The following is a 72,089-nucleotide window of genomic DNA, read 5'->3' as shown; positions in this document are numbered from 1 at the left end:
AACTATCCCCCCAGCGAGGCCCCGTGAGACAAAGCAGTAGTCGATCCTTGCCCATGAGCGTGCATGTGTTGTGAAGTGAGTGCCTTCCCTAGCCGCTGGATGTGTGTGCCTCCAACTGTCCACTAGTCCTGCCTCCGTAAGTATCCCCTGAAGAGCGTCTCTGGCCTTCGTGTTGTAATGTCCACTACCGTCCGATCTATCCATCGTGGTACGTAGCGATAAGTTGAAGTCCCCCCCCCCAGACAATGTGCGTGGCTTCGGTCTCCAACATGTGGCCCCATAATGACAAGAAAAAACCAGGAGTATCGACGTTAGGTGCATAGCAATTCACAAGCATTATCACATCGGTTCCCAGCCTCCCCCAAAGGATGACATACCTCCCCTTATTATCCACTCGCACACCCAACTTTTGAAATGGCAGCCTCTTATTGACCAATATTACCGTCCCCCTAGAATATGTGGAATAGGAGGAAAACTCTCTCACACATGCCCATCTGCTCGCAAACCTGGGGGCACTCCCCGGGCTAAGGTGGGTTTCCTGGAGCATCGCTATTTGCACATGGTGCCGATCTAGATATGCAAGTACATTCCTGCATTTCCGGGGGTCATTGAGTCCCCGGACATTCCAAGACATTACGGTGACTGTATCCAAAGTATCATCACCTACATGCGTTACCATATCCCTGAATGAAGCCAACAGCTGGTGTTCCAGCTCTCAATCGAAATGTACCAATTGTCAATCTCTCCGCTGCCCAGTACAGTCTCGCCAATCGAACAACCATATTCACACACATGCACCCCACAGTACCTGTATTCCTGCCAAAAACGCCATACGCATCAAACTCGCCACTTCCAACAACTAGCAGCGCAACACACGAACAACCCCTCATACTCCATGCACAGCCACCCAACCCTGGCTGTCCATCCCCTCCCCCCTCCCACTGAAGCAACCCAAACTTGCCAGTACCATGATCCCCCCCCCGCCCCAGCCCGCGTTTTCAAGAACAATAGAAAAACCATGTGGGGAATTCCCTCTTGGGAACATCAGAGGTACGCACAGAAACACCCCAACTCTCCCCCCCCGACCCGCATGTAACATACGGGAAAGACAGAGAAGGTGGGGTGGTGCCTGGCATGTATCGTCCCTGCAGGTCAAAGCCCTCCCGCCATCCCAGTGTCCCTCATCACCATCCTTTAATCCGGAGGACGGGCAAATGTCCTGGGGCGAGTTCCATCAGGGCAGCGACGGTACAGTAATCAATCGTTCGTGAGGGCTTCATCACCCCGGCCTCCTTCTAGGCCATCAGTGTACTATACAAGAAAAAACCTTGACGCCTGTAAGCCTTCCGCTGCCCACATGTCCTCCTGCTGCGACAGACATCCGCTCGATCTCAGCACCACAGTTGCATTGGGATAAGATGTTCAAAAGCCATTTATCGGTCAGCAGTCCCTTCAGGATGCAAGGCAGCCCTCAGTGGTGTCTCCGCAGGTAGTGCAAGGCAGTTCCAGCATCCAAAGCATACAGTTTCTGAATTAGTATCCGTAGTGCATCCAGGAGCTATCGACCAGACGAGCATAAGCACCCCATCATGAGTCCTCCTGCTCGACTGGGTTTCCTGCGGCCTCTTCCTCCTCATCGTTGCGCCTGTCCCTCCTAGTAGCGCGAAGTTTTTTTATGTAGTCCTCAGCCTGTTGCGGGTTCGTAAAGAAGTGCTGTTTGCCCTGATGGGTCACCCTGAGGCGTGCCGGGTATAGAAGGGCGTAGTCCACCTGCATGTCCCTTAGTTTCTTTTTCACATCCAGAAATTTTCTCCTCTGGTCCTGTACCATGGGTGTGAAGTCCGGGTATAAGGAGAACTGCACCCCATCACAGGTCAAGTTCCGCTTTGTTCGGGCCGCTCTCAGCGCCGCGTCTCTGTCGCGGTAATTGAGTAACCGGGCAATAATGGGACGTGGCTGCGCCCCTGGTTTGGGGACCGGGCCCAGGGAGCAGTGTGCCCGCTCCACAATGAACTGATTAGAGAAGGCCTCCTTCCCTACTGCGGTGATCAGTATGCGCTCCACGTAGTCCTCCATCCGTCCGGTGTTGGTGGATTCTGGAACTCCCGTGACGCGTATGTTATTGCGTCTACTCCGCGCCTCCAACTCCTCATTCTTAGCTGCGATTACTCTGAGGACATTATCCATTCGGGTTAGGCGCGATTCGTGAGTGTTGGATGTGTCCTCAGCAGTGGAGATGCGCCGTTCCGCCTCCGAGAGCCGCTCTTCGTGGACTTCTATCTTTTGTGCAACTCCGTCCATTCTGGAAGATAAGCGGTCAACCTTATCTACGATTGTTGCGAAGCCCTGGCGCATCTCGTCGATAAGCAGTCGCAATTCTGGAGCCACTGGTGTAGGGGCCGCCTCAGCGTTCGATGGTCCTGGGGCTCCGTTGGATGCCGTGGTGCCTCGCTGCGGTTTTTTGGTGGCTGGGGGCTCGAAAGACAGTTTCGCCTGTTTAGCGTCATTTTTGCCCATGGTGCCCAGTCTGTTGGTGCCAATCGGGGCCGGTAACTGACGAGCAGCTAGTTGGTGTCCCTCCGCCAGTAAAAGGCACTCAAGCCGGCAGCCCACAACGTGACGAATCCCCCCAGGGCAGTAGAAGGCAATGAGCAGGTCGGCAAAGTCTCGCCCTAATTATAATGTCCAGGGCGCCTAAGGAGCGTACGCGCTGGCAGCCAGGCCTCAGCACGTCCAAGTAGGCACGAGCAGTCGTAACCGGCTGGGGCACACAGGAAGCGGGGGGCAGTGCAGTGATGTTGGGCCCACCCCGCCCCTACAATCGACCGTAAGTCCGACCTTCCGGATGGTCCTCCGGGTCCTTAGTCGCTATGCCTGGTGGCAGCAGTGTCCCCCAGGTAAATCAGGGAGGCCGGCGGGGAAGCGCGGAGCAGGGCCGGGTGCACCGCTTTCTCCTCCGGCAGGGCCAGGCGAGGTGTGCCGTGTATACCGGGAGTGTCACCCGGTCTCAGATACAGTGATCCGGCACGCCACTCGTCGCAGCACTTTTAGGGGTGGCAAGACTCACCTCCACCAGCCCCCGAAGATCCGTCTGTCAGTTGCCCGCCTCTCAGGCCGTGGTTGGAGCTTTCGAGGCCTAGCAGCCTCGTGGGGAGCCGCGGCCTCGCGTAGGCCAGTGTCCAGTGCGCCGCTGCAGCCCTCCGTGGTGTCTTCTCCTGGCGGACGCTCACCGCGCCGTATCTCGGGCGCCGGACCTCCGATCCTCACCAAAGTTGGGCAGAACCAGCAGCACAGGTATTTCCACACTCGGTGCGAGTTTCAGGCTTCAACTCACTGGGGAAGCATATATTTGCAGGATGTTTCTGGCCAGGCAGCCAGAGCCTCACAGAAGTGCGGCCATTAGCGTGTGCGCCCTCTAGCGCCCCAGGACTCCTAACTTCTGTGAATACTGAAATGAGTAAGTGCCTTCTGTGAATACCAAAATGAGTACGTGCCTTCTGTGAATACCAAAATGAGTAAGTGCCTTCTGTGAATACCAAAATGGTAGTAAGTTTAAGATTGTGTCTTGTTAGTTCTGTGAATCGGGCCCCATGCCTTTGACACCAAAAATTGGCAGTATATGTCACTGATCCTGACATGTATGGGCTTGGGGACTATGAGTTACACTGTTGTACACAGACCCCATGGCTAGAGTACGCATCAGAGGACTAATATGGAACTCTTGGGCACTGAAGAGGGGAACCCAGCAGGGGTGCCCGTTGTTGCCCCTGCTATTTGTGCTGGTGATATTGTCTCTTGCTTGAAGTTTGTGGGTGGAGCTTCATATGTGGGCCATCAATGTGGGTGATGTGACCCACATCATATCGTTATATGCGGATGACGCTTTATTGTATCTGAGTAAACCACTTAGTTGAGTTCCCGTCTCCTGGACGCATTAGAATAATTTTGAGGGGTGACTGGATTACATACAAACTGCAATATGTCCCTCCTGTTTACCCTGGGGCGAAGAGGGCACACTGGAGAATGCCTCTCCGAGAACTTGGGACTGGAATGGTACAGCAACAGTTTCAGGTATTTGATAGTATGGGTGTCACTGAGCCTACTAGCCCAATACTCTCTCAATGTAGGAGGGGTTAATCACTCAGTATATTTCTGCAAAACACACTACCCCTTTCCATTATGGGCCATATCTCAGTGGTGAAAATTGTGTTTTTGCCCCTTTGCCTGTTTGTGTTGCAAAATACTATTTGGTCTATACTTGTGAGAGTGTTCTTCCTCTTGGCTAGCTGATAGCTGCCCTCTGGAGGGGATAAATGGTGTCCTATGGACCCCCAGACAGACTGCACCCACCTGGAAGGGGATTTCTAATCCCCCTTAAAAGTGCAGGCAGATTGCCCGATGCACTGAAACATGATACGGCTGCTTCAAAGCCGCTCTGCATTTCATTTGAATGCACTGCCCCCAGGGCAGCATAAGTTCACAGCTGCCCTTGGGGGCAGCGCATTCAATGTTATATGGTGCGCTCTCCTTGTTAGCGCCTGATGCACCTTTTGAAAGGGACACCGGTCGCTAACAAGGGAAATGCGCTGCATTGCATAATACAGCCCCTGGGCGTGATGGCACTAGATGGAGGTAAGATGTTCCAAATTGTTGTGGCATTTTAATGATAAAGCAAAACTCAATAAAAATAATTTTGGTGAAAAAATTATTCTAATATCGTTCTGCAAAAATCAAAAACTGCTTCTTGATGTGTTTAATTTAACATGAGATTCCACTTTTATTCTTCATGTCTGCAACCATAATACCTTTGTCAGATTAAAGAGAAAGACATCAACAATTTTAACAGTTTGCAAGCAGAATTATGGCGTGATCATACATTATAAGTAGGACCACTGAAAAATGATGAGATTTTGAAGCTCTGAAATTTTAAGCACAATTATGGATTTGCCACGTTTGCCACATAATCCACCATCTGCTGCATAATATGTAAACTTTAACATAAAAAAGTAGGGCCTCATTTACAAGAAAGTGGTGGTTCACGGCACCGCAAGCCCTTTGGCTGCGCCACACTGCAGCACTTTCAAAGCAAAGGGATTCAACATATTTACAATAATATGTCACATCCCTGTGCTTTCCCCTGCACTGGAGCACAATTGCTGCCATGCGCAAACACAGGCACCCTAGCACCATGGTGCAAGGATACCTGGGTCACAGGGATGATTGTTTATGTGCAGGAAGGTGTCCCTTCCTGTACATAAACAATCTGAAATGGCATTTTTCAACTTCTATGTGTGCTGCTTCAGCACACATAGAACTTTCAAAATGTAATTTTTTTAAATGGTTGTTTATGTACAGGAAGGGACACCTTGTTCTATGTGTGCTGCAGAATGCAGCACGCATAGCAAGAGGAGAAAATGAGGAGAAATTAAGACATTTCTCCTCGTTGCGCCACCCTACACCTGCCCTGGGGAGGCGTAGCATTGAAACGCATTTCCAGGTTTATGATTTCTCATAAATCTGGAAATGTGTCAGGTTCTATGGATGTTGTGTGGGAAAGTGCTGCGTGTAAAGAGGCCATATTTACAAGGACAGGAAAAACCACGCAGGGTTGCTTTTCCTGTCCTTGTAAATATGGGGCAGCAACATGCGCCGCCGGTGCATCACAAAAAGTGACGCACGGACAGCGAAAGGGACTTTCAAATAAGTTACTTTGTTTCTAGCTCAAAAGTTACTATAAACACAGCTACCCTGTTGCTTCAAAGTGGAAGACTATTTGCTAATGTTTACTGGTCACCTTCCGTATTTGGGCGTTAAACTGATCCTAATGAACTGAAACCTTTGTCCGGACAGTGTTAGCCTGTGAATTTGGTCATCTCCTGCTGCATATTTGGTGGTCCCGATTATGAGGAATAAAATTCTGCATGTCATATAAGGATATTGCAAGCCACCTCAGAGTCTGATTACCTTTCTAAAAGAACTCTGCCTTTGACCTCCTTCCTCTACATGGTCATAGAACTCCTTAGTGACTTGCAATATTTTTATAATGTACGGCTTGGGGTAGGCATCTAGCTATTCAGGGTCTGGTGGGCACCTAAGCCCAAGGCGCGTTTGCTCACCCTGACCAATCACACGGCTACACCAACATATTTCTTCTTTCCGCATGTCAGGGTGGCAATATTTTCTATGGTAATATTGTTTTAATTACACAGATTCATGAAATCAGGGTTGCATATTCAATAAACAAGCTGGAAAATGCACGTACTGACGTTGTAGTTGACTAGAAGGGGAAATGAGGAGAAGGGGAATGGTTTTGCCTACAAATAGACAATGTTGGATGTGGCGAACAATGTATGGTACATTTAAATGCTGCACTGAAAAGTTGGCTTACTTAATTTCAACTTGTTCCCTCCCTATATATTTCAATGTAAAACATTGGAAGGTTTCTAAAAAGTACTTAGTTTACATTCTCACACTTCCCACTCATCTTGAAAAGGCGACGAGACCTCAATCAAAGGTGTTAAAACACTATTGCGTGTGATTTAACAGTCTCTGGCATGTCTCGCCTATAATGTTTGCTTTTGTGTTTGTCAGTGCAGTGATAGGATTTTGTGGAATATTATTCCCCAGTGTCACAAAAACTGTATGTGCCAGTGGCGGCCCCTCCGCTAAGGCGGGCCAGCGTCGCCCCACTGCTTTTAACCGGTGCAAATAAAGGAAACAAAATGATAATGACTTTGAGTTATGAGCAATTTATGTTTCTGTGCTGCTTTGCCAGCAGGTGGGTGGGCAGGCCTGCTCAGCTCTCGGAGCAGGGCAAGGGAGGAGTGGTTTGCTCACTCCTAAGTAAACATGACTGTTTGACGGCCCTCTGGACCAGCCAAACAGTCATATGCACTTTCCCTGTTCACCACGCAGGCTGATAACATGCCCAGGCCAAAATAGTGCTTCCAATGGAAATTGGAAGCATCCCCTGGCGCTCCACTCTGAGGTAATTCAAATTAATTCAAAAGAAAGTTCATGCAAGATTTTGTAGAAGAGAAGTCTTGTTTTATGTTCATAAGTTCAAGTTATAGATCATTGTCCATACGATTACAAAGTTCATTGAGTGAGGTCAAAATCAAAACAACACGTTTTCAAGTCCGATGCATTTCGGGCTAATTTGCCCTTCATCTAGGACAACAGGTGTTGTTCATATCTAGTCTACTTGCTCGGACGTTGGTTACAATGTTAGTGTACGCGAAGCGTCTCTTGTGTTTTCAAACATGTTGTCGGTCTCTCGTCTGGCGCGAAACATGCCCAGGCTCCCATTCCCTGGCTGAGCTTGAACCAGACCCGATTGGTCAGGGGAGCTTGGCTGTGCTTTCTGTTCCTGGAGTCTGACGAAGGAGAGACGTTGGAACGGCAGCAAGGTAATAAAAAAAAAAAATTACATTGCAAGCTTGCCTCCCTGTTGAAACACCCAACCCGTTTTGCCCACGTAGCAACCCGTGAGCCTTACCGGCCGCGACTGATATATGCATTATTGTATTTTCCATAGCACTATGTGTATTAGAGGTCCGAATGATGCAAAAATCTGTTGGCAAAGCCAATAAGTTTGCCTTGTTTTTTCAGTTCAGACCAATATATTAAAGAAGCCTGCACCACGAAAAAGTGAAAGATATAAAAATACATTGTTGCTTTCTGCATATAATTAATATATAGGATAAATGATTTAATGTGTGTTTGCTACATGAACATTTGAGATGTAAAATAGTACCATAGGCAAGTTCATAAAATGAGGCAGAGTAAGGCAGTCTGAAGGCTAAACAGCAATAGCAGTTAGCAAGTTAAATAGTCCTCTGAGTGGAGCCAACGCTATTTGGATTTTAAGGAAGTGGTAACAATAGGTCATCAAGACTTAAAAATGGCTGTGCGATGAGGCAACAATCAAAAAAGGAAACACTAAGGAATAAAATTCATTAGAAAGTATTGAAAAGAACAACAAAGCCCAACGTGAGTGGATAGTGATAACTGTGCTCCAAGGTGGATGGGCAGTGCTACATTTGAGCCCGTGGTTGCAGGTGGGGCCTACCGGCACTTATTTTTGGGTAGACTTTGACCTAGAAGAAGAGAGAGATAAACACAAAAGGGGGAAAGAAGAGGGAAGAGAAAGACGGACACACAGTGGCACAGGGTAGAAGGAGGGGCGGAAAAGAATGTGCAAGAGTGAGTTTGAGGGCGGGGAGTGTCTGGTGATAGGTGAGAGATGCATGAGGGGGTAATTCAAGACTTCACATCCTTGGTACCCAGCAACACAGCCTTCTGCAGCACTGGCAGCAGCGTGTAGGGAAAGGCTTTGACCCCAATGCTCAATATTTTGCAAATTGAACACTGTTGGATGGGTTCAATCTAGTTCTGACTAAGAAATTCTTCTGCTGTGACAATGGCCTTCCAATTCAGCACTGACTTCCCAGGCTGGGTGGAATCTTAGTGTGGTAAAACGTAGAATGAGAGTTATCATCACATTTAGAAACCCTGGGGCAGATTTACGATAACTGGCGCATCCCTGCATATCAGCAAGGATACGCCAGTTATTGTGCGTCACGGCTCCGCCATCATGGATGCGCTGCATTTACAATGGGCGCACCATGAGGCAAATATGGACAGATGCGTGATGCATCTGCTGCCGTAAAGGCGGCGCATTGCTGGAGTTGCATCGCAAGCGCGATGCAGCTCCAGCAAGGCTCGTGGGTGCCCTATCTTTAAAATGCTGCGTCAATCCTTATGCCTGCTTCAAGCAGGTGCAGGGTTTTGACACAGCATGGCCTTAAAAGTGGCTGAGTGAAATCTTGTAGATTTCACTCAGCCACTTTTAGGAGGCATTCGTGCGCTGGAACGCCCCCGCCCCCTTTCCCCCCCTGCACCAGAATGCCTACATGTGGTGCAGGGCTTTACAACGTGACACATCTTCCAGATGCGTCACGTTGTAAGTACGCCGCACCATGGTGCTGGATTTGCGTCACCGCTGCGTCACAAAAGTAACGCAACTGCGGCGTAAAAGAGGCGCGAGGGGCTTGTAAATCTGCCCCCCAGTGTGCAATAAAGAGAAGATGGGGGCTGCTCTTTTCCAGGAAGGTCAAGACCTGTGATACTTCCTCATGGCACTAATAATGTAGTGACCATTCGCCACTGATTTGCCCTTGCGATGCCCTCTAATAATCTCTAATGTAAGGCAATCCAAAACCTCTATCATGAAATGTTAAGGGTCTTGCTGGAGCTCTGTGTCAGTGCTAGTACAATCATCCTTCTATGTTATCTAAGTGGTACAAGTGAAAGTAGTGCGAGTGCAGGGTTGGAGGATGATTTCTTTGTGTTTTGGAGCTTAGAGTTGAAAGGCCGAGTCTTTATCCAGACCCCTTGTACATGGGGCAGATGTGCCCTAACCAGGTCTGTTTCTTGTGACTTATAGTCCATTGTTTCATTGCTCTGGTTTATGGTAATATCCAACCTTCTGACATTCTGAAGAGCATTAACCTGTTGTGTCCCCAAACCTGATGTCTCCATATTTCAGATATTTTCTATTTACAACTATGCATTGCTTTTATGATCATAATTCACTGATTTAGGGGGGGCATTTAGGCTTTGGCAGAGGCATAGACTGAAACAAAATGCATGGCCCGCCAACCTGCAGCTTGCCCATCACTTTCGGAGGGAGGTGAAGGACCAGGTTCGAAAGAGCAGAGCAACAGACCTCTGACAGAATAAACCTTTGACTGATGACCTGCTTGCCCTAGAGGCTTCAGAAAATGTATGCCAGAATGTCCTTCCAAAGGACATTTTCCCTGTTTAGGATCGCCTGGGAAAGTGGATAAAACCCCCTCACAGAGGGAGAAAACTCCCAGTGTATAGGGCCATTAATATTTTGATTTTCTAAACAAATTCCATCTTTGGTGTTTTTTATTGATAGTGTGAGAGATAAGAATGGTGTTTGCATCGTACAAACTTGGCGCAAACTTGAAACTTCACTATGTCCACCTGGCTGGATCTTTGTCTCGAACTGATGCTAAAATCACCAATTCAGCAACCTATCAAGGAAGCAGATTTAATCCCACAGTAACCACAGAGAGGGTAGATTTGCAAACCATGAAGGTTTGTTAACAAATTAGTAAAGTTACAATTAAAATCGAATCAGTATAATCATAAGTCAATAATCACCTAAATATAGGATGTGTGAATTTAATCCAGGGATACCAAAAGGGCAAATGCGAGAACAAGTTATTTAAAGTCAGCATATGCAAAGTTAAATTAGTTCCATTCCCATGAATGCAAACTCCCTAATGCTAAACTAATGTTGCGAGCAAATCGGGGAAATTTAGAAACAGCAGGTGTCAGCAAATATAGCATCACAAATAGAAACAAATGAAGGTTCCAATCAAGAAAAGGAGAAATGTACTTGCTCTATAAAGTAGCTCTATGATCAGAAATATAAGGAGCATTGGGCCCCGAAAGAGGAAAGGGTACATCCACCTGCAAACATGGACAGGGGAAATCCAAACTAACTTGAGTCTGAGCCAGACAATTTGAAAATGGAATCACCACTAAAAGATGCATTGCACAAGCTCTCACAGAATATGAACCAATGAAATCTACACATTTAGAGTGAGCTCAGTGTCCGCCTCCTTCCAATGAAGTAGACAGCACCCAGTTCCAATCCCACAGCCATTGGAGATATCAGACAAAGGGAGGACTTTTTCTCCTTTGACTCCTTCACTTCCCAGTTGGAAAAAAATTCAATTAATTAGGTTACCACCAATGACATTCACACTAAATTTAGTAGCAACATTTCAGACTAACAAGATCATGGCATCTCTGGGTGCCTGCAACAAGAGGAATATTATGTCCAACAAGCGAAAAGACAACAATTTATTAAAATGGAGTCAGTTATTCTAAGGCTTACCATGATAAGTTAATATGAATATGCTCTAATTACAGTTAATCATGATGTAAAACATATTCCTTATTGCCAATCTAAATGCAAAATATCATATGCATATAATGAAAGCATTGGCTATACGTGTTATATGTATGTTAAAAGAAACATCTTGCAAATCAAATGTATCAAGCACATTTTTAGTCGCAAACGCTGCGAATCGCAAAAAATAGCGTTTGCGACAAAAAATTAACTATTTCTAATATATGACGCTAAAGAGTCTCGCAAAATGAGAATTCGCAAAAATTGCAATTCCTTACATTGCGAGAGTCAAAAATCTGCTAATTTCCCTGCGATCCCTAATTTAGCGATATCTCAGTTAGCGAAATTCGCCAACGGAAAATCACAAAATAAGGAATCGCACTGGTATGTATGAAAAATTCGCAAATTGCGAATTCACAAAAAACGCAAATTAGAGAATCGCAAATATCACCAAGTGGGAACAGGTGGTAACCAGGTGCAAACTATTTAAGGAGTCCCAGAATGCAAAAGACTTTTTTCCACAATGGCTGGGCTGTACGTGATAGCCAGAAGGCTGTGACTCACACTACAGACTGGATGAGGACAGAATCCTTGATTTAATTGAGGAACTCAAACCCTTCCTTGAACACCCCACACGCAGGACACAAGCCATCCCCACCCACACCCAGGTCCTGTGCTCACTGCACCTCTTGGCATCTTGTAGTTTCCAGGGGGTGATTGCCTCAGTAGGAGGGGTGAAAACAAAGTTAACTTTCGCGCTTTTTCCATGCATTCCTTGATGCCATGGTACAGAGGCTGCCCCACCACATTCACTTCCCAAGCACCCCACAGGCACTAGCCCAGATAAAACAGCAGGACTTCTATCAGATTGCCCAATTCCCCCACGTCATAGGATGTATAGATGGGACACATGTGGCAATCTCCCCTCTCTCCCAGACCGAGTACGTGTACAGGAATTGGAAAAGCTACCATTCCCTCAACATACAGGTGGTGTGTGATGCCAAACACATAATCACAGACATTGTTGTAAAATATCCTGGCAGCACGCACAACGCTTTCATCTTCCGCCACAGTGGGATACACCGTAGACTCACAAGTGGGGAGTTTGGCGAGGGATATTTACTAGGTAAATGCATTTGAACAGAGGCCAGATTTTGTAAGAATAATATGTGCAGGACAGTGACTAACCATATCCATCCCACCCCACAGGTGACAGTGCATATGCGGTCCGGGAATTCATACTGATGCCCTACCTTAATCCTGCCAAAGCAGCGGAGCGGCGATTCAACAGAGCACACATAGCCACCAGAGGCACCATTGAACGCACATTTGGGATTCTGAAGAGCAGATTCAGATGCCTCCACAAAAGCGGAGGGGCACTACAATACAGCCCCCAGACCAGATGCAAGATAGTTGTAGCATGTGCCATGCTGCACAACATCGCCACTAGGAAAGGCACACCGGTGGAGCTCTCTGAATCCGATGTATCTGTCGCGGAGGGCCCTGGCCCAGGACGTATGCCAGCTGGTGGAGCCGGTGGAGCAGCTGGGCGCCAGAGGCGAGAAGAGATTACGCGCAACTATTTCTAGGTAAGAAAAAATGACGCAATGTCAGATCTCATGTGTGCGACTGTGTTTAATTCCTTAACTGCAGCATTAATTTTTTCACACAGCCTGAATGCCACCCAGTAACACTTCATATTTCCTGCACATGTTAAAGTCACAGTGCAAGTCTGTAAACATGAGGTAGTGTACAAGTCAAGTAGCTAGCTGCCCCCTTCCAGTGGTCACAAACTTTGCACCTCACATGCGGCGCTGGCGAGATGAAGCCCCTGTTTGTGGTTGCACAGTGTCCTCCTCATTAGCCCTGGTAGGCCGACTGTATTGGCCACTACGGCGCCTCTCCATGATGGTTGGGGGGTGTTGCTGCTCCGCCCTGACAGTGCGTCCTCTTCAGTGGGTGTTAGGACTACCGGCCCAGTATGTGTACTGCGCGCAGCTCATCCACAGCCGTTGTGATTTGGAGTAGGGCCCTTGCCACATCCTGGCTATTGTGCGCCACCTCGCGCTGCATGCAGATGCTGCGCCTAGCTAATACACTGGTGGCAGAGGACAGGCAGTTCACAACCCGGGTATACAAGTCCAGGCGCTGCATCTCCCTATGCCGAGCTGCCCGGTCGGCCCTAAGTTCGGCACACAGTGCCTCCATGGCACATGTCATGTTCCTGAAGCCTGCCCTGACTTCCCTTTGGTGTGACTTTATTTTTTTTGCTTGCAGGCGCTGTACCTGCAACATGTTGAGCTCTAGGCCAGCAAACACGGAACCATCCCCTGGATCTGCACCACTGCTGGGAGCATGGGACCTGCGCCTGATTGGGGCAGCTGCAATTGGTTCTGCACGTGAGCGCTGTTGTGGTTCTGGCTGTGTGGTATCAGTTTGGCCATCACCATCAGTGTCCTGGCCCTCGTCCTCCAAAGGGGGTAGTGGGCGCACAACATTCCGCCTGCGGGCGCTTGGGTGGGTTCACTGGGCTAGGCTCGTCCTCAGATTCATCCTCCTGCGCAGCCACTGGTCTTGTAGGGGAATTGCCCCGTCTCTCACTTGCTGTTGGCAGTGTTGCAGTTGATGCTGTGGACGTGAAAGCACACATTTATTTTCTGTTCTGACTTCCACTTGTAAATTATTAAATATCACTATTTGGGATTACATGTATCTTGTTTTTTCCTTTCATGATGTGCACAAGCATTTGGAGATTGGCTTGGTGTAAATGCACCACTGTTATGCGCATGTGACTACATCTCCCATAATGCATTGCAGTGTGTGCTTGTGTACCTGCACTGGCCTTCTAGTTTTGTTCTGCCCTTGGGTCGCTGCTGGGTGTGTGGGGGTAGTTGGGGGGGTCAGGGGTGTGATGGCATGTCTCTTACCTTGTCCTGGTCCCGGGGGGGTCGGAGCTGTCCAGGTCGGCCACGTCCATGACGCTTTCAGGAAGTAGGGTTCCCTCCACCCGTACCTCAAAAGGTATCAGTGGCAGTGGAGGTCCCTCCACTAGTCTTCCTGACTTCACCCAACCTGGCAGCCACCTTCTCCTTGGAGCGCTGGCGCATGTCATATCAGCGCTTCCTTAAGTCTTCCACACGCCTGGGTGTTACCCCAACAGCATTCACCTTTTGTTGGATGTCTGTTCAAATGCGCCTCTTCCTTGTCTCAGGCACCCTGAGAGATGTTTTGCCAAACAGCATTTCATGGCTTGTGATCATCTCTTCAATGAGCACTTTCAGCTCAGCTTCTGAGAATTTTTGTTTTCTTTTTCTCTGGTTGTCAGCCTGCTGCTGCTGGGGGGTGTCCTAGCTGGGCATGTCTCCTGTGTCCTCCATTTTTTCAAACACTGCAGAGCTCCTTCTCCAACACTCCTCTCTGTGATTCAGAAATTCAGGTGCAGCATGGATAGTCACACTTCCTGGTTGTGATGTCATCAAGATGCACCTGAGTTTCCAATTCTCAGATTAGCGAAATTCGCAATTTTGCTAATTTTTCCGTTAAGGAATCGCAATTTCTGACATCGCAAAAAAAGCGATTTTGGGGAATTGCTGTTTTTGTGCGATTTATTTCATACATACCATTTTGCGATTCTGATTTTGCGATTCGCAAAAAATCGCTAATTCAGAATCGCAAAACTGCAGCATGATACATATGGCCCATAGTGACATTGCATCACCATTACACAAATAACTTTGCCAAGTGGGAGCGAGTGCATCGACATGGTACCTGCTCAGCACGTGATTTGTGTGGTTGCACGGAAGTCACAGAGATTTTCAGGCTGTCTTCTGTCAGGACAGCAGTCAGTCGCAGCCGGCATGGCTCGCGGGTGGTGGGTCAGGTGGTTGTGCGGTGAGGGGGGTTCGCGCGCTGGAGGGGTTTAAATTAATAATAAAAAATATATATAATTAAACTTACCTTTCCGCCAGCCGTATCCCACATCTTCTCTCCTCCTGCTCGCGGCAGGTACAGGAAACAGATGCAGGCAGCCAGGCTCCCTCTCCTTAGGCAATCACAACGCTGAAAGCAGTGCTGTGATTGGTCGAGACGCCACCCAGTTGGGGACTTATGGGGAAGCCATTTTCTCCATGCAGGCTGCTGGACAGAGTGTGCATGACTGGTTTGGGTGGCCCCAGGGAACCGACTAAACAGTCTTTGAGCACTCAGGAGTGGACAGGCACACCACTCCTCCCCTGCCCTGCTCTCAGATCAGCCCAGCCCACTCGCCTGCTGGCAACCAAACATAAAATGGTAATAACTGAAAGTTATTACCATTTTATGTTTCTGCTTCTTGCACTGTGAGAAAGCAATGGGGTGACACTCCTCCACCCTAGTGAAGGAGCCGACCCTGATTGCCATATCCTCTGTCAATATGGCAAACAGTTGGACCACTAGGCATGTGATAAATGACACCCTTCATTCTTTGGTTCCTGGCTCTCTGACAGAAATAGCAATGTTGAGCTAATAGAAGCCAACAGAGTACCACAAAACATAGGTGGACCAAGATCTAAGAATTGTACTATGGTAAGGTGGAGGGGCTTGTAGAAAGTGCAGGATGCCCAGGAAATCATGTATCTGTTGTTGGTAAAAGCTCAAAATAACTTTTTAGAAATCGAAAAAGAGTGTTTAGAAAACAGAGCGTGATGATAGGCTATGTAAGAAACTGCTGAATGATGCTAAATGTAAATTTTGCTTTATGAGAGATAGGTAGATGGTATTACTGGTGGACATGGGATCGGCAACCAGGCATTTCACAGCAGGAGCCCTTTGGCTTGAAGGGTGTTGATGCTCAGGTGATGGCCAATGAGACCCTAGAGTCCAGAACAGGAAGCGTAGCACACTAGTATCTTTAACGTAGGTGTGTTTCAAAGCTGGGAAACTTTGGTTCCATCCACTTGCCATCATCGTAAACTTGTTGAAAGTCTAACTTTAGCAAACCTAAATTTTGGGGGAGGAATTTCCTACAAAACCTAATTTGAACCCCAAAAGTCTCACCTTAATTTGTTTTGTGGTAAACGTTTCACCAGCGAACCAGCGCCAAACCAACAAACTTTGCAAAATTGTAAGTTCATGAACTTTGCACAGATTTGACAGTAGGAAATAATATTTGCAGAACACAACCCAAAAGCAGTTGCTCAATGGAAATTGAATGAGTAGTTGGCAGTGTTTTCATTATGCATCTATCGTGCAAGTGTTGTGGACTTTGAAGTCAGAACACAAATGGCTTGTTGAGAGGAGCCCTAGTGAGTGGTGCTGAGGGTGTGTCATTCACAGTGTGATTCGTGAGGATTAAGTAGGATCTGGAAAGTGTCGCGTCACAGGAGACGCAGCACCTGCAAAATGAACCATGTGATAAAAGACACATGGAGTCCACTATTTTCAGCATTTGCAAAGCAACAGCATCATTTATATTAATGTCACTTCCTACTTCTTGAGCTTCCACATTTGTTGTTTATGCTTCCCACAGAAACTTTTATTTAACAAAAAATAGCCCCGCAACAAGGTCATCAGCAACGTACCATCACAAATGATATAAATAATGCATTAAGATAATAGATCACATAACGGGTACTAATAAAAGGATCCATAGTCTAACGGGCTAAAAATAAGGGTGCTGATTAACACATTTAATTAAAAGACAAAATGGACTGAGCTAGAGTTTGCAATTTTAATAGAATATATAACCTATTTAGAAATGAGAGTACACTATTAAAAAACATAAAAATGTAGCATAAGGCTCATATAGCACGATTAGGTATTAAATAGATGCAAATAAAGTGATACAAGTGGGGCCATATTATTAATGTTGTCTTTCGTGATATTCTCAACTTTTCCCTAATAATTAGCTTGGCACCTTGTGTCTCAGGGAGCAAAACCTGTTGTTTATCCCTGAGAATTGAGCAGACCTGACATGTCGATAAGATAACATAAGATACGATACGATACGATAAGATACGATACGATGAGATAAGATAAGATAAGATAAGATAAGATAAGATAAGATAAGATAAGATATGGTAAGATAAGATAAGATATGGTGAGGTAAGGTAAGATAATGTGACATAATATTACTTAAAATTAAAAATGAAATCGCAAAAATAAATCTAAAACAACACAGCACATACCATACCTACATAAAATAAGGTAACAAGGCGCTGACAGCTTGACTGCTCCTTTGACCGCTGGACGAACCTCTGCCCCATTGATTATTTTATTGCTGCCTGTTTATCCTCTCTGAGGGCCATTGCTGCAGTCAATTTATGTACACAATGGCTGTACCTGGCCCATTGGGACTCGAGCTGAGTCCTCCAATTGCGTGGGAAGTCAATTTATCAGCAAAGCTACCTGCACAAAGGCACAGCTGTTCACTCCACAGTCATCCTTTTCCCCACCTGCATGTGAGCACTGCCAGCGACCCTTTCAGTGCAGGGTCCACAGTGCGGTGCCCCAGAGGTAGGGGCACGCAACATCCTCCCTTTTCAAAAGGCTGCCAGCCTGTGGCGAGGTGCCAATCACCTTTGACCCGTCTGAAAAGTCCACTGCATTTACTCGACGGTCTCTCACAATGGTAAAATAAATAATGGATGTTTAATGAAGAACGGAAGCTACTTATCTGTAGAGATTCAAAGTGCCCTGACCATCATCTGTTTCCAGCGATAATATTTAAGGCGCACCAGGAGCTGGTGCATTCCTTTGAAATGCCACCTTTTCATACAACCTTCCCAAGCAATTTTATATTTTCAGCTGTGTGGTTTCTGTATTTGCATTCTGCGCCGTCCAGTTGGACCCTGTCTTCCTTCAATGCGAGTGAAGCTCATATTTTATTATAAAAGCACCTTTCAGTGATTTTACCAAAAGTTTGAGGTATACAGTGCATTCTGGGTAACAAATGGCATTTCCTGGTCTGGGTAACAAATAACATTTCCTGAGGGGGATGCGAGGGGAGGGGAAGGTTCCATGTCCCGGACGGCCCTCCCCATGAAGGGAATATGTTGAAAATTAAAAAAATGTCAACAAACAAAAAATGTTGGCAAAAGGTAAAAATATTTAATTGGTCTCAAAAAGCACATATTGCCATAGTAGTCCCTGGCACTGAAGGGAACTACTTTGTATGCAGATGTACTCCTTGAATTTAGCCAAAGGCTGAAGTGGGCTGTCCCATATCCTCATACTGTATGATGTAATAGGACAATGTCAATTGTCAAAGACACAACAATAGACCATTGGAGGAAGAGGGATAGCTGAAAATCACTGAGAAGTTAGTCAGTAGACCTGAGTGAGCTGACCCATTGCCCCTTTCTGTAGTGGGCCAAATACGATTTATGCAGTTATGCCCCCTGGAGGTAGGCCTTAGGGCCCTGGGGGCGGCCGACCACCTCAAAAAACTTGCCCAGTAACCTACTAGGATTGCTCCTTCAGGATCGCAAGCGCAGCCGCGATTCCTGAGCAGGAATCCAAGGCGGAGGGGTACTATTGGAAAGGGGACACTCTCTCCTTCGGGTTGTGCACCATATGTCAATCTTCCTGCCCGAGGGGCTGCAGAAAGTCAGTTAGGAGTGACCAAAAAACAAAATGGCCAACAGAATTTCCATTCCCTGGTGGGCCTTGCTCGGACTTGATCAGGCACCCTCGATAAGGGATAATGTTTATGCCACCTCGAGTGGTTGACTCCTGCACAGGAACACCAGACCCCTACCCAGAAAAATTCCATGGCGGCCTAATGTGGATTGTTGCTAAGACATTGCAGCTCAGCTGCAGTCGGAGCTGAAAACCTTCTGGGAGAGGCATTGCTGGAAAGGGGAGATCTCTCCCTTTCCATAGAGGACTCTCCCATTTCTGGCGAGGTGCGCTGGACGGACAAATCACATCAGTTGATTGTAGCACCACTCACCTGCTGCTGGCGCCCAAGTAGTGTTGTCGGGTGGGTGAATGACATCACATGCCCTATGGCATGCTTCTATCATTGATGTTAGTGGGGGCTGACATGGAGGGGATTCCGTACCAGGTATTTTTTTAATTGGGAGATGCCTCTAGGGCGAGCAATGAAGGTTACACCAACACCCCCTACATAGGTTGAGATGTCCACGTCCTATGCATTACCAAGGCAATGCGGAAGACATGCACGTCTCGTTCTATGCTAAACTCTTGTAGCTCTCTGCAGTTTGTGGGTGTCACAGCTTTTTATCACTGTCCCTGCTATTCCTATATGACAGTTAGTGCTGGGCCCACAAATGCTGATGTGCAGCTCTGGCCATTATCACATCTGCATACTAGTGTCAGATTGAGCCCTGAAAGCAGTGCCGTCTCTATGCATGGGCACACTGTCCATGCAATGCTGCCTTAGGATTGTATATAACTGGTCAACCCACCACCCTTGTCCGTGGGTAATGATGTGTCCCCATTATTATGTGATTGAGGGGCAGTCCCATATCATATGAAAGAATGTTGCATTTGGAGTCTCACAATGTGGGCGGTTTGAGTTAGACCTGCTGCCCATTTACAATACCATTTTGGGATTGTAATATATCGAGTGAAAGTATTGTAATATATCTGGTGAAAGCATATTAACTGTATACATCTGAGTCAAAAGAAAATCACTAGGCAGTACAAGGTGTTTTGGCTTCTGTCCACTCCTCTTCCTCATGACAACATAGATTTCATTTCCTGAGGGGCTTCAGCTCTCTGAATCGGGTTGATTTTATATGACTAGATTCCCTAATGTCTCCCAACTTTGATATTTCATTCAGATTCTAGGACTTGAACTACTTTATTACCATCACCTAGGCTAGCCATGTGATGTGCCAAAATGGGGTTTCGTTTGGGAGTGTTGTATCACGTGCCAATTGATATGTTTGAGCACATCGTGCAGGCAAGCAAGAAGTGTTCTGGTTACCATGGTTAATATTGTAGGACTGGGATTAAGGTTCCCACTACCACCAGAAATACGCTCAATACTAGAACATTGGAATGTTGAGTGCTCCATCGAAGACAATGGAGTGCTCTGGTCTTCTAATGGCTGGTAGAAGTCCGGAGGATCAACATTCCAATGTTTGTTCACAGCAACATCAAGGAAGGCGACTGCCGAAACGTGTCTGGTGCATTGAGAATCTAATAAAATCAAAGGACTCTCCCCGTGAGTGCTGTGTCTTTTCTGGGAGCGAGAGGAGATGAGGAGCGATAATATTGGCGGGAACACCACCCGGCGGAGCAGCACCCGCTCGAGAGTGCGTAAGCATTGTGCAAGTGGAGCGGCGATATATATATATATATATATATATATATATATATATATATATATATATATATATATATATATATATATATATGCGAGTCCGTTTATCCCAAAGGGAAGTTTGTTTCTCCAAGCACTCCCAGGTATTATTAAATTATAATCCAACACAGAATTTTTGGCAAGTTTGTGCGGTTTATTCCTAGTTGTTTAACAGCAAGCCAGCAACACGAGCAAGGTCTCCGTAGAGACCGAAACGCGTAAGGTGTTGCTGGCTTGCTGTTAAACAACTAGGAATAAACCGCACAAACTTGCCAAAACTTCTGTGTTGGATTATAATTTAATAATACCTGGGAGTGCTTGGAGAAACAAACTTCCCTTTGGGATAAACGGACTCGCACAAACACGCGGCTGGGTACTGCAGCGCGCCGTGTGCACCGCCGAAGAGCGCCCGGAAACCCTGACCTTGGACCAAACGCGCAACGAATATATATATATATATATATATATATACATATATATATATATATATATGCCACAAAAGATTGTTTAGGGTAAAAGAACCGGAGAGACACAGCAGGGGAGAATGGGAAGGGTCTTTATTTTCATGGAGCTGCTAGCATGACGCGTTTCGGTGCAATACCTTCCTCAGATGCCAGCCCCAGCTACAGTTTGAAATCGCCAGAAGAGTCTATATTTAATGTCCTTCTGTCCCGCCTGGATTGGCTGTTCAGGTGGGCGGGGTTGGATTCACGAACAGCACCGCAGCAGCGTCGGCTGACTACAGGTACCAGCATGCCCTGTCCACGACATGCAGGTAAGTGATTCCACCCAGTCCTTGTGTCCCAAGTAGGGCCCTGAGGTGTGGGCGAGGAATATTCTTATGGCAAAAGCTGTGCAAGTGAAAGTTTGAACCCTTCCCGGGTCCCCTAGACGCTTCAGCTGCATGTATCCGTTCTCAGCCGGGCCATGGATCCGTCGATGAAGTCATCGCAGCTCCTCCGTGAAGTCACAGCAATAGAAGCACAGAGGCTGAGAGTGGGTGCAGCGGGTCAGTGCGTTCCAATACCTTGGAAAAATAGAATGCCGAAGCTGTTGTCCTGTTTGCACTTTCCTCTGAATGAAGCGGGTCTCTCACAGCACGCCTCAGGACTGGCGTGCAAAGTAAATGCCACGAAAGATTCTTTAGGGTAAAAGAACCGGAGAGACACAGCAGGGGAGAATGGGAAGGGTCTTTATTTTCATGGAGCTGCTAGCATGACGCGTTTCGGTGCAATACCTTCCTCAGATGCCAGCCCCAGCTACAGTTTGAAATCGCCAGAAGAGTCTATATTTAATGTCCTTCTGTCCCTATTCACCTAAAAAAACATAGATTTTAGGGGTGTTATAGTTAGCTGGACATTTCACTCATGCAAAACCATTGAAATTCCTCCGTTATAGTTAGTTGTACTAACTGTAACTCTCGCGCCCGCAATCCACTGGTGATGATGTCACATATTACATCATTCATGACATGGTCAGTGACATCACTGATGACAAAACTGATGACATCTCAAATGACATCACATTACTGATGACATCATCCAGTGAATGTGCTTTGGTTCCATATTTTAATTTGTATTATATATATAGCAATTTGCATTGAAGAATGAGTGGATGTATAAGTGTCTGGATGGAGGATTTAGTAGCAGTGTTATTGACAGTTTACTTGACTAATTTATAGTGTCTCACTAAATATATTGAATAGTGACTAAACTATGTTAATATCAGTGTTATTTTCTCAGCTGTTGTGTAAACTACTGCACCATTTGGTTACTAGCTATGTGAAAGTCTATATTAGTTATTGATTCTTTAACTGATTATTTGTATGGGAGAGTGAATATGTGTGTGGTTCAGTGGGGGGTGTGTGTGACTGCCCAAAGATGTGTTAATAGTTGATTCAGTAGGTATATGACGTTAAGACTACATGTTATAATAGTTGTTTGGGTGAGTAAATATGTATATGGATGTGCTGATGAGCAAATATATCTCTCAATGGTACATGTCCAACAAACTAGAATAATAAAAGGCAGTGTATGTGACATTTGTTGTATATAAATAAGTATACATAAGACTCAGTGATTGCATGAGTGACTGTATGGATAACTGTATACTTGTAATAGTGATTTTATAACACACTATGGGCCCCATTAGGATGTCGGGCGGACTTTGCCAGCCTGCCATCCTCGCGGTACTAGGGACCGCCCGCCATAAGGGCGGGGGTCCCGTCGGCAGCATTAGGATGCGCCCGCCACAGTGGCGGGCGCATCCTGCATTCCTACCATTTTGGCGGGTGGTGCACTCAGCACCGCCCGCCACAATGGCAGGAAAGCATTCTGTGCACTTCCATGCAGAGCATGGCAGGCACCGCGCAGTGCCTGCCATGCTGTGCATGGAACTGCTGGGGGGTACCATAGGTACCCCCCATGTGCACCCCCCACTCCCCCAGGGTCCCTGGGGGCCCGCAACGGGCCCTCAAAGGAATTCTCCGCATGCCTTTCCGTGGCGGCATTGCCTCCACGGAAAGGCATTCACAATTGCCCATCATAATATGGCTGGTGGTGTCTGATAGACACCGCCACCATATTATTCCTTTTCCGTCCCGACCGCAAGGCGACTGGGGCGGAAAAGCGGCGGATGGTCTTTCCGTCCGCAGAGGTCCCACCCGCCATACTAATATGGCGGGGGGGAATTCGAATGCGGATGTAGGGCGGATTGCCCCCGCCGGTGGATACCGCCAGCCTGGCGGGGGCAATCCGCCCGAAATCATAATGGGCCCCTAAGTATGAGTTGCTATCTATATGAATAAATGAAGTGGTCTTTGTAAAAGTGTGTAGCTGAGTAAATATAAGTATGATCCATTGTTTGTATAAGTAAGTAGGATGACTGCATAAGTAAATAGAATGTGTGCTGGTGTATAATGTCAATGTAGGTGTATAAGTATATTTGATAGTGTTCTATTGATCATTGACAGAATGTATGAGTGAATCTATAGGTAATTGATTACATGTGTGTGTGTAGATCTAGGAATCACTGAGTGGGTTTTTAGATACTTGTATTGTTGTGTCAATGGATTCAAATATGCTATTCTGTATTTTTCAGTGAGTGATGAAAGGTTATAGTAGTGTATGATGAGGTGTATCTGATTGTCACGTGGATGATGTCAACAGTGATGTCATCAGTGATGTCATTTGAGATGTCATCAGTGATGTCATCAGTGATGTCACTGACCATGTCATGAATGATGATATATGTGACATCATCACCAGTGGATTGTGGGCGCGAGAGTTACAGTTAGTACAACTAACTATAAAGGAGGAATTTTAATGGTTTTGTGTGAGTGAAATGTCCAGCTAACTATAACACCCCTAAAACCTATGTTTTTTTTCAGTGAATTTCAATGCTTTTTTAAATGATAATTCCTAACTATAACCTACTTGAAACCTATGTTTTTTCAGTGAATTTCAATGGTTTTTCAAATGATAATTCCTAACTATAACCTGCTTGAAACCTATGATTTTTTTCAGTGAATTTCAAAGGTTTTAAAAAAGATAGTTCCAAAGTATAACCTGTCTGAAACCCAAGGTTTTTTTCAGTGATTTTGAAAGATGTATTCAATAACAATTATTGTTATTAAATCTATTAATTGTTATATCTATTTCTTTAATACTGATTTACAAATTTATTTTAAATATATTTATTTCTTAGATATCTTATTTTTTAGTTTACATTACACATTTGTAATATATATATATTTTAAGAATGTCATATATATATATATTTTATATATTTTTTAATATTTGTATAATATTTTCTGTTTTCTTTTTTTTACAATTTTTTGAGCAGTCCTGCGCCCAAAGCGCACCTCTCTTGATTGCTGCACAGAACGTAGCCGCCATTTTACAATTGCTCTGTAGGATGCGCGTAGGGTCTGCGATGGGTGCGTATTTTCATGCGCGATTGCTATGCGGCCCGTATTTTTCGATTTAAAAAAAGATATATATATATATATATGTATTTAACATAAATATTAAGGGGAAAAAAAGAATATTCTATTAGTTTTAATAAACGTATATTACCTTTAAATGCAATTTGGAGAAGTCACGCTACATGCGTGCTGCGTGTACGCACCCAACCTGGATCCGCTGTGACCAAAAAAAAAGAGATTTCATTGGTTTATAACACTTACTGTTCTAACTATTGAAGAACCCCACCCATTTCATTTACTCTTCTTAGACCTTCCTTAGGAGAAGACCTATCCTGAAAAGAACGTCACTTTTTGTTCATTGGAAACCTGAACTTCTTTTTTGGATTCAAAAATGGCTACACCACTGCAAGAATCATCTGATTTTGATGATTTTGTTACTGAACAATTTCTACCAGAACCTCACCCTCCCAAAAGATACACATCCATCGTATGGAAATGTTTTACTTTTCCAGAGGGGCAAAAGAAATGTAATGCCATCAAAGTAACATGCAAGATTTTCCAGGCAGTACTGTCCAGAGGAGATCCAAACAAGAAATACTCCTTTGGCACTGCTAGTATGCGCAAGCACCTCTAATCCATGCATCCTGTCAACTATGTTCATGAAGAATGTAGAAGACTGCGCCAAATTGCACCTCTACCACCGACAATACCAAATACCTCTGCAGCATCACCTTCAACATCACCACCAGACATACGTCCCCAATTCGTGAAAGTGAGAATGCACTGCGTGAATTGCAATCGTTTAATTTGTTATGGGGAGCAATCAGTAGACCTAGTTTGCAGAGCAATTGATAACCACCAATGATAGGTTTTTTTTTATTCCCTCAAAGTTCATGGTTTTCTTCGTCCTGTTGACTTTTTTCCTGTATAAAAAAAACTAAAAAAGTTCTAAAAATAAAAAAAAGTACAAAAAACAAAAAAAAGTTATTTTCAGAACTAACTATGGTTAAAGAAAGAGCTAAATGTATATGCTAGTGTGTGAAAGTTTACATAAATGTATACGTACTGCATAATTGACTAAAGAATGCATTTGTCATATATGGTGAATGTATAACTGCAGAACTATAAGGAAGTGCTGTTCCATGACACTGTAATCTCTTCAGCTACAGCGTGCTGAGCTACTTCCGGAGCACAGAGATGCAACACATCTACATAAATAGGATGTATGACATTACAACGCATGCTTTTACATCGCATGCCTTTACAACGCAAGTATTACAACGCAGTCCATTACAACGCACCTTTGGGGTGCTGGATAGTGAATAGTTTAATTTACTATTCCAACTCCAGTCCCCGTGGACACTAGGGAAGGTTATTGGATAGTAAATTAACCTATTCCCTATCCTAGAGCGCCCCCCAGAGCAATGCGTTGTAATAGTTTGCGTTGTAATGGTTGCGTTGTAAAGGCTCTGCGAAGTAAAAGTTGTGTTGTAAAGGTTGTTTACCACATAAATATGTTGGAAGTCTGTACTTCCCTCTGCACTGCTGCTTAAACTGCAGGCATGTGGTGATACACGCATCCTTGCACCATGGTGCAAGAATATCTGTGTCGTGTGGAGTTTGTTTTTGTGCAGGAAGACACACCTTCCTGTACAAAAACAATCAGTGAAGGCATTTTTCTCCTACAATGTATGCTGTGCTTTGCAACGTATATTGTAAGAAAAAAATGAGGAGAAATGAAAACAATTCTGCGGCAGATTTACAAGCTCTCTGTGCCATCAGTACGTCATTTTTTGTGACGTACTGGTTGCGCAGGTGGCTCCACCATATTTACAAGGAGAGTAAAAGTTACCCAATGTGACTTTTCCTTTCCTTCTAAATACGGCCCCTTCATACGCAGCTCTTTACGTATATATATTACCTCATTTATGACATGGTTAGTGACATCACTGATAACATCAGTAATGACATCTCATATGACATCTCTTATGACATCACTGATGACAGCATCCAGTGAATGTGGTTTGGTTTGTTATTTAAATATGTATTATATATATAGCAAACTGCATTGAAGAATGAGTGGATATAACAAAATCTGGATAAAGGATTTAGTAGCAGTGTGATTGATTGTTTACTTGAGTAATTTATAATATCTCATTAAATATATTGGATGGTGACTAAACTGTGTGAATATCTGTATTACTTTGTCAGTTGTTCTGTAAACTGCTGCACCAGTTGGTTACTAGCTTCGTGAAAGTCTATATTACTTATTGATTACTTAACTGAGTATTTGCATGGAAGAGTGAATGTGTGTGTGGTTTGCTGGGGGTTTCTGACTGCCCAAAGATGTGTGAATAGTTGATTCAGTAGGTATATGACGTTAAGACTACATGTTATACAATTGTTTGGGTGAGTTAATATCTTTATGGGTGTGGTAATGAGCAAATATATCTCTCAATGGTACATGTGCAATAAAGTACAAAAATAAAAGGCAGTGTATGTGACATTTGTTGTATATGAAGAAGAATACATATGACTCAGTGATTGCATCAGTAACTGTATGGATAACTGTGTACTTGTAATAGTGATTTTATAACACTAACTATGAGTTACTATCTATATGAATAAATGAAGTGCTGTTTGTATAAGTGTTGGGGGTAGTGTTTTAGGGTTTAGGGTAGTGTAGTGGTGTTTGTGTAGTAAACGGATTGTGCTGGGGATAGATTTAGGGTTTAAGGTAGTGCATTGGTTTTTGTGTAGAGTAGGGGGTCGTGTTGGTGGTAGGTTTAGCGTTTAGGGTAGTACACTAGTGTTTGTGTAGTGTAGGGGGTCATGCTGAGGGTAGTGTTTTAAGGTTTAGGATAGTGCAGTAGTGTTCGCCTACTGTAGGGGATAGTGTTTTAGGGTTTAAAGTAGTGCAGTGGTGTTCATGTAGTATTGAAGTTCATGCTGGGGGTAGTGTTTTAGGGTTTAGGGTAGTGTAGTGGTGTTTGTTAAGTGTAGGGGTTGAGCGGGGGTATGTATTAACATTACACTATGACCACCCTAAGCACAATTATCAGTAGTAACCACCAAACAATTCCAGGAGAAGTTATCAGCAGAATGCTAGGAAAATGTTTATCAATATTAAATGCTTCTAATCAAGTAAAATTCAAATCATTACATGCAGTGTACCACAAATGGTATTACCACAGCTTAAAATCTCCCCAACTTAGATTTAAAGTGGATAAACATGTTTCATGTGACAGACCCACAGGCCAACGCTTCAGCTTCCACATGCTTCAACACCCTTCACATACTCAGCAAGACCTTGAAATAGACCCACCCCCCAAATCAAGGAAGACCATCACCCAAGCACTCATCACCAGCAGGCTGGACTACGGGAATGCCCTCTATGCCAGAATCAACAAATCTCTACTCCATTAACTTCAGACTGTCCAGAACACCGCAGCCAGAATCATCCTCAGCATCCCACGACAAGACCACATTACCCAGAATAAACGAGCACTCCACTTGCTCCCCGTTGAAAAAAGAGTTACCTTCAAGCTGCTCACACACACCTATAAAGCCCTTCACAACACCGGACTCCAATACCTCAATCTCCTTCTACACCCCCCTAGAAACCTCCACTCCACTGACCAGGCCTTGGCCGAAATCCTCTGTATCCACAGAACCAGACAGGAGGCCCACCCTTCTCCTACATCATGGCCAAGAGCTGGAATGAACTCCCCCTCAGCATCAGATGAACCCTACACTGAAAGCATTCAGGAAGAGCCATAAGACCTGGCTTTTCGAATCACCAAAGCTGCACAAATCCCCCCCACATACTCCCCCCAGCATCTGGAAACCCTCACAGGTAAGTAGTGCGCTCTATACATCCCCAACTGATTAATTGATATGCCACCACAGTGTGTGTTTGAGTGTTATCAACAGGCCCTGCCATTGGTTTGGCTGTCTGTAACTCTTAAGGGTAGATACATGAGCAATACTACCTTCTTTAATATACAGAGAATCTCTGAGATTGGCTTGGTTTAGCTTCACCACTGACAGCTACTTTCAGGGTGCTGGTGAGCTACCAATAGCTCTTGAGCTACTAGTTGGAGACCCCTGGTATGTATAGTGAGTGGGGAATTGTAGTCCTGAAGCACAAATGTGAAGGTTATTACACCACTACATGCATAATACTTAGCACTTTGAATCAGTCCATTCCCTAAAGCCTGGCTCACTTCATGAGTACATGCTTACTGACCGAATGATTACATTAATATAAGTAAAGACACTGGGTGAATTCCTAATTGGTTGACTTTTACTTTAGTGAATGAATTACTACATGGTACTGAAAGAGTCATTTTGAAATTGCAACAGCAGTCACACTGTGTTTGCTGGAGTATATAGATAGTGACTGGGGAATTGTAGGCCTGAAGCACAACTGTGAAGGTGGTTACACCACTACATGCATAATGCATAGGAGTTTGAAGCACTGCATACTCTAAAGCCTGGCTTACTGCAAGAGTATATGTACCTATGTAACTGCAAACACATCAACTAACCAAATCATTCTCTCTCAATTTTGCCAAATGGACACTGATTCATAGTGTGATTCTAGACAAATAACTGTATCCCTTGCAGTGTATAAAGAAAGATTAAAAATATTAGATAAATAAATGTATTAAAACTCGGAGTAATGGAATTAAATAAATTAATAGTCGGATATAAATTAGAACACTCAAAGTTTAATAGAGAGTATCTCTGGCACGGGATGTCGGGGAAAATAGGGGTTTAGGGTAATGAAGAATAATAAAAAAAGTTTTACAAAAAAAGGAAAGTTACTAGAATAATAAGTCGGAAAAAAAGGGGAATGAATGTTAATACTCGTATTAAAAAAAAGTAACCTATAGAAATGCTTTAATAAGAAAAACAAGTTTAAATAAAGCATTTAAGAAATTATACGAAAGTTAAAAAGTTTGGGAAGAGGCATGTTTACATAAACACGTGACGCACTAAAACAGTGGAAATGAGAACACCTGTCAACTGAAAAACGTGACTTAAAAGTGGGAGGAGCAATACATTGATCTCATAGAGTATTAAGTAACCAAAAAATATATAAACCACACCCGTGGGATAATTACTTTCATTTCAGTGAATCAATACGGCCGAAGAAATTTTGAGCAAGGTAATGATTCGGGTCTGCAGAAGCATCTTGAGAATATCTTTCATTTCCTCAGAGGGAACATATTGTTAATGCATATTTAAAAATACATTAAACATTATCTTCCTTCGAGAGGAGTTGGATGAATTTCGACGGAGGAAGGAAAGAATATCGAAGAGAGGTAAATTATCTGAATGGGTATATGTTTGATATTTTAAAAAAAGAAAGCAAAACTATTTAAATGAATATAGAATGTGGTATGATTAAGTTTAAATGGAATATAATAACAAGTTGACGAAAGAACCATTACAAGAAATATAGGTTAATTAAGGAATTACTACGTGCAAAGTAATAATTAGGAGCGATGCCATCATCTTAAATTTATCTTTCATTTCCACAGAGGGATCATATTGTTAATGTATATTTTAATTTATATATAACTTCATGATCCTTCAACTGGAGTTGGATGACTTTCAACAGAGGATTTCAAAACATAATAAATAATATTTTTTCTAGTATGCAAGTATTTCTTAATGACTGAAAAATGTAGTATTAATAAACTATTGACGAAAAAACGAAATACTTTGCAATAAAGGAGAACACTCTTTATCTTCTAGAATGAAAATGGGCTAAAAGTATTTATATTGAATAGTGCTTTTACCATTTTTCACTCGTGAAGAACAGGAGGATTATCTTCGCAAGCACTTTTTTTGAAAAAAATAATGTAATTGTTAATAATTCTCTCCATTTTTTAAAATGATTGTTAAATGTAATAATAACATGAAATGTACATTAAAAAAAAGATGAAGTAGTGAGGGAGTGTTTGTCGTAGCACTTCTGTTCTACTTTATCTGAAAGTAAAAAAAGCCCAAACATTTAAATAAAAATGATGGGGCAACAGTTATATAATGTAAACATAAGGAATGAGTGCTTATGATAAAATAAAGTAAATGTAGTCCAACGCGTGATACCAATCAATGAAAAAAAAAATTGCATTTCACCCATATGATGAATATAAAAGACTTAATAACATATTTGAAAACATGAGCATTTTTATTTCAAGGATGGTTTGAAGAATTATACATTTAATAACAGAACATAGTACTACACGCTAAAGGAGAAAATTCAGCACAATTATGATACAATAAAAAATAGAATAATATTTTTAAATACCTTTACAGTCAACAAACTCGTAAGCAGAGTACACAGTTTAAGTTAAAAACACCCTGCCACAACTAGTTTTTGAAACGCATTGTAACATAAAGTACGTCACAAAATGGGCTACATACATGGTGAGGGTATCGTAACGTCACATAGAAAAACAAGCCAATCCACATTACGATCAGGAAGGTAGAGTTAACCACAAAACAGCCAATCAAATGTTTTTCAAAATCTGCGCAAGGAAAGGGATTGGTCGGTAATACGTCTTCTAACAATGCTTCACAACCAATGATAAGGAGGTTTAGAAAGTTTCTGTTTTTAACAAACGAGCAAATCAGATGACCTTGCAAGTACACGCAGCGAGAGGCAATTATTAAAGATGGCTTGCTTTCGCAAGTCCCCGAAAGGCTTCTTGCAGAATAAGTACGCACTTATCTGCCAGACCCCATTTAATGATTAACCAGGCTCTCAAGCCTAAACACGTCGGAAATTATCTCTCGCCACTTTCTCTTCTTCCAGGTTCACTGTGAAAGTGTGTGTCTCCTACTCCTTTAACTCCTTTCTTTTTCATAGTAATTGTTACTCACACACTATCCAGCAAATACCCCACAGATGCAACCCCCTGGATTTGCAATAGAAATTGTTACTCATACACTATCCAGCACATACCCTACAGATGCACCCTCCTGGAGTTAGAATAGTAATTGTTACCCCTACACTAACATGCACCTACCTTACAGATGCACCCCCCTGGACTTAGAATAGTAATTGTTACCCCTCCCACATTATATATAGTCCGGGCGTGGTGATCGCCGGGGCTGGGGGGCCGCTCTGGGCCCCCCATAAAATGTAATAATTTTGCCCCCAGTATTTACCCCCCCCCGAGGGCTAATTATAAGGGCCCCCGATAAATGTAATAATTTTGCCCCCGATATTTACCCTCCGGGGGCTAATTATAAAAAAGCACAGTTTTATTTTATTTATTTTATGGCAGAGTCTGCGCACCCTACACACACCTGCCGGGTTTTAAAAAATATATATTGTGGGCCCTGGGGGTCCTTCTGGGACCCCCTAAGCAGGTCTAGAGGGTAAAATTATTTGGCTGCCAACAGTTCCTGGTTTCGAATGTTGACAACCACTTGACAGCCAATTAGCATTCAGCCCGTGATCGGAAGGGTGCGCTTATGGTTCAATGAGAATCCTCGCACACTCCGCGAATCCACCGCGCCCATAGATATGTAAATGACTTTAAGTGTAATTTTCTCCGAAACTACTGAACAGATTGACACTATTTAAGCAAAAGGCAAAGGTCTGAACTGAGGACTACCTCTTTGCCAAATTTGGTGTAATTCCGTTCAGCAGTCGGGGCTGTAGCTGTGGCTAAAGATCCTATTGGAAATTGCATGGGGAAAACATGTTTTGGGACCCCACTTTTTTCTCGACCCCTACTTGACGAATCACCCCAAAACTTTCAGGATAGCAGTGGACAAGAACTGGCCAAAAGTTTGGAAAATTTCGCAAAGATTCGACAATCAGCACCAAAGTCATTGGGAATAGAATGTTGCGGATTTCCTATGCATAATAGGTCCTAACTATAACTAACTACCATATATATATATATATATATATATATATATATATATGAATTCAAACAAGTAGTCCTGAACTTCCAGCTCTGACTAACAGAGACCAAACGAATCCCAAAGATAAGGCAAAAGAAATTTATTGAACCAAGTTCAACAGCGGAGCAGACTGACGCGTTTCGGGCGGATTCCCTTGATCACAGTAAAATGTAATTCAAAATGCCTTGTTTTTATATGCTGTTGTGCACACCATGTGACATATAGATATAAACAACATACTTTGAGGTAAGCCAAAGTCCATAGAAAGATATTTGATCTCTCTTTCTCTCTCTCGCAAGGGGTATTGTGTTGCCAAATGTCACAATCAAAATCAAGATCAATTCATATACTGAATAAATTTAAAAAAAAATCGAGTCCGTGCATAAATGCATATAAAAAAAAAAAATTAAACATAGTCTATACAGTACCGATGAAGGAATGCGTAATGTAAACTAATACACATGTGCAAAATACCACAGTAATAAACATTGAGATTTGTGCAAAATTATAGCATGTTAAAAGTAATATTTTATATACTTAAAACCATACTGGAAACAAGGTATTTCCATATAAAAACTTTCCATTGGGATGTGCAAATCTTCGCAATGTAAACATGGTAAATGTGCAAAATACGCAGATAATTTAAGTACTGTTATGACTATAACTATAATGTAGTAAAAACAAGTAAGTGGTCTGCAACGGGGACATGGAACATTGATGGCAACCCCTCTGTGTTTGTAAAACTATAGGCTTATCCGTAAGTAGTTGGCTAGATGTGCTAAAAAAAGAGAAAAACCCCTGTAGTGTGGTGCAAGGTCCGGATGCAGCCGGATTTAATAAGCCATGTCTGCATCCCAAATGTCATAAATTGTGACTAGAAAAATGTAATCAACAGAATTAAAAACATTTCAGATTAGGAGATTACGGAACAGTACTGGAAGAGGTGGGGGCGTCCTCAGATAGATTGTCATGTCATCAAATATTAAGTGGTGCGTGCCAACAAGAATAAACCGCGGTTGGACCCTATAAAAAATGATACAGGTCCTCCTTCGTATTCAGTCCGTTTGGAACTTTACTGTTCAATTCGAGAATCATTTTAGATTCTAATTGCCAAAACATTTTGTCCCTTTCTCCTCCTCTGCGTGGTTAGGGGACAGAGGTGAGTACAAAGTAGCTGAGACACTGTAAGTCGTTGTTGTGTACACTTTTAAAGTGTCTCGCGACAGGGTAAGAGCTGGCATTGTTGACAATCGCGCAAAGATGCTGCAATATTCTGGCATGCACCTGCAGCCTGGTACTACCAACATACCTCAAGCCGCAGGTGCACGCCAGAAGATAAACAGCATACTCTGTCTTGCAATTGTAGCTCCCTCTAATGGGCAATGGGACAGGACTGAATGGAGTGTTGTACTTATGTATTAGCACCAAACTTGCACGCCCTGCAACTCGAGCATTTAAAAAACCCCAGCCGGGGTTTGAACCAGGACTGGCTTTTCAATAATTCTGGGAAGGAATTAGATACATGGGTACGCATAGAGGGGCCCCTACGAAAAGGGATGTTGGGATTGCTAGGAAGTTGGGGTGCCAGGACACCATCTGTCATTAATATGGGCAAACTTTTGGTCAGAATTGCCCGGATCTTTCTTTTCCGACAATTAAAAGATGTAATGAACCTGATATTAGACTTATCAGGATCTTCCAACATCTCAGCAATGGGGGCCTTAGATGTAAAAAGTGCCTCTCTAGTCCTTTTCTTCATCTTACTGACTGCTTTGCTGAGTGTTCTCTCGCTGTACCCTCTAGCTTTGAATCTGGCAAGTGCTTCAGTGGTGCATGTAATTAATTACTCTTCATTACTACAGATCCTTTTTAAGTGGAGCAATTCCCCATAGGGTATATTATCAATGACATGGCGTGGGTGAGCACTGCTCGCATGGAGGGTGGAATTAACCGCTGGACTTTTTCTATGTAGGGTAGTAGTTATTTTATGTCCCTTCAGATAGACCTTCACACCCAAAAAGTCTACAGTGTGTTTGCTGATGTTACATGTAAACTTCAAATTTTCTTGATTGGTGTTGAGGCTTGTAACGAAATTTCTAGCACTGTCTTCATCCCCCCTCCAGATTAAAAACACATCGTCAATATAACGTACCCACAGCGCTACAAGCTCCGAAAATGTCTTGTGGTGTTCCCCATGAGGACCCGCTTCTCCCACCAGCCAACGTGCAAGCACGCATAGCTGGGGGAAAAGCAGGCCCCCATGGCAACACCCTTCTTTTGTAGATAGACATCCTTCCCAAAGACAAAATAGTTATGATATAAACTCCATGTCACAAAATCCATCAACATCTTATTATGGTTATAACATTGTAAAGGTCTGGTGCTCAGAAAATATTCTAATGCCTTCAGACCCGTGGGATGTTCAATGCTCTCGTATAGAGCTTCAATGTCTAAAGTTATAAACAAGGAATTCTCTGTCCATGGAATGTCTTTGATTTTCTTTAAAAAATCTCCTATGTCTTTTATAAAGGTAGGTAGATTTGTCACCAGGTTTTGTAAAAAGTAATCTGTATATTGTGCCAAGTGTTCTGCTACGCTGTTGATAGCTGATATGATCGGTCTAAGCGATACAAAAGGGGATGATGGACGGAGCGTTTGATATGATCGGTCTTCCCGGGACCGGTACAGTTCCCTTATGCACCTTTGGTATTAAATAAAACCTGGGCATAACCGGGTGGTCAACATTCAGAAACTTGAACTCTTGGATAGATATTAGGCCTTCCCTTCTGTATTTATGAAGCAGTTTTTTCAACATGTCCCTAGCATTGTCATATTGTCTGAGACATGTTTTCTCATAACATGAAGTATCTGAAAGTTGTCTGTTGGCCTCGGCGATGTATTGTTCCTGAGGCCAAACCACAATGTTGCCTCCCTTATCAGAGCTGCAAACAATGTTCTTATAGTCATTTTTAAGTTATGTTACAAGTGCCCAACATTGTTTTTCTTTATCCATTTTGATTTTTTTACGATGTTTCACCTGGTGGTACAATTTCTTCAAATCAGATATCACTACCTCATGGAAGGAGTCTATGGCATCCCTGGGCATAGTCGGCATAAAACAAGACGCAGGTTTGAACGGGCTCATGCCCGCGCCTACTTGTTCAATTTCCGCTTCCACTAATTCTTGCTGTGTGGACACAATTGGATCTGTACCGATAATTGGATTGCCCATTTGTTGCAAAGTCAGTAATGCTCTTATATCCCGGGCCTCAAGTGTTGAAGAGGATGGTTCTGTGTTAGTCGCATCTGTATTATTCAGTCCATCTTTGATGTTGAAGAATTTACGCAATTTGAGTTTGCGTATATACCGAAAGACATCGATCCTGGTAGAGGTGTAGTTGAAGTCAGTAAGGGGGCAGTATGTCAGTCCTAGACTCAGTAGTTGATTTTCCGCTGTTGTTAGTGTGCTGGTAGATAGATTAACAATTGTGTTTTCTTTTACTTTTTGTTGCGCCAAAATTGTTTCTTTTTTTGTTGTTTAAATGTGTGTTTTTTCCGGTGTTCTTTGCGTCGTCTGTTGATTCTGGACCTTTTTGTTGCTGTTGCTGCCGCTGATTTCGTGGGCGTAAAGTTTGAAGGCGTGCATTCACTAATAAATCTACCTCCTCTCCTAAGTCTAGTACTATTTGGGGCCCCCCTGAGCATGGTCAGCGACTAGCTGCCGCCTCCCCCCCAGACTGGCACCCAACACCCAGAAACGGGGACACGAGACGTTTTTACTTTTTGGAAGGCGGGCGCTAGTCGCCCGGCCGTATTTATTAAAGTATGAAATTAAAAAAGGTTTTTAATTGCATGATCAACAATTTATACAAAAATCAGCAGGACATTATATACAAAATTATTGTCAACAAGTTTGAGAGCCTGACCTTAACAAAACTCTAATACATGTTGTTTCCTAACCGAGTCTAAACATCCTCATCTTGGTTTTTGTACATTTCTGGCCATATGGCTAGGTCACTACCGGTGTCAGGTCCTACAAGCTGCGCCTCCCCATGAGACGTGCGCATGCGCAGTGTTACCCCGGGAATTGCCCGGTCTACGCCCTGAACTCCATTTACCCACTGAAGGAGGGCCCTTACTCTGCGCCAGCCGGTGACGTCATGAGTATACGCGCGCGGGGTGGCTACCAGCCTAAGGAAAGCGTGAACTACTCCTACCCGCGCTCCTTTGCAGCATGAATTACCTTGCCCCTGGAGTTCTAGGAGTGGCCCGCAGGCCCCTCCCCCTGGGCGGGAACCTCCATAGGATGATGCCCGCCCCCTCAGACCTCAAATATGTGCTCACCGATAATGACCTTACCGCATGCCCCATACCTAATAAATACGACGACCTATGGGGAAAAAATTCTAAAGGACAGCTACACTGGCTAATAAATAATAGTATTACAGTACAGCTACAAAGGGAAAAAAGGCCTAAAGACACTTGGCCTCACAGAAAATTACTTCACACACAGTTTGCTAAAAGGGAAAAATTCCTAAACAAAAGCATCATCACAATATACCGACAGAACCATTTCTACTACCATGTAAGACATGTGAACAGTACCTTCAAACTTACCATTATACCAGGCATAATGCATGCCACAAGACTTTTGTTCCAAGGGATGGTGGGTGGGAAAACAAAGAAGCCCCGAGCGCGGGGCACACCGTAATGCGGGGGAGCGTCCAGGGACAAGGGGGTCTCCTGGGCGCTCCCCGCCTCTTTATTCCCGAGGGGCCAGGCGGGGGGGCACGCCCCCCCCGGCCCGCCCCTCCTGTAGCCCGCCCCCCCTGACCCGGACCTTCTACCTTGTATCCGGGTCAGGGAGGTCGCCGGCCAATCGGTGGTGGGTCGCGCCCCCAGGGACCGCCCCCACCACCGAGAGACACACTGGTGTAAGGGGGGGCGACGGTCGCCGCGCCGCCATGCGTGCGGGGGGGCCGAGGGCCCCCCCTTTTCACATGGTCAGCGACTAGCTGCCGCCTCCCCCCCAGACTGGCACCCAACACCCAGAAACGGGGACACGAGACGTTTTTACTTTTTGGAAGGCGGGCGCTAGTCGCCCGGCCGTATTTATTAAAGTATGAAATTAAAAAAGGTTTTTAATTGCATGATCAACAATTTATACAAAAATCAGCAGGACATTATATACAAAATTATTGTCAACAAGTTTGAGAGCCTGACCTTAACAAAACTCTAATACATGTTGTTTCCTAACCGAGTCTAAACATCCTCATCTTGATTTTTGTACATTTCTGGCCATATGGCTAGGTCACTACCGGTGTCAGGTCCTACAAGCTGCGCCTCCCCATGAGACGTGCGCATGCGCAGTGTTACCCCGGGAATTGCCCGGTCTACGCCCTGAACTCCATTTACCCACTGAAGGAGGGCCCTTACTCTGCGCCAGCCGGTGACGTCATGAGTATACGCGCGCGGGGTGGCTACCAGCCTAAGGAAAGCGTGAACTACTCCTACCCGCGCTCCTTTGCAGCATGAATTACCTTGCCCCTGGAGTTCTAGGAGTGGCCCGCAGGCCCCTCCCCCTGGGCGGGAACCTCCATAGGATGATGCCCGCCCCCTCAGACCTCAAATATGTGCTCACCGATAATGACCTTACCGCCACAGGCCAGCATTGTTACCCGACGATCTGGCCTCCCCCCTCTAGCCCCTACTTAAGGAACCCTCCTACTTGCAAATCCCTCTAGCCAGGCCCAGATATTGTCAGACCACAAGACATTCCCCTCCTCAGTTAAATGAACTCCGTCCCTCAAGTAATACTTGTCGCCCCAGATACACCCATGAGGTATTGACTGTAACAAGGGGGCTCGAAACAACCTATCCAACCGTGTGTTGATCCTCTTTACCGAGTGATTCAACGCCCTGACCGAATGTCCCCCCCGCCACTGTAATCGGGGTATGAGTTGTGACCATACTAGTGTGCAACCCGGGCAGGTCCTGGCCATCCAACCCGCCGTTGAGATAATCTCCTCGACCAGAATGCGCCTTCCCAGTGTTGCCAAATCATTCTCCCCAAGGTGAAGTATCACCACTGAGGGGGGAGATTGCCGGCGCGCTAAAAGCCCCTGGAAGAATCCCCTAAACTCGTTCAGACACAACCCCCCTCTCCCGAAGAACGTGATGTCCAACCCCAGTTGTGCCGCCCTTTTCCCCCTGTCACCTGACATAAAGACACATTCTGCTCTTCTTACATAGGAGTGACCCACAATCCAAACACTTTCCTTCATTGTTTCCTGGCTGCCGCTCCGTGCTGATGTATGGTGCTGGTGCCCGACGACAAATTCCTCCCCTGCGTAACAGGTCTGAGAAACTGTAAGAGAGCGGAAACAAACCAAGCGTGAGCGCCATGTAATCACAGCATGTCAATTCGTACATAACGTTTGTAGCATTCTGAGGACCATCTCCCAATTGTCTTCACTCTCTCCACTGGGAGGCCCCCCGCCACCGCCTCAGTCGCTGCCCCAATCCTAAAGGAATGAGAGCCAAACTCTTTAGGGTCAAGACCTGCTTTCCTGACCACCATCTCCAATACCCTCCTGAATTGATACCTGGTCAAGGGGTTCCCGTCGGCATGACAGAGCAGTGCCCTGCCCGCTGTGCCCACCAGCAGCCCGTGCAATAATTCCACGTGCCTCACTGGGCAGCAAGGGTTGGCGGGGGCCCGTTGGAGGACTATGGTGTGGCCCCTAGACTCCTGGTCGGTCTTTGACTTCTGAATAGTCACCCACATGGTGTCCTCCCTTATCGTCACACTAGCCCTTTGCAAGCCGCCCAGTAGGTCTGACTTGGAACCTGCCACAAGTTCGCTAATTCTCAGCGCCCCATAGAATGCCAAGGAGAATGCTGCCTTAAAAAGAAGCACCTCCCACTCCGAGCTACAAACAGTGTCCAGCGCGCCCAGTAAAGCTGTCAGCCGGGCTAATCCTATGGGCTTTCTCTTATCTTTATGATGGCCCTGAATACGGCGCCATCCCCTCAAAGCCTTACGCACCATAAAGGTATTAGTGGGGTCACGCAAGCCCCTAGCTTGAGCATAGAATGACACCGCTGCCCTATGTCTGTTTGCCGCTGCCACCGAGCGCCCCTCCTTATGCATCCATTCTAAATAGGCCGCAAAGCCATCCTCCTGCGCCCAAAGCACTTCCCATTGTTGCCCCAAAAAAGAACAATAAGACAAAAACGCCCCTTCGTAAGCCGTCTTGGTCCTGGGGGCTAGGCTAGCGACCACGAGGTCCTGTAATCTGGGGCACCAATCTGCCAAAGTACTGCTGGGAAGTGCGCTGGCGAGAGGTCTGCTGTAGGAAGATGCTCCCTGAAAACCTGCATTTTCAAGCGAGAGAGGGAGTCAGCTGCATTGTTCAGAACACCAGGGACATGTTTGGCCTTAAAAATGACATTCAATTTAAGGCACTGCAAAACAATTTCTTTGATCAGACGAAGTATGAAAGGACACCGTGCTCCCTGCTGGTTGATACATTCCACAACCGTCATGTTGTCTGACCAAAACACCACTGATTGATTACATAGGTGTTCGGGCCAGACCATCAATGCCACCCATATTGGGAAGAGTTCCAGGAAGCCAATGTTGGTGGTCAGACCCCATGTTCGCCATACCTCCGGCCACTGTTGAGCGACCCACCTGTTCCCTATGATGGCGCCAAATCCTACACTCCCGGCAGCATCCGTCCACAGGCCCAACTCTGCTGATGTTGTCAGCGGGCCGGGCCAGACCACCCTGCCGTTAAAATCCTCCAGGAATGCCATCCATATAAGCATATCCTGGCGAATTTCAGACGATAGCCGAGTGCGGTGGTGCTTCTCCCTCAGCCCCTTCATTGCCTGAGCAATGGAGCGAGAGAAAGGGCGAGCCATGGGGATGATCCTCAGTGCGAAGTTCAATTGCCCTACCACCTCCTGTAATTGCTGCAGGGTGACCTTATCTTTCCGAAGGCATAAATGTAGTGCTGTTTTGAATTTGTCCACCTTATCCCTAGGCAATCTAAAACATCCCTCCACTGAATCAATCTCGATGCCGAGGAATTCTAAGCAGGTAGTCGGGCCCACAGTCTTCCCGGGCGCAAGCGGGACACCAAAAGCCCGCATGAGCACGCAAAATTCCTGCAATGCCAATGCACACTCCTGAGATCCCGCTGTACCCAGGAAGAGGAAATCATCCAAATAATGCATGACCTGCTGATGGCCCGTCACCTGTCTCATGGCCCATTCAAGAAAAGAGCTAAACATCTCAAAGTAAGCACAAGATATAGAACAACCCATGGGCATGCATTTATCCATATAGAACATATCCCCAAAGGTGAAGCCCAAGAGATGTTGATCCGCTGGGTGTACCGGTAGGAGGCGAAAGGCTGATTCTATGTCTGATTTCGCCATTAACGCCCCGGGCCCTGTGGCCTGTAATAAGTTAACTGCCTGATCAAAAGAGGCGTACTTAACGCTACAGATACCCTCGTCAATGGCATCATTCAGTGACGCCCCCCTAGGTGCTGACAGGTTGTGAATCAGTCTGAATTGCCCTTTCTCCTTTTTGGGGACAACTCCTAATGGGGAACACACAAAATCAGGTACCGGCACTTCAGTGAAAGGGCCAGCTATCCTGCCTAAAGATAGCTCCTTGTCAATTTTGGCGGCCACCACAGCTGGATTGTGTTTTACCGACAACTGGTTTTTACAGTGCGCGCTGCCTGTGTATCCCGCTGCCGGGATCCTAAAGCCTTTAGAAAAACCTTCTTGGAATAGGGTGGCCGATGTGTGGTCCGGATATCTGTTCAACCATGGAATCATTGCCACCACATCCACTGGAGTGGGGGGGCCTAACCGGTTTGTCTTACAGTGGCTTTCCCCTACCCCTTTGTCCCGTGTTTCCCTGCTTGGACCTACAGGCAGTTTCTGGATGAGAGGGGTGACCACAGGAGGAACATGCATGTCTAAACTTACACGCGGCCCTTGTGCAGGTGCGCCTATTAAAATCCCAGCACACCCCTTTTTTCTCTGGCCCACTGGCCCTAAACCTCCCAGGCACCTCACTCGTTTGGGGGGGCCGAAAGGGCTGTTGAGGTCTAGAGAACACCTTGACCGAACCGGAGAACTGGGGGGGAGGTGCAGTATCTGAGAACTGTTTATGCCATGCCATGGAATCCACCGTGTCCCATGCCAATGATCTATTGAATTCCAATGCTTTCCTGAAATTCACATCATACCCTTTCCATGCCTCCCCAGAATACTGTTCACTCCACCCCACAATCCTGCTTGAGTAGCATGCCAATGGCGCCTGCAGATCTGGAGGTCGCTCGGCTTTAATGGCAGTGAATACCGCCCAAGCCTTCATCCAGTTGATCAGAGTTTCCTCAACCCTAAATCTAGCACACTGCACCCTCCATTCGCTTGGGAGCATCCACTCCTTCAGTGTTTTCGCTTGCTCCATTTCCCTATTATCTAACAACAAGGAATAAATATAAACATATTTGTCTGCCCAAACCATCTCTTTCACAGCTAACGACACATGCTGAGCCAAATTCTCACTCCTGGAAGGTAGAACACCGTCCCCCAAGAGCGGCAATGCCACTTCCTTACCAAGTGCGGGCACCGGGGCCGGCTGCCCATTAGCTCCGTCCGGCTGGGGAAGACTTGGACCTGCAAGGGGAGAAGATACTGGCAATGCAACACTGTCGGCGACCGCTGCCGATTTGATTTTTTCTACAAACCTCGCCGCCTCTGCTGCATGGTCTGCAGAATTCGGGAAAGCTCCCCCTTTTTGGAGCCATGGCATCAAGGCCGTTATCTGGGACAACAATTCAGGGGGCATTGAATCTAAATTCCCACCCGGGACAACAGGTACCACTGGGGTTATGCCCAGTGGTACCGGCGCAGCAGGTAAGGCGGGTGCCGGGTGTGGCAAGCCTGTACCCGGGATTGTGGGCACCGGTGGGGGAGCAGACGCAGCGTCTACTGGTTGACCTACAGGCACCGGCACCACGGGGGCAGGGGGTGTAGGCATAGGTATATGCGGGGGTGGGACGACCGCCGGCGGCACGGCAGGTACCAGCTCTACTGGCCCTGGGGCGGGGGCAGCATACCTGGGTCTCTTGGACTTAGACTTCCTAGGTGGGGTAACAAAATCCCCCCTTGGCACTGGTGCCACCCTCCGGCGGATAGGCCTACCCGATGGGCCCGGGGCATCACCATGCCTCTCATTCAACCGTGCTTCCAGCTCATCTACTTTCCCTAGCTGCTGCTTAATTTCACCCATCTCACGCATCATGGCCCGCATCATAGCCTCCATGTTGGACCCCCTTTTTCCACCCCGCGGACCTGGCATGATACCACCCCAAAAAAACCGCAGCCTACTCTCTTAATATCACAACAGGCCAACTTTGTGTACCTTTTTGATGGAGGGTCACCAGGGGGCTTTCAGCACCATGCAACGGCGACCGCAACACTAGCGGCTTGTCCGCTTATGTAAGGGGGTGAGTCAACCTAGTGTAGACCCACCCGGCGGCCACCAGGAGCGATGAATGCCAGCCCCCCGTACCCCTCTTACCGACCCCTCCTGTATCCTCGCCGGCGATGGTGATCTGCGGTCACAGCCCTCACCACGTTGCGTGCCCTGTCTGCTGAAATGTGCCAATAATGTAGTTAAGGTTGCCTGAAATTGAAAACAAGTATTAGTACCGTGTAATAAAGCAGGAACAAGTTGTAGGAAACCCAACTTAAATACAGGGGACGGTTGAACCCTCCCCGTGAACCTCACCGTTGCTGTGCGGTACTAAAAACACCTTGTATCAATGACCTTAAAAACACACTTATGCAAAAGGTCGGTACACTTCCGAGCAAAGACTTGCACTTATTCCCCTTTATAGTGCGCTTTTGTGCCACTACTTGAACCAAAAGTTATTTAATAATTAATACCCCACAGTATTGAGAAACACTTTAAGAAATGCCACCTCGTTTGTATGCTTGATCAACAATTCACTTACTAATTAATACCATATAGCAGAGAAAACACTTTAAGAAATGCCCCCTCGTTTTTATACAATTCATGAACTGACAATTACTTCATTAAAATTGCTATGCAGTAGTGAAAACAATTACATACATGTACCAGCAGTCTCCCTTCCAGGCGCTGCCCTGGTCGACCCTGCTTCTCTTCCCTCAGCTACTCGTGGTCAAGTAGCCCCCGCTCTCGTTCTAATTCAAAATTGCCCCCAACCCGGCCTTATTAGCCGTTCGTTCGAGTGCGCGCTGAGTTGCCGGCCCCCAATGAAAAAACGGGCTGTTCAGCAAATTCCGCTTAGCGATTTTTATTCTGTGAGTCCCCCTCCGTGTGCGTCCCAAGGCTAGAACCCCGCTCTACAGAGCTCTACCCCAGTCCTCCACCGCCCGCACCCGGTACCTGACGGAGCCTCCACGCTTGCTCCCACTCCGATCTCCTAAAAAACTCACTTGTGCGCCGCCCTCTGAAGTAATGGCGACGCGGGCGCCAAAGCGAAAAACCCGACGATCAGCTGGCGCCTTTCCGCCTCCGTCCCCGGCGCCAAAGCGAAAAACCAGACGATCAGCTGGCGCCTTTCCGCCTCCGTCCCCGGCGCGAATTCCACGTCCTGGAACCCTGCAAGGGAAAAAACAGGGGAAAATCCAAAACCGCTGCCTCGCGTCCCAGGCCGATGTCGATCCCCACGACGGCTGGCTCGACCTGTAAAATAAAAGAGGGAAAAATTATCAAACAAAGAAGCCCCGAGCGCGGGGCACACCGTAATGCGGGGGAGCGTCCAGGGACAAGGGGGTCTCCTGGGCGCTCCCCGCCTCTTTATTCCCGAGCGGCCAGGCGGGGGGGCACGCCCCCCCCGGCCCGCCCCTCCTGTAGCCCGCCCCCCCTGACCCGGACCTTCTACCTTGTATCCGGGTCAGGGAGGCCGCCGGCCAATCGGTGGTGGGTCGCGCCCCCAGGGCCCGCCCCCACCACCGAGAGACACACTGGTGTAAGGGGGGGCGACGGTCGCCGCGCCGCCATGCGTGCGGGGGGGCCGAGGGCCCCCCTTTTCATTTGCCCCTACAGAGCTACCATTATCTGAATATAGGCTGCTGATTGTTGAATCCGTATCACTGGAGCCAGGAGGGGACTCTGCATGACTGTTTTGTTGCACCACCATTGAGGTTGATGTTGAAATTGCGGGGGCTAGTTTCTGACTCATTTTTATTTTTTTGGCATTGTCAAATTTGCGCGCAAATGTTTATATACGTCCATGTTCATATTCATCTTTGTCGCGCACAAATTTGTAAGCTTTACGAGCCTTAATTTTTTCCTCGTGTTTAGTCAAGCGCTCCTGAATTTTTTGGGGGATGTTACTATAAGGTCATTGGGTTCAAATTTTAACAGTTCCATATTGATTTCATCCATTTATTTTAATAGCTCTAGACGATCAATCTCCGGGTATTCTATGAGGATGAGAACTAGGTTGCTTGACGCGTCCAAGTTACTTTGTCCCCACTTTTTTAGCATCTCAGGGTGGGGTTTCTCGTAACTGGGTGCTAAAAGAATTAGCAACCCGCGTGGAACTCGACCCTCCGCTATATACATGGACAACGACTTGTGCTCCCACCACTTAGTAACTTCGTTGCGCATGCATTTCTCCATGCGCTTCATGAGGTTATTTTTTCGCCCTTCATCTGTCAGGGAATTCAATTGAGTGCCCGATGAAGTGGCTGCACCTTTGTTAATTATTTTCGGCAGGTTATTGAATAGATCTATCGAGGCCGCCTCCCGCCCTCGTCTCCTCCGACATTGCCGCTCGCGCTCTGTTGGTCTTGCTTGGCTTGTATTGTGTTGTTAGCGTGGGGGTGCCTGATGTTTCTCCAACCCCTCGCTCTTGCCTATGTCCTCCCCACCGCCTGAAATGCAGTGTTGACACTCACCACGCAATAGTGCCGCTGCGGTAGCAACTATTCTCCGGTCCCATCTCGTCTCACGGCTTGACTCCAAGTGTTGTTCGTCGCGCGGCAAAGCTGATTGTGGGCGTGTCACTGCAGGCAGGGTCCGTCGCCCAATTTTGCTCACGCAAAGAGAGGAAAAGGCTGGTTGATGACGGCGGACTGCTCTTAGGGAGTGGATTTGTAACGGAAGCAACCACCTTCCGTGGATTGAATGAATTCAAACAAGTAGTCCAGAACTTCCAGCTCCAGCTCCAGCTATATACAGACATGTCGGTTTAGGCTTCCCGGGAATTGCAGCACTCACCATGGGTGCATCTCCCTACGGCGGAACAACGCCGTTTACAATATTAAAACACACTGCTTCTCACAAAAGAAATTGGGCCGTACACCTTAAGTTTTCCACAGCAACGTGATTTAATTCTGGATCATTCCAATTGTCAAGGATAAAAGCGAGTGATCTACGCATTTCGGTGTCCCTGACACCTTGGTCACGATCAACTCGTTACTGTTTTTTTCTCATTATTTAAGAGCATTGCAAGATGGTCATTACATCACTTCCTGCCTCATGATGTTTAACATGCAGATGCATTATGGGTGTTGTAGTTTTCTTTAAAAGAACAGAAAGGGCAAAACAATATATTCAATGTAACAAGGATTTTGTATGAGTGTTTGACATTGTTTCAATTTAAAGAAGGCCTATTAACATAAGAAAGTCACCTCTATTAGCAAAACCTATTAATTAGCGATTGCATTTCATGTTTAGTTCCCTCCAGTGGGACTTCGTAGCTATGTATCTCTCATATTATTGGTTTCCTCTAGTGGGACTCGGAGGTGCATTTGCTTAATCTCTTTTGCATTGGACCTTCGTAATTTCCGTGTGGAATTTCTTCTCCTTCTTTTTTCTTTTTTTATCTTAATCCCTTTTTTGTTATTATTTTTTTAATTTTTATTAATTTCTTCTTTTATTTGTATTTCTGTGATTGTTTTCCCTTTTCATTTTCTTTTTCTCTTTTCCAAACATATTCATATCCATTTTTATAAGTGAATATATAACTCCTCTGACTGATTTAGGCCATGTGGATTCAGAGTTCGAAGGTTTAGAATGTGGCGAGATTCTTTCTGACGTAAGAGTTTCTCTGTGTCTCCTCCTCGGACATTCCTTGGAATTGTTTCAATGCTGTAGAATTTAAGTTGTTTCCATTCTCCTTCATGTGTCTGTTCCATACGTTTCGCAATTGCGTTTGATCTGTCTTCATGGGTTGTTGCTCTTACATGTTCCATTATTAGTTTTTTCAGTTCACATATTGTGCTTCCCAAATACATTAGTGGGCACGGACATTCTACCACATATATTGTGTATTGTGTTCTACACGTGATCAGTTGGCGTATCTCCCACATTTTGTTGTTCGCCAATTTGACTTCTTTTGTTTGTTTTGCAATTTGGCACATTTTGCATGTGTGACATTTCAGGAAACCTCTTGTTTTCACCCACGTGTCGTCCTTTTTCTTTGATTTGCAATGACTGTGGATGAGATGGTCCTTCAAATTTCTTGCCCTCCGATAAGTTATCGTGGGATGTTTCCCTACTATTTTTCTCACAGTGTCATCTAAATGCAAAATTTTTCCATTTTTTCTAAAGATTTGGACAATTTCTTTGCTGTTCTGTGAATAATCAGTTATTAATCTAATGGGTTTAGGCTCTTAATTTCTTACTTCGCTTCAACGCTTTAGACATTCTTCTCGAGATTTCTCATTTGCTCTTGTCCAGCACTTTTCCACATTGCCTGTGTTTTATTTCCGATTTTTGAATCTTGTTTTGGTGGCTGCACTGTGTTTGTGCCATTCTGTCTCTTCGCTAAAGATTCTTCGAATGCAAAGAAACTCCCCATAGGGGATACTGGAGATGAGTGACTGTTGATGAAAACTGGTAGCTTCTAATGTTGCATTGGTTGCAGTGCTTTTCCTTTGCAGTGTAGTTTGGATCTGGTTTTCTTTGATATAAATGTTTGTGTCCAGGAAAGTCACTCGTTGGTTACTTATTTCATAAGTGAACTTCAAACCTGGCATGCTGTTATTGAGGATGTTGAAATATTCCTGGAATTCCAGGGCTGACCCATCCCAAATGATGAGTACATTCGATAAAACATATCCAACTGACAATTTTGTCTGTTATTTTGTAATTTTCTGCATTCCATGCCATCTCCTTTTCCCAGTATCCCATTGCTAAACAGGCATAGTTTGGACTGCAGGAAAATCCCATGGCTGTCCCATTGTTTTGGCGATATACCTCCCCGCCAAATAGAAATATGTTCTTTGTTAGGCACATCGAGATCATGTCTAATAACATCTGATTATGATTTCTGTATTGGATGATCCGATCTTGAAGAAAATAGATAGTTGCACGCATGTATGCCTACGTCATTCACTATGTTGGTATATAAGGATATGACATCCGTTGTGATCAACTGATAGTTTTCATGCCATGGCGTGTTTTGTAGTCTTCGCAACAGATCACTGGTGTCCTGTATATATGAACTTAATTGGGTCAGATATGGTTTCAGGAAATGATCTATATAATTTGAGACAGGCTCTAGTATTGATCCTTTGGCCGATAAGATTGGTCTTCCCGGGGGGTTTTTGTTGATCCTTGTGCAGTTTTGGCAAAAAATATATTGTAGCTGTTACTGGATGGGAAACTGTTAGGTATCTATACTCTTCATCATCAATCAGATCCTTCATTTTCCATTCCCCCAATTTGTCATCCAGATCCATTTTTATTTGGGGTGTTGGGTTTATTTTTAGTCTTTCATAGTATTTGGTGTCCCTTAGTTGACGATGTGCTTCAGCAATATAGGCAGTCTTGTCCCAAATAACTATGTTGCCTCCTTTATTGGCTATTTTAATTTCGATCTGGTTATCAGATGTGAGTTTTTCAAGTGCTTCTCTCTCATGTTGTGTTAGATTGTCCTCATAATTTGAATCCTTGATTTCGTATAGGTCTTGAATTACCGCTTCTTGAAAAATATCCACCTTGTTGCCAGGTGGTAACTGAGGATAAGATTTTGATTTCGTTTTTTATTCACTTAAGCCAGCTCCTGTCTGTGTGGTTGCTTGACTTAATGGTATTTCGCCATCATCAGTGATATCCAAATTTAATAACGTGAGATAGCTCTCGCTTTTTATCCTGTACAATTGGAATGATCCAGAATTAAATCACGTTGCTGTGGAAAACTTAAGGTGTGCGCCCCAATTTCTTTTGTGAGAAGCAGTTGAAGTCCGTGTACTAGCTCTGGGCTGCAACAGGTGAGCGCAATTGACTGGGGAGGAGTGTCCAGACCCGGACATTAAGGGAAGCAGGACTGGGATTCATTTGTGATGGCATTCCTCGCACGGCAGGGCGCTGAAGAAGGCCTACGCCGAAATGCATTCGCCACCCGTGCAACTACTGCCAATAAAAACCTGGTGTACCCTGTAAACCCCCTCTGGCCTCCGATTCTTCTTGTGTGGAGGGATGTTATGCTGATATTTTCTGCTCCAGTCAGAGGGGCAGTACGGATGGCCCTGCAGCAACAAGAGACCCGGACTTTTAACTTACAAACATCGTTGTCTTGCAGCGATCTTTCTGCTCGGGGGACCGAGAAATCTGGTGTCAGCCTCATTTTCCAGAAGGTCTCAGGCGGTAGGAGGTATTTTACCTCCGTTTGGACGCTTTGCTGAATGGCTGTCCCTGCGGAATTTCCTACCTGGACTCTGAGGCAGCTGCGGTCCGAGGGGGCCCAGGGGAGACCCGGAAACTGTTGGCAGCATGTTGTGGGTGCCTTCCTTCCCTACCTGCACTATCTGGACTAACGATTTTCCATTCCAGCGCTCCCCCCACACCACCGACCCAGATGCACCTACTCAGTGCATTCTGGGAGTTGAAGTCCGTGTACTAGCTCTGGGCTGCAACAGGTGAGCGCAATTGACTGGGGAGGAGTGTCCAGACCCGGACATTAAGGGAAGCAGGACTGGGATTCATTTGTGATGGCATTCCTCGCACGGCAGGGCGCTGAAGAAGGCCTACGTCGAAATGCATTCGCCACCCGTGCAACTACTGCCAATAAAAACCTGGTGTACCCTGTAAACCCCCTCTGGCCTCCGATTCTTCTTGTGTGGAGGGATGTTATGCTGATATTTTCTGCTCCAGTCAGAAGGGCAGTACGGATGGCCCTGCAGCATCAAGAGACCCGGATTTTTAACTGACAAACATCGTTGTCTTGCAGCGATCTTTCTGCTCGGGGGACCGAGAAATCTGGTGTCCGCCTCATTTTCCAGAAGGTCTCAGGCGGTAGGAGGTATTTTACCTCCGTTTGGACGCTTTGCTGAATGGCTGTCCCTGCTGAATTTCCTACCTGGACTCTGAGGCAGCTGCGGTCCGAGGGGGCCCAGGGGAGACCCGGAAACTGTTGGCAGCATGTTGTGGGTGCCTTCCTTCCCTACCTGCACTATCTGGACTAATGATTTTCCATTCCAGCGCTCCCCCCACACCACCGACCCAGATGCACCTACTCAGTGCATTCTGGGAGTTGAAGTCCGTGTACTAGCTCTGGGCTGCAACAGGTGAGCGCAATTGACTGGGGAGGAGTGTCCAGACCCGGACATTAAGGGAAGCAGGACTGGGATTCATTTGTGATGGCATTCCTCGCACGGCAGGGCGCTGAAGAAGGACTACGCCAAAATGCATTCGCCACCCGTGCAACTACTGCCAATAAAAACCTGGTGTACCCTGTAAACCCCCTCTGGCCTCCGATTCTTCTTGTGTGGAGGGATGTTATGCTGATATATATATATATATATATATATATATATATATATATATATATATATATAACATTAATTCTTTCTATAGAAAATGTATTGTGCATTAGATAAGAACATTTTTACATGGAATATTTGTATCAATCCATTAAAAAAACATTGCTCATTCTATAAACAAACACAAAAGATAGTTGAAAAAGGGATAAAATTGTTCATAAAAAACATTAATTCACGGAACTCACTGGGAGAGTACATTAGACAATACATTATGTCATTAAAGAGACGCCAATCAAAAGCAAATTGATTGTTGAACCAAACCCTTGTTAAAATGAGGTTCTTTGAGTTTAATTTTTAAGTTCAAAAAAAATTTCTGGTGATCTAGTGTATAGAATTGTAAAGCATCGACGCGTTTCGGTGGGTACTTGGATTTCTCGACCACTTTCTTCAGAAAAGAATGATATCGCTCAACAATGTTATTCTATCAAAACAATATACAAAAACATAAAATAAACAAATTAAAATATCCTTCACTTACAAACAATTCTATTTACACCCAATCTTAAAAATATTTATATCTTGGTGATATTAAAAGTTCCTAAATAGATTATCTCTTTCATACAGAAACACCAATCACTCTATCATTCCACACTATCATTTTAGTTAGTAGAGTACTAAATCGATCACCCTTCCATATAGATATAAAAATACCTTTTATATTTATATAAGGACTCCTATCCAAGAATTGCTGAGCCTAGATTGTCCACTTCTCAAGCCAGTGGATATTGGTATGGATCCCAGTACTTAATATCCATGGTGGAGCCCGACCGGACCCTGAAAATAAGGTCATATGCCCCATTATTAGTTGCACATACTTCATTACGTCAAGGTAAATGCAAGAATTATTATTATTAATTATTACCTGGGTTCTTTTAGTTGCAAGTTTCTGCATATAAACTGCTAGAAGAGGGATAGTAAATCTCCACTTCTTCTAGGGGTCTAGTTTAACACTTCATTTAGATTAGGTGGGCCAAAGAAGCCTAGGAAACAAGTTTAATTGTTTATTCATGTGATATATAATCATTTCTTCTTAACAATAAGCAAAAGGACTTCTTGTTGTTTACAGTCAGTATGAAAGGAGTCCCTTACTTTCCCTATTTCTTTATTCATCCTTAATAGTAAAACACATGGTTCCGCATATCGTCTTTCAAACCCCATCTATCATTGTTATCGGACCACTCGTACGTGAATGCATTGTTTTTTATACATACTTCCTAACAAGATTTTAAGTTCTTCCTGACTGGCACATACCAAGATAGGTATCATTATAAAAGTGTCTCTATCTGTATATACAGATTAACAAATAGGCGTCTTAATTTAACTTATACTTTAACTATTTTAAGTTAAACAATGAGATAAATGCATATTTATTTTATTTATTTTATTTTATTTTATCTAGAGTTTTATATAGCGCTGGCTAGGGCGTAAAGAGCGCTTTACAGAGGAACAACAGGAGTTGTGATGAGACAATAGTACAAATATGAATTACAAGTTACAATAAATTAAACAATTGTTGCACAGTCATTACAAAGAAAGAGGCAAATCGTAGGGGGGAGAAAAGGCAGAGGGGGAAAAGAGAAGGATTGTGAGAGGAGAGAAGGGAACATGAGTGGAGGTTAGGGCAGTCCAGCAAGAAAAGAGAAAAACGTTCAGGGGTCATTGGAGGGAGTCAGGAGGGAAGGACTGAGGTTTAACAAGATGGCGGGTCAGGATCGCGGGAAAACGACGGAGACCAGCACCAAAATGGCGGGGTGCACAAAAGTCGAAAATCCAGGGGGGAAAGACCAGGGAGCAGGACTGAATTTGCTCAGCTCTTAGCAGCTTGCTTGCATATGTGTGAGCAGTATATCCTATATATCACATCTGTAATATGCTTGTCATCGGGAATAGATCCTCCGCTTGTATGTTGCGAATAGCAAATACCCCACATCAGTGTGGTTAAAATAGATATTGTCTACACCATGTGACCCCCTGTAAGTGGGGCTCTAATTTCACATTCGTCAGTCGTCATTTTGGAATGGTGTATTTGAGTTAGTTTTGTACATTAACAATGCCACAAACGATAAGTTCAAACACCTCGAGTGTGTAGGTGTATACGAGAGAATGAGGATAATGTAACAAAACTATAGCACACCTGCCAATTGCAGATAAATCATTCAGCACTCAATTGAGATTACCATAGTGTTCAAATTCCGTATATTATCATTATTAGTGGGGTGCCATATTAGAGTGGAGTAGACTTCCATTTCACTATCGTGATACTGATCAATTGAAGGCAATTGGAATAATGGGCACCGATGTCTATCCATATTTGTGTGTGTGCTTATCTATGTAGAATGTCCATTCTGGAACAACCATCCATCTGCCGAATATTTCTCAATGTATCGATTACCTCTAGGGAACTCAAACCTGGCTATTATCATTATCACTGGGCCGTCACATTGCAGTAGTCTGAATTGGCCTCCTATTCCATAGATTAGTGTAAACAATCCTAATTATTAACAAAATACAATAATAGATCCCGCGTAATATATATATTCGATTCTCTTGTTGTATAGCCCAGTATTCGGGTAGGTAGAGGAAATATCCTCAATTTTTCCAGTTAAGAAATGAAAATATAGTTACCTAAGGTGTCAACCTGAATCTGGTTGGAGTTAAGTAATCAGCCTGTCCCATTCTTCCCTTGAATTTAGTCAATTTCCTATAGTGTTCAGCTTAGAAATGTACTAATGTTCTCTAGCTTGGCACTTGTCATTCATGTTAACACCTCTTCTCCCAATGGTAACTTTTTCTAAAATGAACCAATTAAAATCCTGATCACTATGTCCCTGTTTTTGGAAATGCACAACAAGGGAGGGGGGCGTTAGGTTTCTTAGTCCTAATCGCCATAATAGATGTTGCCTGCAATGTGTTTGGGAAAAGCCCTGAGGTGCATTGTTGCACTTCCTTTCATCTCTCCTGTCGTCTCCTCCCGCATCCTCCCTCTATTTATGTGTCTCCTTCTCTTTTTTCTCAATGTATCGAGACTGAACTATTCTGTCTGATGCCCGATGGAGCTAACTGGTTTAGCTATAGGGGAGATGGGCCGTGGATTCCCTCCTTTGGTCGTCACCTACCCAGTCCGGCTTTAGACAGTCTTCCTTTCGTCTCTCCTTGTTGTCTCTTCCCTTATCCTACTTCTCTCACCTCCCTCTATTTATGTCTCTCCTTATCTTTACTCTTAATGTATCAAGACTGAACTATTCTGTCTGATGCCCGATGGAGCTACCTTGTTTAGCTATATGGGAGATGAGCCGTGGATTCTCTCCTTGGCCGTCACCTACCCAGTCGGGCTTTAGACAGACTTCCTTTTGTCTCTCCTTGTTGTCTCTACCCTAATCCTCCCTCTCTCACCTCCCCTGCCCCCTCCACCACTTTTATCTCTCCTTTCCCACCTCTCCTAATTGTATTGCCTATTTTTTGATGTATTGTGTAATTGCTGATCTTTTTCCGTTACATTACATGATTCTCGTGTAAAGCGCTCTGACACCTTCGGGTCTAGCCAGCGCAATATAAAACTCTTTAAATAAACATAAAAATAAAATAACATTTCCAAATAAATGCAGAACAATACAGTTGCAGCTCGGTCTGCACACGTTGCGCATACAGTGGATGCACCACATTTAAAGAGGCATGGTTATACAATTAATTTAGGAACAAGGAGGAATTTTACTACCTTGGGAAATTAAATAAACAATATACGTTTTAACAAACCTATCTTCATTTCTGCCGGACAATGGTGGCTGCCATTATGTGTAATGCTGCACTCTGACCCAGCTGCCTAGAGGTACTGTAGGACACATGTTTAAAAAAAATTTAAATTACTTTCCGGTCTTCTCCTGACCTTATAAGGATAATAGGGCATTCTTAATATTAACATTTCAATTACCAGGCATAGGAACGGTGTTTTCCATTTTCAGCGGTGGCATTTTGTTAATTAAGAAGAGCCCACCCCATGTTGTTGCACTTTGCATGCTAGAAAGCGCACTGTTTTTAATTTACATGAGGTAAGTGAGGCCCGCATTGTAGAGCAATAAGAAGGCTCGCTAAAGTGTCAGCTTCATTTTGTAAACATAATTATGTAATTGCTCGGAAAAATGAGAAAGAACGGTTTGTGAAACCGGCTGCCAACTTTCCCTGTAAAAAAAGGTCTGCCTTTCGAATACATTCTAGATATCAGCAAACGCCTGGATATAGAAATTAAATGGAAACTAAAGTAAAATGGCCCACATTTATTTTAATCTTGCATTTTCTGTCCTAGTTTACTTAAATTATCAGTCAGGGAACATTGAGACAGCTGTAGCACACATGTTGAATTCATATCCTCTCACATTTTAAAAACAAATATAGGGGCTGATTAGGATGGCGGTGAATCCGCATCCTCCGGGCCGGCGGAAGCCACCGCCGGCCTGGAGGATGCGGATTCACCGCCGCGGCCACAGACATCACCACTGCCAGATTAGGATGGCGGTGGGATTGCGGTGGGACCAGCGGCGGATGGCAGGTCTGTCCGCCGCTGATCCGCGGGGTGTGGAGGGCTATTTGGTGGCGGTGTCTGCAAGACACCGTCAGCCAAATTAGGATGTGCATTGACACATGCTTTCCCACGGCGGCTTTTCCGCAGTGGAAAAGCATGTGGTCTTTGGTGTTTGGGGGCCCATTGCGGGCCCCCCGGGTGTCGGGGGTGGGGGGTGCACATGGGGGGTACCTATGGTACCCCCCAGCATTTACATGCACAAAGCGTCAGGCACCGCGCGGTGCCTACCGCTTTGTGCATGTAAATGTGAAACATGCATTTTTAACCTTGCGGCGGGTGCTGCTTCAAGCAGCACCCGCCGCAAGGTTAAAGATACGGGATGTGACCGCCAGAGTGGCGGTCACATCCTAATTGCACCGGAGGGACCGCCGCTGCCCCTGCGGACATTCCCTCCACCTCGGGGTGGCGGACGGACGCAGGTCCGTCCGTCATCCTAATAGGCTCCATAGTACTAACGGGGAATTATAAAACAGCTTTGGATGAGATACCTTTTTTTAATCTAAACGACGCATTTTAAAAAACTGCACATGACAGGAAAAAACCTACGGAAAGTTCACAACCCTACTTGAACATTACGGACTTGAACAGTGGGATGAAAATGTATACAGACAGACAGAATAAAAAACAGCCAGCTATGTAGGTGAGAAAACATTATTTATTACATTAATAACATCACCATGTGCTTTGTTCTACAATTACTGTTCTAAAATCATGTAATAACAAGTTACACATTTATGAGTTAAACATGCACACTAATACGGTTGAGGAAGAAGGTACTTTGCAAAGCATGGCAACTAACAAAAATAATATGTTATAGTAAGATTCAACTTCAGTAAAAATTGTACATTGCCATTAAACTTGGTTACAGTGTGAGAAAACACCGGAAATAAAAAAAAGTATATTGTGATCTGTGCTGCTCCCTATTATCCTCAAAGAATGATTAACTTCTATTATTTCTACATAGGTTTCTGGTCCATTTATGTTTTTTTCAGATGCATCTTTCTTGGTACTGTCACTTGCATTTGCTAGTACAGTGGGCCTTACATTTCAATTTTCAGATGAGGCTTTCCACTAACTTGGTACATGGGTTTCGCTTTTTTGGCCAGTGACTGTCATTATCTGACAAGCTTCAAGACCATTATCTGTGAGCAATTGCACAGCTGTAGTGCACAGACAATGGTGTGTGTAAATGCAGCTTAATCCTGCTTCTCTGCTGATTTCTTTCATCAGTCCTCCAATTGTGTATTTCCCAAGAGGCTTCTTGAAATACCAAACAGAGGCACTTGCAGAATTCTCCAAAGTAAATTTAATTGGTTGAACATAGAAGCAAGTGCAATCTGCGAAATTTGGAAATATAAAATTTCAAAGATTTCACAGGACACATACCACTGACTAACTGGGCGAAAATGCAACCTCTGTTTTGATATCCTACTTCTGCATGTACTTCTTTATGGTTTTTTGTTTCCACAGTAAAAGTTAAGGTTGCATATTCTTGGTTATTTCATGTACTTTGAAGGTGAAAGCATTTGTTAGGCAACTCCCGTACTCCTTTCCTGCCCCATCTCACAAGGTGTACTTGGGTGTAAAAAAAAACTTTGTACTGCAGTGAAATATGTTCATCACAGTTCAAGCTACCATAGTGTTCTATCTCTATCTATAAATTCTTTACCTTCTCTGTCTTGTTTTTTAAAATGACTACTAACACATTGTTAGCGGGTGCAGACATAGCATCATGCATGATAATAACAGCTCTTCTAAAAAGAGGATTATTAATTTGTATATTTTGTGCAGTCCTTATTGATATTGGGCTTTGATTACTATAACATTCCCCCCTAGCATTTCTTACCGTTGCAAAAAATGTCTCAGAAGGCTGCAAAGTTCAGGCAGTGGTTTCATCTAAAAGTCTGGTACTTGCCCATTTTTTACTAATCAGTCTCTGAATATTTGAGTAACCCATTTTGTCGCTGTTCTAGTGTTGGTTTCAGCTCTCTGCTCTTCAAGTTTATCCAGTTCATGTGCAGCAAAGTTTTGGTGGCGTTTTCCAGACATCTTTCTTTGTTGTCCTACTGATTTATTTACTCATTCATCAATGGAAATGTGTCCACATATATTGAAAGAAATTTGTTCTGGCTTTTCAGAAAAGTGTACATATTTTGGAAGATTTTCCATAGCTGCTGCTCAGCTCTTCACCTTGAGAGGACTGTTGAGCTAACTGTGCTTTTAAATTTAGAATGGATTGCTAGTGGCCGCTTGTGGAGTTTAAAGCACTCAGATGAGAGGACCTTTACCAGTAAATACAGATATCTGGAGCTGCATTGTCTTCAGTAAAGCTCTAAACATTCCAATGCTCTTATACAGACTTAGAGCCCGGTGTAGTAGGCTCTACTGTCCATTAAAGGCCCACTCCAGCTTCAGCGCAGGCCTTTAACAAGGGAGCAGACCTTTAATCGCCGATAGAGCCCGCTACGGAGGGCTCTGAGGCTATTAAAACATTCCACCCCTAGAAGGCAGAATTGTTTACATTTCTAAAACAAAGGCCTCACGGACCACAAGGGTGTTGAAATCCCTTGTTCACAGCAACAGCTACAAACAAACATTGGAATGTTGAGGCTTCGGGTTTCTAACAGCCATTATAAGCCCTGAGCACTCCATTGTCTTCAATAGATCGCTCAACATTCCAATGTTCTAATAAGTTTAGACTGTTGATCAGTGAAGACATACTGATACTTTTGTAGTATATAAATAAAGAAGGTGGAGCCAGATCATTTTAAATAGCACTACTTTCCCCTTATAGAAATTGGGATAGTGCCCCAGGTTTCCAGGTCAGCTGAGAGCAGTGGAACTATGTTCAGGTCCTCTTCATGGCCTGGGTCTTTTGAGACGTTGATTTCTTCAAGAATTGTCAAATCCCTGCCCATGACTTTGAACACAATACTTAATCCACTCCCTCAAATGATTGGTTTGACATCTTATAGACTTATGTCTGATTCTACTGTACCTATGTTGAGTTTACAATATGACACAATCACTTGGCTCCTCACATTTTTGCCACCAAGTATTCAGGCATGAGGTTCCCTTGAGGTCTTTGTCATGGTGGCGCAATTGCCTTCTGTTGGGGAATGGTCAGACAGTTCTCTTGGCAGAATCTATGCCACTGTGATGCTAGCCAGTTCCACTGGAATAAACAGTCGGTAAATTTGGAAAAAAAGAGCTATGTGCTGTTGAATATAGCCTTAGAACCTGCCGAAGCGGGCTCTACTGGCCATTAAAGAGACAGAGAAGATTGTTAACAAGGGGGCAAGCCTTTAATGGCCGGTAGAGCCCACTTTGGGGGGCTCTAGGACTATTTGAACAATGTTTGCTAGTCTGGAGTTGGAAAAGTAAATCTGACCTTCACAATGTTAGAATTGAGTTAGAATAGTACATTTGATACCCTATGGATGTACCTTCTTCAATATATGTTGGGCTGATGAATAGGGAATTTGACCCTCCACAAATACACATTTCCCCCAATGTTTGTCAGCCTAGAATTAAAATAATAAGTATGACCCTCTAAATATATGTACTTTCCCTAATGTTTGTTAGACTGACTTTAGGACAGTTAAACCTGCCTCACAAGCATGCACGTTTCCCAGTGCTTATTGGTCTGGAGTTGCAGTAGTTTATATGACCTTCCCAAACTATGCACTTCCGCATGGTTTCTTAGACTGGAAGCAGAATGTTAAATCTGACCTTCTCAGTGTATGGGCTATCCTAATTGTTTGCTAGAATGAACTTAGAATAATAAATCAGAACACATGCCCCATGTATGGATTTTCCCCAATGTTTGCTAAGATGGAATGAGAATGGTAAATTGTAACCCCTCGCCCCATGTATGTACTTTCCTTAATGCATGTTAGAATGGAGATACAAGGTAAAACTGACCTCCTATTTATACATTTTCACCAATGATTGTTAGATTCGAGTTAGAATAGTAAATCTGGCCCTACTCATTACAATGTATACATGTTCCCTAATGATTTGACCGTATCCCTTGATTAATCAGGAACTGTCTAAGAAACCTCCTTTGTTCATTTATAAAGGAAGGACAGATGCAAAGAAAGTGCAACAGCATCTCCTGGAACATGCACATAAACAATGCTTATTTATAGTTAGTTGAAGCACACAAGGGGGCAGAATATCTAACTAGCACTAGGACCATAGAACTCTGCCACTCTAAAACAAACGTACACAATGAACCGAAGTTAAATGTATTAGGTGAACAGATATAAATCATTATGTTCCTTGTGGTGGCAGGACAGTACAGCTATCTCGTAATTACAAACATACAAAAGGTAAGATCGAAATAGAAGTGGTAACCTTCCACTACCAACCTGGCCACCTTATTCGGATTCGTCTGTTGCACTTTGCCCTTTAAAGATTCTTGGAGTGCAACCGAGCTAAAAGAGCTGTTTATGTAAACAAGCATGGGACCATGAAGCTCTATCCCCCTAAACCTGGCATACTCAGTGGCTGAGAATTTAGAGTATTACAGTAAACAGTTACTAGTCCTTGTGTTCCTGATTGTGGCAGGATAGGTAAGGTTATTCATTTTAAGATGATCATCTGATGATAATTTTTCAGGTGACGTTAGGAAGGGGGTGACAACCTTCCGCTAGCAGTTTGACCACTGTGTTCACTCATGGTCCTTTGTTCAGCAAATGACATCAACACTGAGGGGGCTAGGTACCTGGGAATGTGACTGATATGGCTAGGTTCCTTAATGCTTTGACCACTCTGTTCAGGTGTTTTTAGAGGCAAGCTATTACTTGCGATGGACTCCTTTCAAAAAAAATTTGATCGCCGTCTGAATCGACCATATCCCTTGATTAATCAGGGGCCGTCAAAGAAACCTTCTTCGTTCATTTATTAAGTAAGGACTTTTGCAAAGAAGGTGCAACAGCAACTCCTGGAACATGCCGCATAAACAACACTTATTAGTGGGTGGTTGAAGCACCCAAGGTGACAGGAGATCGGATGAGGAAAAACATCCCATGCACAGCTGGCAAAACCTCGTTTTGTAATTGACAGAAAATGGTTCAGTGAATCCCTCTTTGAGCATAGCTCATCTAACAAGACGCGCATGCTTTCTTCTCTTGAAATTATAATGGTCCATCAAATAGGAGATGTAAATTCCACAGAGTGGCAGTGTCTTTCAGTTCCAGGGCTTCGGTAAGGACATTTGACCAGGGGTTATGCACCTGTGGATTGATTAAGGACATTACTTCCAGCCAGATTAAATTCTCTAGGGTTCCTGCTTTGTCCGCTCGTGTTGAATGCATATACTTCATGAGGCTAGCTTTCTTTCCTCGGCGTTGCTCGTTCATCTTGAATTCCATCCTGATTTGAGCTGGTGATGTATTGCATAGCAATTTAAACAAGGATCTAGAGAGAGTACTCTATGCTTTGTTAAAAAAGGCACCAAATCTCCTTGGAAATGCCAATCATCTGTATGCCCACGTAGGAATAAGTTTGATGTTTATTAAGTTCAACATGGGTTTCAGAGTGGGCTGTTTTGCCGTTTTAAGCATGATTTGGATACCAAATTGCAAAGGTGCAGTTTTTGGCTTCAGTGAATTGAGATATGTCAGGTGGCCTCCTTTGTCACCCAGCCAGCACCCAAGATATTTGTATTTGTTTGATGTGGTCAGACAGTGGTTATTAAAAAAATGGCCACCTATTTTTTTTCTTTTTCTGTCAGATATTACAATGTTTGTTTATTCCAGATTTATTATCACTGCATTTACACTGCTGTGTTTCTACAGTGCATTAATTAATCTTTATAGCCCTGTCGCTGTTTCACTTAAAAGTACGACATTGTCTGCATAGAGAAGAATAGTTATGAATTGATAAACCAGTTTTGGAGCGTGACTGACAGCAAAATCCAATGCAGGTACCAGATCACACAGGTACAAATTAAAGAATTAGTACACACCCTTATTTTACGCTGTAATCTTTTTTTATTCTGCTAGAGATGGAATTATTATTTCCTAGTATTATTCTGGCCGATGTCTCAAAGTACAACAATTGAATGCAGCATAGGAGAGGTGCTGGTATTTGCCAGGCTGTGAGTTTGGACCACAGCAACTGGCGGTTTACGTGATCAAAAGCCTTGCTATAATCTATAAAACAGCAGTAGAGGAGCTCACCTTCCCTTATTTGTTTTGCAACAAGTAACATTGTGGAGACTAGGTTATCAGAAGTGCCAGAAAAAGATCTAAGGCTGGTTTGATTGAAGGGTATCAGGTTCCTCATACTTATTTGATATCAACTCCAAAAGGACTATGAGACGCCACTGGGCCCTTCTTATAGATGGGCTGCAAAACCGATCCTTTCTAAGATGACAAGATGGAGTCAGTGACCATATATGTTCTAAAAAGCTTTTCCAGTGCTGTGGACCAGAACCCGGCATACTGTTTGTAAACTGATGCAGGAATACAGTTGGGGCCAGGGGCCCCTTCAACTCTGCTTTTATGGATCAATTTGATTATTCTTTTGGTCATTAAAGTTAGTGCATATTGAAAGATTTGGAGTTTTTTCTCCTTGGGGCTTATATACTCAGAATTGTGCCCGTTGTTACTAAGATGTGGAGGAAGGCATTATGTTGAATCGCCATACAGCAGGTTAATGTGTATGATCCAATCTGCAGGGGCAACGTTGTTCCCATTAAAAAATGCAGGTTCCGGCCCCTTCACAGGTGGTTAATATTGATCCAAAACTCTTTTGGGTTTTTATTGTGACAGGCAAAGAAAAGTTCGATCCAAATCGATTCCGCACACTTTTATTTTGCTTGCCAGATTTGTTTTTGCAAGGGCTGCGTAAAATGTTTTGCTTTGCCAGCAGTGATAGATTTGCTGTGATCTTACTTTCTTGCTAAGAGTTCTTTTCTGAGTTATAAATTATTTTGTAAACCAAGGATGCATGGGTAGTAGGCCTTATAGTTCCCCCTGCAGAGGTTGAGTAAGAGTGGCTGCCCAGAAGGTGCCGTAACCTTTGAACCTGGAGATCCTGTAAGGAGGCCCTAGATGGTCTCTGGATCCTGTAGGAACGATCCTAGAGGGGGAGACTGAGAGGGGGAGAAAGAAAGAGACCACAGCAAATCACTGCATTGCATAGGTTCCTTGGCCACCAATGTCTTTCTTAAGCCTCCTTATGTGTCTGGTGCATCATTTTTCCTTACCATTCAGCTAGGCACCATTACTGAACCCTCCGCTGGCCTACGAGCAAGACCCATAACCTGGAGTTGGACCCTATCTCTCCTTCCAACCTCAAATCAGTGCTGTTACAGAGAGTTCACCAAACCTTTTACACCTCCTGGGGTCCCATGTGATAAAATAAGTTTACCATAACATCTTTTACATTAACATCCTATTTCTAGGTTTAGCATTATTTTGACAAAAACAACTTTTAATATGCACAGAACATTTAACATACAAAAGGCCTTTTTCCTGGAGATTTTGCATGAATGCAAGACACTTTTAAAGTCCGAATTTATGTATGTGGGTGTATTTATTAATGTATATGTGTCTTTTTTTCTATATATATTGTGGTTTTTTAAATTTTTTATTTGCATTAAACCTATTCCATTGGTCTAATGTAATATATGTGCCTGTGTGTGTGTGTGTGTGTGTGTGCGTGTGTGTGGGTGTGTGTGTGTGTGTGTGTGTGAATGAATTTTAATGTTTTTTCAATGCCCTGTAATGTTAAGCTTGCTGAAAATGTTAAATGAAAAAGTGGTTAGGACAAAATATGTTTTTAAAAAGTGTTTTTTGCAAAAGATAATACTTTCAAACCAATATTATTCCATGCTACCCATACTAGGGTGGGTGCCTGGTGAATTCCCTCGATAACGCTAGCAGCATTGGAAACTTGTCGAGGAAGGAAGAAAGAAAGGAAGAAATAGGGTACAAAATGCCGGGTTGCAACAATCACAAGAGCCAATTGACCCATGAAAGTAAGTCTTTACTTCAGGGGCGGCTCCTCCACTAAGGCGGATGAGCATCGCCCCACTGCTCTTTGAGCAGCAAAAATAAAATGTTATTAACATAGTTATTATCATTTTTTTCACAGGTTTGTGGGCTGTGTTTGGGCGGGGCGGGCTGGAGGAACAGGGGGAGGAGTGGTTTGCAAACTTCAAGTGGGCATGACTGCTTGGCTGGCCGCCCTGTCCCAGTCAAACTGTCATGCGCACTTTGCATGTTCCCCACTAGGCTGCATTACACAGCCTGGTCAGGAACATGTTCAGACCCCCAGTCCCCATCTGGACGCCGATCCGCGGCGCTCAGACCAATCACAACGCTGCATTGTAGCATTGTGATTGACTGTGGGGACCCTGCGTGCTTCCTGGTTCAGGAGAAGCGGAGGAGAGACGCGGCAGGTGGATGAGGTAAGTGATATTTTTTTTATTATTATTTTGTCAACTCCCTCCCCCCCTCCCCCCCTCGCAACCCAACTCGCTCCAGCCCCTCCACCCTCATTCCCAGCTGGCTGCTACTGCTTTACTTTCAGCTTCATCCAGTACAACCAGCAGGGCAGCCAGGTGAAAATGCCACATTCAAAGGAATACATTCGAACCCTTCATTCCACATTCCCTCCATCTACCCACTAACCACTATCCAGACATGAAAGAAAGAAAGAGAAAAAGAAAGAAAGAACGAAAGAAAGATAGAAAGAGAAAAATTAAAGAAAGAAAGAAAGACAAAGAAACAAACAAACAAAGACAAAGAAAGAAAGAAAGAATGCTCAAGAAACATTTCATGGAATATATGAAACACTTGTTCTAAAAACAATACCTCAGTGTCCTCTCAGTTCAAGAAAATGCATCAAAAAATGTAGAAATTATTGGCGGTTTATACATTTGAATATTAGAAAGTGATTTGGCTGAAACGAGGTTCATTGAGGTGAACCAAACTTAAAGCTGCTGTGTTTCTTCTACCAACCGGGAACACCTCTAGCGTCAAAGCGAATTTCAAATTATATTTGTGAAAATATGCCTCTTATAATAATTCACAATAAACTGGGATGAACATTTCCAGCAGGGACTGTCCTGTTGCTACCAGATGCAGACCACGGTACCCCGTGGCCTGCAAAATTCTACCATTATTGGCAGCCTCTTTGCCATCATGAAGTCAGGCAATTTCAGAAAGGCTGCATTAGTCGGCCCCTGGAGGTCAGGCCTGACTCCTAGGGCTCAGAAGCCATTAGCATTCCAGCACTGTGAGAATGCTCACATCAGTTTCCACTGAGCGCTTCAATTTATTTTAACAACGTGTAGATCTTTGCAAGCCCCCAATGCCAGATGGGAACATTCTGCTCGTGGTCTCTCAGTTCCCCTCCGTCAAGTCCTATGGCAGAAAATTCTACATCCGGTAATTAAAATCTCATAAATAAAGCCATGAATCAGGCCCCCATCACTGGCATCTGCACTGATGAGGAAATTTAGCGCTACTCATTTACAGCCGTTAATCCAATTAGTTGCAGTATAAAAGAGATAAGCATCACCGTGCACTCGGGCGCCACGGGGAATGCTGTAGCTGCAGGCTTCTTGGCGCTGAAGGAGTGCCCCTACTGTTGAAGACAGCAAGTTCTGGAGAAAGAACTGTAGCAAAACCCTCATGGAATGTGGCCTTCTGTGAGGATATAACTACCAAGACTAGGATGATGCAGCATGTGTGAAGGACACATGCTTAATTTGTAAAAATAAAAAATAAAAAGTGCCCGGGCCCTTCTCTGTAGGCCACTGCAGCTTCAACCGCTCATTGCCTAGGTGAAGGGGGATTTATAGGAACAATGAGGAGGGAAAATTAATTAAATAATTAATTTTCCCTCGTCATATTCTGTCGAAATCCCACCCCACCAGGCCCCACCTCCTCCCGCTTTTAACGGGCCTGCTGATCATTGCCCTTGCCTGCGCGAGCTATAGCAACTACTAACCATGACACCTCTACAAAGGTGACAATTTGGACTATTCCAGGCCACCTAAGCTATAAGATTGGCTTGGCAGCTGGTATAAGTCATTTTTAATGCATAACTAATTAGTAAACAACTGTTCTTGTGCTTGTTTCCAAATTAGGCAGACAGCGCCACCATGTGCCTGCTGTCATAAGTATCCGTGCCGACAAATTAAGTGCTGGGCCGAGCATCGGAAAACACTGGCTCAAATTAAAGACTGAAGAAGAGTGTGCTTATAAATTGTCTTCAATGACAGGACAAAATGCCAAACACCCAAGACAGGAAGGGGGTATCATCATTGTTGAAGCTGTTGTCAGTCCTTCGCTTTTGTGTTACAGGAACATAGCAGCACAATGTGTCCTATGCCCCATGGGTTTCGCAACCCGGGTTTGCCATAACTTGACCTAGGTGATTAATTCCCTGTGTAGACATTTAATTCCCTTTACCACCTTCCATAAAGACAGAATGTGTTTCTATGACAGTACAATTTACTAGTGTAATAGATGGCATTATTTTCACGTGTCTGGCAGGTGCTACTCAGGGCCAGAGAGCAAGTATGATAAAAAGAAGCTGCAGTATTCCATTAATGTGCAGATGACTTGTTATCAATATTTATTTCCTACACGTTTGTGTGTCTGAAAATTTCCATTTCACATATTGTGAAATGTATACATAATGAGTGTAAACAGTTTTCGCTGCATGAATATAATCAATGCTTCTATATAATCAATTCCTAACTTGGAAATCATGGTTGTGATATGCTATTTGTTTTACTTTTTAGTTTGATCTTCTTTGCTTTATCTAGCTGTAATACCACACTTGTCAAATGCTTTGGAAAGATTTTAGCCTGAACTATGCACTTTTTGAGGTGGGACCGATCCTAATCTATTATCCCTAAACTGCTTGAGTTTAGGGTTTGGCTTGGGCCCCCTTCCCCATTCCCATGTCCATCCTCTGTGCCCCCCCATCTGCGATGATGCTACTCGATTCGCGCCTTGTATTGGTGCCATCATTGTTGTAGACGCAGGGCTTTAAGTGGGCCGGGTCTCACCGGTGCTGAGCACCAGCAGTTTTTTTAAAGGGGGCCTCGAAATGGGTCTCTCTCAGGCTCTGTTTTGTGCCCTGGCACAGGCGTCCGTTTTTCTCTGGACTGCAGTGACAGCAGGCACATCGATGTGCGCCTTCTCACACTGCTCACTGCAGAAGTTACGGCAGGACGTCATGCCAGGTGAGCGTTGTAGGGGAAGGGAAATCCTTTAAAGAGAGTCATTTTCTCTCTGGATTTCCCTTCTCTTTTTGAAACTCACGAGCAGCTACACTGTCCTGGTGGCACCAGGGCTTTAAGTGGAAGCTTTTTCAATATTATTTACAAGCCCTAGTTTCTGCTTTTTATCTTATGCAACTAACAACCATTGACAAAGCCAAATGTCCTGACTTGTTGTAGGTAAGATGTTACTTCTATCATGTATCTGGATGCAATGACAGAAGAAACAGCAAGTGGGGCAGCACACTATGGTAGCTAAGCACACATTTTTAGCTGTGGTGTTTTAGGCCATGCCCTTACCTTAAATACATTGGCCACGCCCCTTTGGGAAACCCGCTAGTTTTTTCATCCCACTTAAAGTCCTGTGTAGACATCTGTACTGACTAGCTTCCTGAACAACAGTGATGGTCGATCCGAAGTACGCTCCCAATTAGACAGCCCAGGTAATTTCTGACAGCGTGCTTCAGTACTTCACGGGTATGCGACCCTCTTCTAGGGAAACATCCTTTACCACTCAATCATTACCACGCAGTCACTACCCAACTGCGATATTACCACAGGTTCCTTAAACACGGAAGTCACTAAAACAACTTGCTTTAGGGGGTGCGTTGTTGGACTGATGTTGGATTTTAGGTACAAGACATCCTTACTGTTTTGTACACTGGAGTTGGATAGTGTGTTATACTAAGTCCAGTGCCCCCTAAGGCAAGTTTTTTTTTCAGCAACACTTTATTTAGACAGTCAAGTCCCTTAAAGTGCCAAGTGCTAGTTTAGAAGTGCATTGAAGGAGATCATTAGTGTGATGCACAAATCTAGCCTTATGTACAAAATTAACAAGCATTTGCAATGCAATAGATCTCGCATTTGCAATAGTTTAAGCTATTGGCATTGTAAATGACAATGCCTTTTATTAACTGTTTTGCTAATTAACACATAAATAATAGGCATTGTCATTCACAATGCCAATAGCTCAAACTCTTGCGAGACCTATTCAAAGAAGCGGCTGCCATTGTTCAGGGCTGCTGGGAAAAGGAAAGCGCGCATGGCTCACTGAATGTTGCAGGAAAGCATAGCATGCCTGCGGTAGGAGAAACTGATTAAAGAAAATAGTCTTACAGACTAAAAAAGACATATTGTGTAACAACTGAAGTAAAAGGGCCAGTCCTCATGGGAGATTACAAATGAACACAAGGCGGTACTAAGGAGGGACTAACAAGTCTATTAATGAATCAGAAGCCAGCATTGACTCAACCCAATGACAAATTAGGCCAGAGAGTGGGCGGGGCATCTATTCCAAACTCCAAAACAGCATGCCGCAGAGCAGCGCAAGCGCTAACCAGGCTCGGCCTAAAAACGTATGAAATCAAAAATATATATCTGTTAGAATTTTACTTTATAAAAATGATTTTTCAACCCCTCAGGGCGAGAATGTTAATAGTGTCATGATGGGTGATACGGATACGTGTTAAAACAATGCACATTTTGAGTATTTAATTTGTTAACTGACAATGATGAATTTTAACGGGTGCTCTACTGACTCAAAATTTTTATCTCATGTCTTTTGCCGGTGTGTGGAGCTAACCCTCGGTTGGCCGCTTCATGGCAGCCTGATTCTCGACTTCATCATTAAGGCTTGCCCTGCTGAATTAGAGTATTTGGGCCTTGGTTTTATTCCTCAGTTGTTTGTCTGCTGTGGGCACACATTTTATAAGTCTGGCAATCCCTTGGTGTTGAGCCTTGTTCAGAAGATAATTAACAGCTTAGGGAACAGTTCGTGTCCATTCTTTGTTCAGCAGAGCTCTCAGGAATCATCTACACTCTTCAAGGAGGGCGGAGCAAATGCAGAGCAAGTGGGATAACGATTCCTGAAGCAAGCCACACAGATGGCACAGGTTAAAGTTAAAGTGGGCACTCGCAATCTCGGTTCTCACCCCTGGGAGGCCGGTAAACATGACTTACAACGAAACTTTTACAACGCACTACCATTACAACGCGGTCATTACAACGCAAACTATTACAACGCATTGCGCTGGGGGGTGCTCTAGGATAGGGAATAGGTTAATTTACTATCCAATAACCTTCCCTGGTGTCCACAGGGACTGGAGTTGGAATAGTAAATTAAACTATTCACTATCCAACACCCAAAAGCGCTATGCGTTGTAATGGTATGCGATGTAAAAACTGCGTTGTAAAGGCAGGCGTTGTAATAGCCTGCGTTGTAACGTCATACATCCTGGGAGGCCGTATGGTAGCCATGCACTTTATAAGTACCATTTTTATTCATTTTCATTTCAGGTTAGAGGGTGGCTAGGATACCCATGGGAAAGTAAATCTAAAGTTGTAAAGAAGACTATCCGGAGTTGGCAGAATTTAGTTTTGAGGTAGGATGAGAATGGTTCCTTAATATATTGTTGGAGACCTCCCTGGTCATAACTACTTAGGACTAAAGCAGCATGTTCTCTTCTTTTGAAGGTACGAAAGTCTGCAATGGATTCAATTTTTTCATTTTTGATCACGGCTGACTGCAACTGAGGGTGCGGCAAAGCTAGAGTCCACAGGTCTGTGGCGTTCCTCAGTCTGAGCGCATCTGGGAGGGCACAGGGCCAGGGGGTTGTTGGGCGCTGACTATTTGTGATTGTGGATTCAAGCCAGATGCGTTTTTCTAAGCATCCTTCTTTTGCTGAACATGCTGAATGCATTTAATTTAAGAGGCGAGCTCTTTTTGTGAGAAGTCAGTGACTCAAGGAGAACTCCATCCTGATTTGAGCTGGGGAGGTGTTATGCGGGATGGTGGACAGTGATCAAAATACTGCGCTCTGTGCAATGTTCAAGAAAGCGCCCAGTTTCCTGGGAATGCTTCTGTCCCATACGGCAAGGTTGAAGTGAGTTTAGCAGCATCTATTTTCAGTATTGGCTCATGTCTATTGTGTTTGGCGGATAGTTCAAAATGCAGAATGTAATAAGGCCAATTTTGGTTTTAGGGAGTTTAGGTTTAATAAGTGTCCTCCCTTGTCATCCAGCCGACACCCCAGGTATTTATATTTGTTCAAGAAGGCCAGGCAGTTATTGTTAAGGTGCCAATAGTCCCACTTTATCCTTTTCCTGCCAAAGATCACAATGTTTGTTTTTTAGTAGTTTATTGTCATGCCGTTTATGCAGCTATAATAATTTAGGGTATTTAATAACCTTTGGAGCATAATCGGGATTTGGCTGAGAAGGACAACATCATCCGCATACAGAAGCGAGCTGAGGTGCTGGTTTGCTAGTTATGTGCTGTGATTAATTACTGAATTTAATGCTTGGACTAGTTTGCATGGTGTGATCCACAAGAGGTACTGATACTTTCTCACTGATACTTCATGTCACAAATAAACCTGGGGCGATTGAATGCATGCACACAGTTATAATCAATATTTACCGCAAAGGCACAAATAGTGTCTAATTTTTTCGCATTATGGCCACTGGTGTAATGGATAAGTTAACTACCTGAGCATGTGTATGATGATGAATTACACATGATGGACTAATAACGTGCACTTTACTGCATTGAGAAGAGTCAAATAATTGCTGTACCATGACTAACCTTATTCAATTTGTTTTCCAGAAATTGTCGCATTGAACAGGACCGTAAGTTTTCGGTTCACATTTCACTAATAATCACACCTTAGCGAGAGCACTTTTTTTCACCGGTACTAAGCTAGATAGGCTGAAACATGTAGACCAATTTATGGATGTTTGAGATCAATCTAATCCCACACAACATCCATTCCATTAAAGTCTCCCCGAAGCTTTTAGTGTTGGGGTTCCCAGGATCATTAAAATGACAATTAAAATCACCTAATAAGGTGAAGTTGGGACACCAAAGTAATAGGGGTGAAAGGGCATCTCCCAAAGAGCCCAGAAAGCTGGAGTGTGGTCCAGGTTGGCGATACATTAAACTACCAACAAAAGACTTTGAGTGGTTAATTATAAAACAAAAACCCAAACTCTCAACCCCTCTTAGATTACCCACTTCAAATAAACCAAACTGGCCCTGTCCTCCTGCCGCTTCACGGCATAGATTACACCCCCTATGCTTTGGGAATTTTGGGGACCGACTGAACTTAACACCAAGGTCTCAACCCCCCTGCCAGACCTCAAGTTGATTCAGAAAAGGGGGTGGTGATGAACAGAGTGCCTGAATTAAGCAGACCACTCTTACCCAGTCCAAAGATCAGGGCTTGATCCATCACCGTTTTTCAGCTCACTGCACCATCCCAGCTCAGAACTTGGTAGCAGACCACTCTTACCCAGTCCAAAGATCAGGGCTTGATCCATCACCGTTTTTTAGCTCACTGCACCATCCCAGCTCAGAACTTGGAGACCTCAAGTTGGCAGCCTCAGTCGGTCTTTCCACGATGCTCTAATGCTCCCCGACAATAGAACTGGTTAGCGTCTTGAGCTTAACCACATCCCTCACCTGACCTTGATCCTGCTCTCCCTCCTGGACATGTACTCTGGACCTTCCCTCAACCATAGAGACCCTGCTATTTGTCCGATGTCCGGTGGAGCTACCTGTTAGCTGAAGAGGAGATGGGTTGTGGATTCCCCCTCAGCCGTCACCTACCCAGCCGGATTTTGGGCAGACTTTCCTTCGTCTCTCTGTCGTTTCCTCCTCCTACCCTTTCACCCCACCCCCTTCCCCCTCTAGGGTCCCTTCTTCTCGCCCTCTTCCCCTTTAATATTTTTCTGTTGAGACCTAGCCATTTGACCGATGCCCGGTGGACCTACCTGATAGCTAAAGAGGAGATGGACCGAGGATTCCCCCTCGGCCGTCACCTACCCAGTCGGACCTTGGACAAACTTTCCCTTCGTCTCTCCGCTGTATCTATACACTACCCCTTTTGCCCTCACCCCCTTTCCATTCCTCACCCCATTTTCCTTTTCTTCTATGCTCCTAAAAAGTTTTTCTGGTATCTTTTGTAACTATTTTCCCCTCGTCTCTATGTCCTGTCTTCCTCCTACCCCTTTACCCTATCCCCTTACCCTTCCTGCTCCATTCACCTTGTTCCCCTATGTTCTTTAAATGCTTTCGTTGATACTTATGTAATATATATATATACATTCTTTATTCGGACTTTCAGTATTAGAAATCCATAAAAGCAATATTAATACATAGTAAGTAAATCGTAAAAAAAGAAAAAGAATAAAGAAAAAAAAAAAAAAGTTTTTTAAGCATGAGTTTTAAAATGCAGAATAATTTCATAAAAATTGCTAAGTTTTCACAAGACTATTTACAAATACTCTAAGTTGGAAAAACTTACTTTACAGATTTTTTCTGTGTCTATATATGCATTTTAAATAATTAAGGACATGATAACAGGTAATTTCAGTATCTAAGAGCTGTAAGCTTAACATAGCAGGGCGACACTGCCTGAATCCCCAAGATTTCAACAGGGTCAATAACCAGAGTTTACGATGTTCGTGATAAAATTTACAGAACAAGACTGTATGTAAAGTGGTTTGGAATGACTTTTCATCGCAGGGACACAGGGGTAGACTCGTATCCCATGCATTTACTACTGGGAATGCCACTAGCCTATGAAAAAGGTTTAATCTGAATCTTACCAGAAGAAAACGATCAAAAGCACTTATTTCAAGTTTTAAATAAGGCTGGATAGAAAAAGTGGATTGGACCATTACAGCATGTTGGACAGACGATTTGCCTGCTTCGATTTGTAGTCTCAGATTTTGCAAATGTCCCAGGGCTAGTGTTTGTAGTTGTTTTTTTGAGAGTTCACTGATTTTTTCGGGGGGTAGAATAGTATTTTTCGGCTCCAAGGTCAATAAAAAAGTTCCTGATGTAAGCTAGCCATTTTACTTTTAGAGCATGGTCTAGTGTCATGGCATCTGCCACTATTGTCTTGGTGAGGGCGTTTTTTTCTGAGGTCCAAATACGGCGCCATAGGAGTAGCGGTTGTATTCTTGCCAAGTCCTCAATGTACGGGACGCCTAGTTCAACATGGCATGCATACGTAGAGGATCGCTTTGGGGCCGTTAAGAGGAACCTCAGAAAATTATTTTCTGCAATTTGCAGGGAAGAGACATCCATATGGCCCCATACACTAGCTCCATATAGTGCTGTCGATTGGCACTTGGCTCTGTAGATGGCTAGTAATTCCAGGGGTGGTCGTTTTCCCAGTTTTTGCGAGAAAGACACCAAGGCCGCTATCGCTCTCTTAAAGCAATGTTTCCTTGCTTCCACTGCCATTTTCCAGGACAATTTGTTATCTATTGTGATAC

The sequence above is a fragment of the Lissotriton helveticus genome, chromosome 10 (genome assembly GCF_964261635.1).
Source record: "Lissotriton helveticus chromosome 10, aLisHel1.1, whole genome shotgun sequence".
Classification (NCBI taxonomy): domain Eukaryota; kingdom Metazoa; phylum Chordata; class Amphibia; order Caudata; family Salamandridae; genus Lissotriton; species Lissotriton helveticus.
Note: the sequence above shows the minus strand (reverse complement) of the source record.